Raw genomic sequence first — 72,089 nt, forward strand, 5'->3', positions numbered from 1 at the left:
ATTGAAAATTTATGAAATTGAAAGAATTAATTATTTTTGCTTGTTAAGGAATTTATTATTGTTCATATAAATCATGTTTATTGAAATATTTCTATTGTAATATTATTGACCCTTAGTGAGTGTCAAGGTCGACCTCTCGTCACTACTTCTTCAAAAATAGACTTGATACTAATTGGGTACACGTTATTTATGTAGTCGTGCTACACTTGCTGCACTTTTTGTGCAGGACCTGAGACAGGTGCTATCGGAGGACCTACCAGCGCGCAACCATGTTATCCAGAGGCTTAGTGGTGAGCTGTTTTTACTGAGCCGTTCTGCAGCAACTAGTGCCTCTTCTTGTATTTGTATTATGTCTATCTTATTTTAGACATTATTTAGAATTTTGTATAATCTACTAGATGCTCGTACACTTGTGACACCAGGTCTTGGCACACACGCTAGTAGAATTTTGGATTTAATTATTTTCTAGGTATCTAATTTAGTAGACCTTTCATATTTTCTTAATACTTGTAAGTAAGAAGAGTTTAATTACTCGGATAATATTTAAAGAAATAAGTATGTTTAAATCACCAGTTGGCTTGCGTAGCTGTGATGTTGGGCGCCATCACAACCTTTATGTGAAATTGGGTCGTGACAGAAGGTGTTTGATTTTCCGCCATTGACAGCCATTAAAAATCTTCAAAACTTTAAATTCGAATTTGAGTTTTCAAAAATTATTGTTTATTTGGACTGGGTGTTGTTGCAAGCAATTGAGAATATTCTTTGGAGTTTTTATCTATCACGACCCAAATTCCCATCACAGTTGTCGTGATGGCACCTAGTCTCTAAGACTAGGTAAGCCGATTTCCATTACATTTTGAAGCCATTTTGTTTTTGAAACTAACAACGGAAATAATTACAATATACAACCTCCCAAGACTGGTAGTACTGAGTCACGAACTCTAACTAAATACATAGAATGATCACGAGGACCAAATATACAATACTATTTGATTACAAGTTAACAGTACAATGAAATGAAAAGACTCCAAGGGACTGCGACGACCAAGCAGCTCTACCTTGAATCCTTATAATCCCGCTTTAACTCTGCTCAAATCAGTTATCTTCAATACCTGGCTCTGCACAAAAATGTGCAAAAGTGTAGTATGAGTACGCCACGGTCGGTACCCAGTAAGTATCAAGACTAACCTCAATAGAGTAGAGACGAGGTACAGTCAAGACACTCACTAGTCTAATAACCTGTGCAATATAATATACAAAATAATAGGAAACAAATAATAATAAAGGCAGGATAATACAACCAGTGGTATGCGCAGCACGACATCAAGAATACCATAAACATCACTCAACAATTATTAATACATGTACGCCCAGTTAATTCAAGTTTTTCAAATAAATATCCTTCACATAAAATTCTTCCAAATAACTCTCTTTCAAATGTAGTTTTCTAAAATAATTATTTTTCAAATATAATTCTTTCAATAAATTTTTTCAAATATAATTTCTTCAAATAATTATCTTTCAAATACAATTCTTTCATATAATTCATTTTGAATAAAAATCCTTTCAAATAAATATTTTGAATATAATTCTTTCAATTAAAAAGTCACCATGTGACACCTCATTTCATAATCATAAAAACATACGGGTCTCAGCCCATTTTTATATTTTTCGTAAATACGGGTCTCAACCCATTTTCATATTTTCACGTCACTTCGTGCCCATAATTAAATCATATCACAACTACACGGACAATTCACGTGTCAATTATCATCATCATTTCATCACAGCACCTCGTGCCCACATTTCATATTACAACTGAACGGACAATTCACGTGCCAAATATCCTCATTATTTACTCACGGCACCTCGTGCCCACATTTCAATTTATAATCTGCCTGGCAATAACCACATGCTCTCAATTTCAACAAAAATCAGATTGTTATCAATTTACCAATAACAAGACAAATTGCACAAGGTATAAAAGTAAAACATAAGAAAATCACAACATCACATGAAAATTATCAACACCACAACCCCACATCATCACATATCGTCCCTGACAATAGCCACCCTTATCGCTCCTATTGTCACCCTTATTACTCCTATAGTCACCCTTATCGCTCCGCCCAGACAATATCAATAGCCACCCTTATCGCTCATATTGCCACCCTTATCGCTCCTATAGCCACCCTTATCGCTCCGCCCAGATAATATTCTAACAAACACAACAACGGTGAAATATCACCCTTATACCCACATAATATCAGCGGAAATATTTTACCCTTATCTCCCCAAAATAATAACTCACACAACACAACGATTTACACGGAAAATTAACACGACAACATAATAAAATCAATTCATATCACAATTTGCCCAATGGCCACAACCAAATTCCAAAGATATAAAAAAAATCAATTAATTTCACAACATATAGCCCAAGGCTCCACATAATGTATATAACACCAAAAAACAATCAATAGAGATAGAAATTACTCAGCATAAAGCAAAACCTTCATTGATGCAAATTTAGATAATTATGTTAACACTTATTCTTAATCTCGCTTAAATTAATTATTTGCATAAGAAAATTCATATTGGAATTAATTTCCAAGAAATATTAAACCAACAATGCTCACGAAATTTCATAAATATTTTAAGTAACAATCACATGAAATTATCACATAAAAATAAATTCAACAATAAGGATTTAGGTATGGCAAATAGATGATTTAATAGTTTTCCACAATTTTCTAATTTACTACACAATAATGCCTAAGACTTTAATTCAATGAATTTTGCACGTATAAGCCCGAGTACGTACTCGTCACCTCGCCTACACGGCTTTTCACATTTCACAAATGGCACATAATACTCAATGCCTAAGGGGTAATTCCCCCACTCGAGGTTAAGCAAGACACTTACCTTTTTGAAATTAGGCCGATATTTCAAAATAGCCTTCTTGCTTGAATTGACCTCCGGATAGCTCAAATCTATCCAAATTAATTATATAACTCCATTAAAATTCGTCGGAAACAATTCCGGATAATAATATGTCGACTTAAAAATCTATTCCAAAAGGTCAATAAAAGTCAACGCGGGACACGCCCCTCGGAACCCGGCATAATTTTCATGAAATCCGAATACACATTCCGATACGAGTTCAACCATACCAATTTTATTGAATTCCAATAACAACTTGACCTCCAAATCTTAAATTTTTGTTTTTGGAAGATTTTACAAAAATCTTGATTTCTTCCATTAAAATCCGAATTAAACGATGAATAAAATCATAGATTCATGAAATATAAACACTTTAGGATTTAGAACATTTACCCTAAATCATATGGTGAAATTCGCCTCAAATATCGCTTCAATCCGAGCTCCATAACTGTAAATATGTAAAAAAAAATGGCTGAAACCTCGAAATATAGCTACTGCCCAGCTATTTACTCTTCGCGATCGCGAAGCACAAAAATTTTCAGCCCCAAAAATGCTCTTCGCGATTGGGGAAAACCAATCGTGATCGCGAAGAACAAACTCCCCCAACTCTTCCAGACAGCCTCTAGTATAATGGTCATAACATTTTGTACAAAACTCCAAATTGTAAATGGTTTAACTTTCTGAATACTAGACACCAAGGGATATAACTTGCATTTGTTGCTCATCTCCCAATTCCATATAGATTTCTAGATATAAGCTTCCAAAGTCAGCCTTATGTAACAGAGATTTCCAAACTCTTCCCAGATAGCCTATGGTATATCCACCATAACGTTTTGTACACTACTCCAAATGACAAATGGTTTAGGTTTTCTGAAAACTAGACATCAAGGACTACAACTTTTGATTTTGGATTATCTCCAAATTCCTTATAGATTGCGAGATATAAGCTTCCAAAGTCGGGTCAGTGCAACAGAGATTTGTTCAACGCGATCGCAAAAGCGCTTCTGCGATCGCGATTCACAAGGCCCCAAACTGCTCTTTGCTTTTCGCGAACGCGACGAAAAGTTCAAGATCACGATGCACACCTCTGAAGGCAAAAACTAGCAATTAAAAATAGCCTAGAAATAGTCCGAAACCACCCCGAAACTCACCCGAGCCTCTCGGGACCTCAACCAAATATACCAACAAGTCCTAAAACATCATACAAACTTAGTCGAAGCCTCGAATCACATCAAACAACGCTAAAACCAAGAATCACACCTCAATTCAAGCCTAATAAACTTTGAACTTTCAAATTTTATATTTTGTGCCGAAATACATCAAATCAATCCGGAATGACTTCAAATTTTGCACACAAGTCATAAATGACATAATGAAACTATTCCAATTTCCAGAATCTAATTCCGACCTCGATATCAAAAAGTCACCTCCCGATCAAACTTCCCAAAAATTCAACTTTCAGCATTTCAAGTTTAATTTCATTACGGACCTCCAAATAATTTTTCAGACACGCTCCTAAGTCCAAAATCACCATACAGAGCTATTTACATCATCAAAATTCGAATCCGAGGTCGTTTACACATAAGTCAAATCTCCAGTCAATTGTTTTTTTTTTTCATTTAAGCTTCAAAAATTAGAATTGTTCTTTTAATTAAATTCTGAATCTTCCGAAAATCAAACTCGACCACACTCGCAGGTCATAATACATATTACGAAGCTGCTCGAGATCTTAAGTCACTGAACGAGGTTTAAATTCTTAAAACAACAAGTCGGGTCGTTACATTCTTCACCTCTTAAACAAACGTTCGTCCTCGAACGATCTAAGAATTCTTCTGAGGTTACCAAATTGATAATTTTACTTATACACATATAGTTACGGTTGATTCCACGCTACCGCATTTGAGATAAGCCTGACAACATTATCTCTTTTGAGTCTATTTCATTTATCCATATTTGTAAACTTTAAGATCAATTTCTTACACTCCAAACATTTCAGAAGGTCTGATTTTCATAACAACACACGGTATTAGTTTCAACTGGCTATAGCAACTCGTGCCTACGCACACATCAATTTTTTTGATAGTGTTGAAGTACTTCAAAAATATTTTCCGGGGTGTTATATTCTTCCACGCTTAGGATCATTCGCCCTCAAACACATAACATAATTTTTGTCTCTTCTTTGCACGTTTCAATCTCCCAAAAAAAATTTTCTAACCCCTAAATGTTTCAGAAATTTCGGCAAAGTCTCCCTTGTAATTGGGCCTAACCACTTGCTAGAGTAACACCAAAACAACTCCTAAAAATACATCCACAATGTATATATCAATAACACAATCTCAGCGTTACAAACACTACATTATCACAATGATATCAGGACATGAAGCACATCATATGTATGCTCATCACAACATCTCTGGGTCTTAAAAGCCGTTCATAATTAATTCCAGCATCATATATTAATCTCATATTAACCACCACCTCATTTTGAATTTTCACAACACTGACAACGGAATGTGAGGCATGAAGACCTCATGATTACTTACTCGGATTAATGAGTCATATTTAACGCCACCTAGGCAGTCACCTCATAGGCTAAAACTCAATGTTTACAGCACGAAAATGGCTGAATATGAATAGAAAAATTTACAAGAATTATCAAACAAGCCTAACAGGCATGACTCCCTATTGATACTATTGTACAATTAAATTTCACAAAGGGAAAATTTTAAACTCATAAATATTTTACCACAAGGACCTCGTCCTTACATAACTTCCACCGCGGCTTGCAGCTCGGTTTAAATATTTCACATCATGTAAAAATACGAGGATCTCATCCTCAACTCTGAATCACAAGTATGTTGCACATTGTGCCAACTGAAATTTTCAATTTCCTTTCTTTCTTCTTTTCAATATATTTCATAATCAATTTTCACAACATATAATGAACCCTCATACCGGTAGGGCATATAATTCATAAAAATTAAAATCAATTATTCCGAAACACATTAAACCCGCTGTAATGAATAATAAAAATTACTTTTGGGCTTATAGCCCTCAATGGTGTACCAAAAATAAAATTACATACACGGGCTCACATCTTTAAATCTCCTCACATGGATAAATATATAAGTAGGTCACAAATTTACGAAGCTCACCCATAAGTGGATCATAATAGGAGGACTCACCTCAATATTCAAAACCGAATCAAAATAAGAAAAATATCCTTTTATAATAAAAAAATCAGGATCGTACCTGTAACGACACCATCTGGTGTATTGGCCTCAGCCAAATCATAATTATTAAATCAACGGGTCGGGCCTCCACCTCTTAGGCGCCCACTACCCGCCTGTCCTCCACCTCTAGCTGACTGTGCACGTGGAGTATCAACTGGAATAAAGCTTGTAGCTGGAGTGTTCTGATGAAATCCACCCCTCCCAAGTCTGGGACAATCTCTGATGATATGCCTAGTATCACCACACTCATAACAACCCCTCTGAGGTCGCGGCTGCTCGTACTGAGTCTGTGCCGGATAACTGGAATAACCACTGTAAGAATCTCGTGTCTGTGGTGCACTATAAACTGGACCACTCTGAGTAATCTGATGTGCGGACTGACCTGACCGACTGCTTGAACCTCCGCTATAATGGGTTCTAGCTGAAGAGTAAAATCCACTGAACCCTCCAGATCTTCGAGACCTTTTGGCCTCCTTAGACTCCATTTCCTTGCCTAAAACACCCTCAAACTTCCTTGCAATCTCTACTACTTGTTGAAATGGAGTATCAGTTTGCAATTCTCGAGCCATGTATATTTTAATATCATATTCGAGCCCCTTAATGAATCTGCAGACCCACTCTCTGATTGTAGGAACCAAGATAGGTGCATGACGGGCTAACTCACTGAACATGATAGCATATTCTGACACTGTCATAGTGCACTGACGCAACCGTTCAAACTCTGCACGCCACGCATCTCTGAGAGTCTGGGGAACAAACTCTTTCAAAAACATTTCCGAAAATTGAGCCCAAGTTGGTGGTATGGCATCGGCTGGTCTACCTTCTTCATAGATTTTCCACCACCGATACACTGCGCCTGACAGTTGAAATGTAGTAAAGGCAACTCCGCTCACCTCCACAATACCCATGGTGCGGAGAATACAGTGACAATTTTCTAGAAATTCTTGGGCATCCTCTCTAGCTGTGCCACTGAAAGCAGGTGGACTATACCTCTTAAACCTTTCAAGTCTCTTTTGTTCTTCTTTTGATGCCTCGGGCCTGCCCTCGGGTCAAACCGGAATAACAGGTTGTACCGGAACTACACCCGGAACCTGGCCAACATGAACTACTGCTCTGGATTTGTGATAGGAGTCTGAGCTACTCCCCCAATCTACGAAATGTTTGGTGCAACAAAGATCAATCAAGCCTGAGTTAATGTACCAAACATACTCAAGAACTGTGCTAAAGTCTCCTGAAGTCCGGGGTAACAACAGATGCTTCTAGTACCTGTCCCCCAACTGGAGCTACTAGTGGCTCCTCAACTATTGTTCTGACAGTTGCTCTAGTCGCAGCACGTGCCTTTCCTCGGCCTCTATCTTGGCCCCGGCCTCTTGCAGCCCAAGCAGTATGTGCAGATGCCTGCTCAGCTAACCCAGTAGCACGTGTCCTCACCATCTGTGAGAGAATTGAGATACAAAGGTTCAAATTCCAAATTCAACAAATTCTGCACGACATGAATGTAAGTAATGGAAATTTCCTAACAGTTCTGTAGCCTCTCGAAGATAAGTACAGACGTCTCCGCACCGATCCGCAAGACTCTACTAGACTCGTTCATGACTCGTAGAACCTATGAACCTAGAGATCTGATACCAGCTTGTCACGACCCAAATTCCCATCACAGGAGTCGTGATGGAACCTAGTCTCTAAGACTAGGTAAGCCGATTTCCATTACATTTTTTAAGCCATTTTGTTTTTTAAACTAACAACGGAAATAATTACAATATACAACCTCCCAAGACTGGTAGTACTGAGTCACGAACTCTAACTAAATACATAGAATGATCACGAGGACCAAATATACAATACTGTTTGATTACAAGTTAACAGTACAATGAAATGAAAAGACTCCAAGGGACTGCGACGACCAAGCAGCTCGACCTTGAATCCTTACGATCCCGCTTTAACTCTGCTCAAGTCAGTTATCTTCAATACCTAGCTCTGCACAAAAATGTGCAGAAGTGTAGTATGAGTATGCCACGGTCGGTACCCAGTAAGTATCAACACTAACCTCAATGAAGTAGACACGAGATACAGTCAAGACACTCACTAGTCTAATAACCTGTGCAATATAATATACAAAATACTAGGAAACAGATAGCAATAAGGGCATGATAAAACAACCAGTGATATGCGCAGCAAGACAACAAGAATACCATAAACATCACTCAACAATTAATAATACATGTACGCCCAATTAATTCAAGTTTTTCAAATAAATATCCTTCACATATAATTCTTCCAAATAACTCTCTTTCAAATGTAGTTTTCTAAAATAATTATTTTTTAAATATAATTCTTTCAATAAATCTTTTCAAATATAATTTTCTCAAATAATTATCTTTCAAATACAATTCTTTCATATAATACTTTTTTAATAAAAATTTCCCAAATAAATATTTTGAATATAATTCTTTTAATTAAAAAGTCATCATGTGATACCTCATTTCATAATCATAAAGCAATACGGGTCTCAGCCCATTTTCATAATTTTTGTAAATACGGGTCTCAGCCCATTTTCATATTTCCACGGCACCTCGTGCTCATAATTAAATCATATCATAACTGCACGGACAATTCACGTGCCAATTATCAAGATCATTTCATCACAGCACCCCGTGCCCACATTTCATATCACAACTGCACGGACAATTCACGTGCCAAATATCCTCATTATTTACTCACGGCACCTCGTGCCCACATTTCAATTTATAATCTACCTGGCAATAGCCACAGGCTCTCTATTTCAACATAAGTCAGATTGTTATCAATTTACCAATAACAAGACAAATTTCACAAGGTATAAAAGTAAACCCAAGGAAATCACAACATCACATGAAAATTATCAACACCACAACCTCACATCATCACATATCGTCCCTGACAATAGCCACCCTTATCGCTCCTATTGCCACCCTTATCACTCCTATAGTCACTCTTATCGCTCCGCCCAGACAATATCAATAGCCACCCTTATCGCTCCTATTGCCACCCTTATTGCTCCTATAGCCACCCTTATTGCTCCGCCCAGAAAATATTCTAACAAACACAACAACTGTGAAATGCCACCATTATACCCACATAATATCAACGGTGAAATGTCACCCTTATCTCCCCAAAATAATAACTCATACAACACAACAATTTACACGGAAAATTAACACGGCAACATAATAAAATCAATTCATATCACAATTTGCCCAATGGCCACAACCAAATTCCAAAGATATAACAAAAATTAATTAATTTCACAACAAATAGCCCAAGGCTCCACACAATGTATATAACACCCAAAAATAATCAATAGAGATAGAAATTACTCAGCATAAAGCAAAACCTTCATTGATGCAAATTTAGATAATTATATTAACACTTATTCTTAAACTCGCTTAAATTAATTATTTGCATAAGAAAATTCATATTGGAATTAATTTCCAAGAAATATTAAACCAACAATACTCACGAAATTTCATAAATATTTCAAGTAACAATCACATCAAATTATCATATAAAAACAAATTCAACAATAAGGATTTAGGCATGGCAAACAGATGATTTAATAGTTTTCCACAATTTTCCAATTTACTACACAATAATGCCTAAGACTTTAATTCAATGAATTTGGCACGTATAAGCCCGAGTACGTACTCGTCATCTCGTGTATACGGCTTTTCACATTTCACAAATGGAACATAAGACTCAATACCTAAGGGGTAATTCCCCCACTCGAGGTTAAGCAAGACACTTACCTTTTTGAAGTTAGGCCGATATTCCAAAATAGCCTTCTTGGTTGAATTGGCCTCCGGATAGCTCAAATCTATCCAAATTAATTGTATAACTCCATTAAAATTCGTCGGAAACAATTCCGTATAATAATATGTCAACTTAAAACTTTATTCCAAAACATCAACAAAAGTCAACGCGGGACCCGCCCCTCGGAACCCGGCATAATTTTCATGAAATTCGAACACTCCATTTAGATATGAGTTCAACCATACCAATTTTATTGAATTCCAATAACAACTTGACCTCCAAATCTTAAATTTTTGTTTTTGAAAGATTTTACAAAAATCTTGATTTCTTCCATTAAAATCCAAATTAAACGATGAATAAAATCATAGATTCATGAAATATAAACACTTTAGGATTTAGAACACTTACCCTAATCCATATGGTGAAATTTGCCTCAAATATTGCTTCAATCCGAGCTCCATAACTCTAAATATGTCAAAAATGGCTGAAACCTCGAAATATAGGTACTGTCCAGGTATTTACTCTTCGCGATTGCGGAAAATGCTTCGCGATCGCGAAGCACAAAAATTTTCAGCCCCAAAAATGCTCTTCGCGATCGCGGAAAACCAATCGCGATCGCGAAGAACAAACTCCCCCAACTCTTCCAGACAGCCTCTAGTATAATGGTCATAACGTTTTGTACAAAACTCCAAATTGCAAATGGTTTAACTTTCTGAATACTAGACACCAAGGGCTATAACTTGCATTTGTTTCTCTTCTCCCAATTCCGTATAGCTTTCTAGATATAAGCTTCCAAAGTCAACCTTGTGTAACAGAGATTTCCAAACTCTTCCCAGACAGCCTATAGTGTATCCACCATAACATTTTGTACACTACTCCAAATGACAAATGATTTAAGTTTTCTAAAAACTATACATCAAGGACTACAACTTTCGTTTTTGGATTATCTCCAAATTCCTTATAGATTGCGAGATATAAGCTTCCAAATTCGGGTCAGTGCAACAGAGATTTGTTCAACGCGATCGCGAAAGCGCTTCCGCGATCGCGATTCCCAAGGCCCCAAACTGCTCTTTGCTTTTCGCGAACGCGACCAAAAGTTCGAGATCGCGATGCACACCTCTGTAGGCAAAAACCAGGAATTAAAAATGGCCTAGAAATGGTCCGAAACCACCCGAAACTCACCCGAGCCTCTCGGGACCTCAACCAAATATACCAACAAGTCCTAAAACATCATACGAACTTAGTCGAAGCCTCGAATCACATCAAACAACGCTAAAACCACGAATCACACCTCAATTCAAGCCTAATAAACTTTGAACTTTCAAATTTTATATCTTGTGCCGAAATACATCAAATCAATCCGGAATGACTTTAAATTTTGTACACAAGTCATAAATGACATAACGAAGCTATTCCAATTTCCAGAATCGAAGTCCAACCCCGATATCAAAAAGTCACCCCCGATCAAACTTCCCTAAAATTCAACTTTCGGCATTTCAAGCTTAATTTCACTACGGACCTCCAAATAATTTTTCAGATACGCTCCTAAGTCCAAAATTACCATACGGAGCTATTTACATCATCAAAATTCAAATCCGAGGTCGTTTACACATAAGTCAAATCTCCGATCAATTGTTTTTTTTTCATTTAAGCTTCAAAAATGAGAATTGTTCTTTTAATTAAATTCTGAATCTTTCGAAAATCAAACTCGACCACACTCACAGGTCATAATACATATTACAAAGCTGCTCGAGACCTTAAGTTATAGAACAGGGCGTAAATTCTTAAAACGACAAGTCAGGTCGTTACAATATCTCAATTTTGAGGGTATTTGATAAAGATTAGACTTGATTTTAGCGTAACTTCAAATTGAAACTTGAAGAAGAAAAATACATGACATACAATATACTTACGAAATTGTATTAAAGTTGTATGTAAATTGTATTTAAATTGTATTTTGTTGTAATTATATAAAATAAAAAAAATTGAATGTTGTATGAAGGTTAAAAAAATTGTTGTTTAATGTATGAGTCGTTGTATGAAATTTGTATTTAAGTTATAAATACTATCTTTTTACATAAAATTTGATGATATGTATCAAAATTGTATTAAGAGAGAAATTTTTGATTGGAATTTCAGAGAGGAACAAGAACACACCACTTACAAAATTTATACAAATCATATATAAAATACATACAAAAGACATATTGAATATAATTTGTATGAAATTGTATTTAAGTTGTATGATGTTGTGGTTTTATTTAACTGGGTAGAAATCATATATGAAAGTTCTAGATAAGTTGCAAATAAGTTATATACTATATAGTTATTTGTATGAAATTTGTTTTTAGTATGTATAGTGTTGTAAATATTTAAATTTGTATTAAATTTGTACGAAATTTATTTTTAATTTGTACGTTATTATACCATACATTATTATTTTCTTAGTTAAAAGAAGTGTACATCTTTTTAAGAACCCAATTGTCACGGCCCAAAATCCGACTAGTCGTGATGGCACCTAACCTCACCCGCTAGGTAAGCCAAATAACAACAATACGATTCAATTAATATTTAAGTGACTCTAATACACTCCCCAAGGACTGGTAGTACAAATCATGAGCTTCTAAGATTTGAATTTACAAAGTTGGTGTGAAATAAAATACATCATCTGTTTGAAATATACATAAACAGATTGATAATTCTAAAGCTACCAAGAACAAGGGGCAGTTGTGACTCGATCGCAGGTACATCTTCAATGCTAGCTCCCGCCATGCACAGCAACATCGGCATCCTAACCTTAGGTTGAAAGTAGTGACGAGCTTATACCAAGGTCAGAATCCACACCAATATCCAGTAACATCTCATAACAATCTAATTAAAGTAGCACAAAGAATAACTCAATAATAAAATGCTCAGCTCGTTCACAGTTCCGGAAAAATAAACATTTTCTTTTCAAGTATAATAGTAAACTCAATTCTTTTCACTGAAATCACCAACATATGAGTAAGTCTGAAAAGCTATGATTTTTTCCAAAATCTTTCTTCCACAACAGGAAATTTTATTTTTCAAATGGCATGAGGAAAGTACATCTCTATGCCTACATGTCAATGTGCATGCCAATGCAATGCAACATAATGATAAAACCATATGCATACTCTTAGAGTATCAATTCACTCAGTCCTCCCAGTTACTCAATCCTCTCAGTCACTCAGTCCTCCCAGTCACTCAATCCTCCCAAGTCACTCGGCACTCGCGCTCAGCACTCGCACTCGGCACTCAGTAGGTACCTGCAACATACTCCGGAGGGGTTCCTTCAGCCCAAGCGCTATAATCTACATGGACAACTCATGTGCTGCACGGACAACTCACGTGCTATAGTATCAACATCTTTATCCGCACGGATAACTCACGTGCTATAATAAAGCCTATAAGGCCTCCTGCAGGCGGGCAGCCCCGATCCACATAATAATAAAGTATATAAAGCCAATATGTCCTGCTACGGCGTGCAACCCGATCCCATAATTATCCTCACAATCAGGCCCTCGGGCTCACTCAGTCATCAATCTCTCAAATCTCTCGGGCTCATAATGTCATGAAACTAGCTCAAAAATGATGATATGATGAATCAATAAATAGCAACAGAGACTGAGAGATAATATGAAATGAATGAACATGACTGAGTATAAATGTACAATTTAAACAAACAAATCGACAGTAGAAATGACCTCCTTGGGTCGCAATAAGGCAATGATACCAACATTTGCCTAAGCATGATTTCTAACATGAGTCACAGCTCAGTTTCTCTAACACATAAGAATACATGGAGATATACGAGTTAATTGACTATAAAGCTCTACGGAATCAACCGAAGCTCAATTTCTACGGTGCACGCCCACACGCCTGTCACCTAGCATGTACGTCACCTCCAAACAATTCACATAACACGTACAATCAGGGTTCATACCCTCAGCTCCAAGATTAGAAGAGTTACTTACCTTGAGCAAGCCAAATCCAATACCGAGCAAGATGTACAATACTCCAGAAATTCCATTTCGCGCATATCAACCTCCATACGCCTTCCTATCTCCTCAATTCAAGCCAAACAATTCGTATCTATTTAAACAACGTGCAAACTAATCACAATTTACTCTAATGCTTATAATTTAACAATTTATAAAAATTTCCAACTCCGCTCTAAAAATAGATAGTGGGGCCCACATCTCGGAATCCGACGAAACTCACCAAATTCAAACACGTGTTCTGATACGAGTCCATCCATACAAAAATTACCAAATTCCGACATCGAATTGACCTTCAAATCTTCATTTTACATTTTTGGAAGCTTTTATAAAAATCAGAATTTTCTTCCATAAATTCATGGACTCATGATATTTATGAATATGGAATCATTAAATATAATCAATATAGGATAAGGAACACTTACCGAAATGTTTACCCGTGAAAATCGCCTAAACCGAGCTCCCCAAACTCAAAAATGAGTAAAAATGGCAAAACTCCCCGTTTTATGGGGTTTTTACATCTGTGGCGCCACAGGTGGCGTGGGACACTGCCTGAGGCACCCTTTCTAGTACTTCTAGTAGTCTTAGCGCCAGGGATAGCACCCCATGCTACTGTAATGACACGGCCGGTCATTTTGACTATTGCAATACTGTTCCCCCCATTTATTGCTCAAATTATAAATTACAGTTGTTATTTGGCTTGTCGGGATAATTGGTTTGGGTTCGGTGAGATTTTGAAATGATTTAGAGTGCTTAGTTCCAAGGACATCCTTAAATTTCATGTTCCAATTCTGCTTGCCAACAGAAAAATTACCATTACTATCTCCAGGAAATGATTGCCCATGTTCCAACCTTTCATCCTTGAAACCTAAGTGGCATGAACCTCCATCATCAATACAATATTGCCTTGAAAGTTCTCCAACAGCTCTGGCAGCTAGGCTTGCATGTTCTCCAAACTCAGCCGCTGCTTGAGCTGCAGAGGTAGCATTGTGTTGATGATGGTGGTTCATCCCACTTAGGTTTCAAGAATAAAAGGTCGAAACATGGGCAATCATTTCCTGGAGACGGTAATGGTAATTTTTCTATTGGCAGGTAGAATTGGAACATGATATTTAAGGATGCTACCTATTCTCCTCAAGCAGCGGCTGAGTTTGCAGAACATGCAAGCCTAGCTGCCAGAGCTGTTGTAGAACTTTCAAGCCAATATTGTGTTGATGATGGTGGTTCATCCCACTTAGGTTTCAAGAATGAAAGGTTGAAACATGGGCAATCATTTCCTGGAGACGGTAATGGTAATTTTTCTGTTGGCAGGTAGAATTGGAACATGAAATTTAAGGATGCTACCTATTCTGCTCAAGCAGCGGCTGAGTTTGCAGAACATGCAAGCCTAGCTACCAGAGCTGTTGTAGAACTTTCAAGCCAATATTGTGTTGATGATGGTGGTTCATCCCACTTAGGTTTCAAGAATGAAAGGTTGGAACATGGGCAATCATTTCCTGGAGATGGTAATAGGTCGGTCGGTGTAGCACCCCTTGCCTGGCAGCAGTTCTCCGGTCTATTCCTGGAGAAGTTCGTACCTCAGTCCCGCAGAGAGGAGCTGCACAAGCAGTTTGAGCAGCTTCGTCTGGGTGATATGTCTGTGACGCAGTATGAGATGAGATTTTCATAATTGGCCCGTCATGCTATCTGGTTGATTCCTACAGACAAGGAAAGGATCAGGAGGTTCATAGATGGCCTCACTTTTCAGCTGCGATTACTCATGACTAGAGAGAGAGTGTTTTGTGCTACTTTCAACGAGGTTGTTGACATTGCTCGTCAGATTGAGATGGTTCGCAGCCAGGAGCGGGTTGAAAGGGAGGCTAAGAGGCCTCGTGGTTCCGGTGATTTCAGAGGTGTTCCTTCAGGGAGTCAGTTTTACCGTGGTAGGGGCTGTTCTTATAGACACGCTCAGGCGGGTCATCCAGTTCATCATGGTGCATCAGCTAGCCACAGTTTTTACAGTGCTCATTCAGGCCAGTCTTCATTCAGTGCACTACCAACACAGATTTCTCATCAGGCCTCATCCACTCAGGCTTCTACAGGTAATTCTTTAGGTTATCAGGAGCAACAGTTCCGGTAGGGAAGGGTTATTTCGAGTGCGGAGAATTAGGTCATTTCAAGAGAGATTGTCCTAATCTATTGAGTGGGGCTTCACAGTAGAGTTCTCAACCAACGGCACCAGCACCAGCAATTATACCACCCGCCCAACCAGCTTGGGGTGGGGGTCAGGCAGCTAGGGGTCGCCCAAGAGGGGGAGGCCGATCAGGTGGCGGTCAGGCCCGATTCTATGCTTTTCCTGTCAGGCCAGATGTTGTTGCTTCAGATGTAGTGATCACAGGTATTGTTTCAGTGTGCTATAAGGAGGCTTCTATATTATTTGACCCTGGTTCTACTTATTCATATGTATCATCGTATTTTGCTCATTATCTGGATATGCCCTGTGAGTCCTTAGTTTCATATGTTAGTGTATCTACACCGGTGGGTGATATTATTACTGTGGACCGTGTGTATCTGTCGTGTGTGGTAACTATTGGGGAACTGGAGACTAGGGTTGATCTTTTATTACTCGGTATGGTCGATTTTGATGTAATCCTGGGTATGGATTGATTGTCTCCATGTCATGCTATTCTGGACTGTCACACAAAAATTGTGACGTTGACCATACCGGGGTTGCCAAAGGTTGAGTAGAGAGGTTCTCTAGATTTTGTTCCTAGCAAGGTAATATCTTATTTGAGAGCCCAATGTATGGTTGGGAAGGGGTTTTTGTCATACTTGGCTTTTGTGAGAGATGTTGATGCAGATACTCCTACTATTGATTCAGTACCGGTAGTGAGAGACTTTCCTGATGTATTTCCTACAAACCTGCCGGGTATGCCGCCCGAAAGGGATATTGATTTTGGTAGTAACTTGGTGTAGGGCACTCAACCCATTTCTATTCCTCCGTATCGTATGGCACCAGCTGGGTTAAAAGAATTGAAAGAGCAAGTTCAGGAACTCCTTGAAAAGGGGTTTATTAGGCCTAGTGTGTCACCTTGGGGTACACCGGTTCTGTTTGTGAAAAAGAAAGACGATACTATAAGGATGTGCATCGATTATAGGCAGTTGAACAAAGTTACAATCAAAAATAAATATCCCTTGCCACGTATTGATGACTTATTTGACCAGCTTCAGGGAGCGAGGGTGTTCTCCAAAATCGATTTAAGGTCCAGGTATCACCAGTTGAAGATTCGGGATTCGGATATTCTGAAGACTACATTCAGAACTCGTTATGGCCACTATGAATTTCTTGTGATGTCTTTTGGGCTAACCAATACCCCAGTAGCATTTATGCATTTGATGAATAGTGTATTCCAGCCATATCTTGATTTATTTGTCATGGTATTTATCGATGATATTCTGGTGTACTCACATAACCAGGAGGATCATGCACGACACTTGGGTATTGTATTACAGAGGCTAATAGAGGAGAGACTTTATGTTAAATTCTCTAAGTGCGAGTTCTGGCTTAGTTCGGTGGCATTCTTGGGACATATAGTGTCCAGTGAAGGAATTAAGGTGGATCCAAAGAAAATAGAGGCAGTTCATAATTGGCCCTCTTCAGTTACTGAGATTTGTAGTTTTTGGGGCTTGGCCGGTTATTATCGTCACTTCGTGGAAGGATTCTCGTTTATTACATCGCCTATGACTAAATTGACTCAGAAAGATGCTCCGTTCAGGTGGTCGGATGAGTGTGAAGAGAGCTTTCAGAAGCTCAAGACAGCTTTGACTACAGCCCTAGTATTGGTGTTGCCTACAGGTTGAGGGTCGTATATTGTATATTGTGATGCGTCACGTATTGGTCTCGGTGCAGTACTTATGCAAGACGGTAGGGTGATTTCCTATGCGTCCAGACAATTTAAGGTACATGAGAAGAATTATCCAGTCCATGACCTTGAGTTAGCAGCTATTGTTCATGCCTTAAAAATCTGGCGGCATTAATTGTACGGTGTCCAGTGTGAGGTATATATACAGATCATCGGAGTCTACAACATATGTTTAAACGGAAGGATCTTAATTTGCGGCAGCGAAGATGGTTAGAGTTGCTTAAGGATTATGACATTGCCATTCTCTACCACCCCAGAAAAGCCAATGTGGTGGCCGATGCCTTAAGTCGTAAGGCGGAGAGTTTGGGCAGCTTAGCATACTTACCCGTAGCAGAGAGGCCTTCAGCATTGGATGTTCAAGCTTTGGCCAACCAGTTTGTTAGATTGGATGTTTCCGAGCCGAATCGAGTTTTGGTTTGTGTGGTTTCTCAGTCTTCTTTATATGATCGCATCAGAGAGTGCCAATATGATGATCCCATCTGCTTGTCCTTAAGGACACGGTTCAGCACGGCGATGCCAAGGAAGTCACTATTGCAGATGACGGTGTATTACGAATGCAGGGTAGGCTATATGTGCCTAATATAGATGGTTTGCGTGAGTTGATTCTCCAAGAAGCTCACAGTTCGCGGTACTCCATTCATCCAGGTGCCGCGAAGATGTATCAGGATTTGAGGCAGCATTATTGGTGGAGGCGAATGAAGAAAGATATAGTTGGATTTGTAGCTCGATGTTTTAATTGTCAATAGGTAAAGTACGAGCATCAGAGACCGGGAGGATTACTTCAGAGACTTGAAATTCCGGAGTGGAAATGGGAATGCATTACCATGGACTTCCTAGTTAGGCTTCCACGGACATTGAAAACGTTTGATGCTATTTGGGTGATTGTAGATCGGCTAACCAAATCTGCGCATTTTATTCCAGTTGGTACTAATTATTCTTCAGAGCGGTTGGCTGCGATTTATACTCGCGAGATTGTTAGCCTACACGGCATGCCAGTGTCTATTATTTCAGATCGGGGTACGCAGTTTACCTCACAGTTTTGTAGGGCAGTGCAGCGAGAATTGGGCACACATGTTCAGTTGAGTACAGCATTTCACCCTTAGACAGACGGGCAGTCCGAATGCACTATTCAGATATTGGAGGATATGCTACGCGCTTGTGTCATTGATTTTGGGGGTTCTTGGGATCAATTTCTGCCACTCGCGGAGTTTGCTTACAATAATAGCTACCAGTCAAGCATTCAGATGGCTCCGTATGAGGCATTATATGGGAGACGGTGTCGATCTCCGGTTGGTTGGTTTGAGCCGGGTGAGGCTAGGCTATTGGGTACTAACTTGGTTCAGGATGCTTTGGAGAAGGTTAAAGTGATTCAGGAGCGGCTTCGCACGGCGTAGTCTAGACAGAAGAGTTAAGCCGACGGGAAGGTCCGTGATGTTGCTTACATGGTTGGGGAGAAGGTTCTGCTTAAGATTTCACCCATGAAGGGTGTGTTGAGGTTCGGCAAGAAGGGCAGGTTGAGCCCTCGGTATATTGGACCTTTTGAGATACTTACGCAAATTGGAGAAGTGGCCTATGAACTTGCCTTGCCACCCAATCTATCAGGTGTTCATCCAGTGTTCCACGTATCCATGCTCCAAAAGTCTATCGGGGATCCGTCTCATATTCTGGATTTCAGTACAGTGCAACTGGACGGTAATTTGACTTATGATGTGGAGCCGGTAACTATTTTAGATCGGCAGGTTCGAAAGTTGAGATCAAAGAACATAGCTTCGGTGAAGGTGCAGTGGAGAGGCCAGCCAGTCGGAGAAGCTACTTGGGAGATTGAGCAGGAGATGCGGAGCAAATATCCACATCTATTTGAGACTCCAGGTATGATTCTAAGCCCGTTCGAGAATGAACGTTTGTTTAAGAGGGGGAGAATGTAACGACCCGGCCGGTCATTTTGACTATTGCAATCCCGTTCCCCCATTTACTGCTCAAATTATGAATTACAGTTGTTATTTGGCTTGCCGGGGTAATTAGTTTGGGTTCGGTAAGGTTTTGAAATGATTTAGAGTGCTTAGTTCCAAGGTTTAGAATTTAAGTTGAAAAGGTTGACCGGATGCTAACTTATGTGTAACGACCTCGGAGAAATTTTGCTAAGGAAATTAAGTTTTGGTGGTGCCGAGGTAGATCAATTATTACAAAGATTATAGAAATTTCTCGTGGCGAGCTTGCTCGCCGCGGCTCGGACTTTTTGGGTTGAACAATGCACCGAAGTGTAAAGGAAAATTTTGTCGGAAAATGGTCATTTCTGCGACCACTATGCGGTCGCAGAATCACTCTACGGACCGCATAATGGTCACAAAGTGGAGCAGGAGGAGGGCAAGATTTGACGAAAATCTGCGGTGCACTATGTGACCGCAGACCTGTTTTGAGGTGCATTATGCGACCGCAGAACAAGTATGCGGACCGCATAATGACCGCAGAACAGGTCAGTAATGCCCAGCTTTGGAGGCAAAATTATGCGGCCGGCATGCGGACCGCATACCTATTATGCAGACCGCATACCTATTATGCGACCGCATAACTGCGTCGGAGCTTCCATTCTTTCTAATTTTTGACCCGACCCAACTTCGATTTATAACCCTTGAAGCTCATTTTTTAGCCAAAATCTGATATTTTAGAGAGAGGTGAGAGCATTCTAGAGAGAGAAAGTGAAGACTTGGTCATTTATCCATCAATTCTTGTTCAAGGTTTGAAGATTTCACAAGGATCTTGCTAGGGCTTCAAAGAGGTAAGAATTTCTTTCCCTAATTCTTCAATTTCGGGTTTGGAGTAAAGATGGGTGATTAATAGTATGATTCTTGGGTGTAGAGTATAATGTATACATACCAATAAGGTTGTGGAAAGATTGTGAAGTTCAAATGGGTAAGGATTGGGTTGGAAATGGTAGAAATCTTCATAGACTTTAATTGAAGATTTGAGGGTCGAGTTGGTGTCAGATTTTGGTGAAATTTATATGGTTGGACTCGTGGTTGGATGGGCATTCATATTTTTTAACTTTTGTCGGGTTCCGAGACGTGGGCTCTACGGGCGATTTTTGAGTTAATTTCGGATTTTATTGGGAAAATTAGTATTTCCTTATGGAATTAATTACAATAATTTGTATGGACTGATTCTAATTAATTGTGGCTAGATACGAGGTTTTTGGAGACCAATTCTATTGGCAAGGGCATAGCGGAATAAATAATTATACGGGTTGAGGTAAGTAACAATTATAAATCTGGTCCTGAGGGTATGAAACCCCGGATTTTGTGTCATGTGATTATTTTGGGGGTGACACACATGCTAGGTGACGGGCGTGTGGGCGTGTGGGCGTGCACCGAAGGGATTGTGACTTGGTCCGTCCCGTGAAACTTTAAAGTTGAATAACCTATTGTTAGCTATAAACTGTCTTTGTGTTGAAGAAATTTAATTGTAAATCATGTTAAAAATCATGCTTAGGCTATGTGATAGTACTGTTGGGACCCACAGAGGTCGCGTACTACTTGTTGAATTAATTGCTAATTATTGTGTTGTACTCAATCATAATTTTTATTGCGTATTATACCTCAGTCTTTCTGGATATTTGTTGATATACTATGTTATCCTTGTTTGGGCAGATCTTTGTGATTTCTGAGAGCCCGAGAGACTTGAGAGGTTGAGGACTAAGTAAGACCGAGGGCCTGTTGGTGAGGTAAGGATATTATGGCACATGAGTTGTCTGTGCAGGATATTATAGCACGTGAGTTGTCCGTGCAGGATATTATAGCACGTGAGTTGTCCGTGCAGCACGTGAGTTGTCCATGCAGAATATGGCGCTTGGGCTGTAGGAGCCCCTTCGGAGTTTGTACACACCCCTAGTGAGTGCGGGTACCCATTGAGTGTGAGTGTTGAGGGCTGAGAGCCGAGTGGTTGAGCTGTTGTGATGAGCTAAGTGACTGTTGCCTGAGAGGCTGTACTTGCTTTGCATTTGTTATTGTACTTGGTTGCTATCAGTCATTGTTGTGAAATATCTGAAAGAATTTATATCCGGATTACTTGAAATTGAACTGTATAAAATTGATTTGACTTAAACTACCGGATTTGAAAGCATGTTTATTCTTTGCTGGAACTACTAAAAGTGAACTATGACTGTGTAGCTCGTCATTATCTTCAGTTCCTTAGTTATTATTGTTACTTGCTAAGTTGGGTGTACTCATACTATACCCTGTACTTCGTGTGCAGATCCAGGTATTCCTGAACATAGCGGGTGTTGATCATTTCGCGGAGTTGATTTTCAGGAGATTTTGAGGTAGCTGCCGTGTTCCGCAGACCTTGTCTCTCCTTCCCTATCTCTGTATTACTGTATTTTGGTCTTAGACTATTGCAGATCGTACTTTTTTAGATTTGTATTCATATTAGATGCTTATGTACTCAGTGACACCAGGTTTTGGGGAGTGTTCGTATTTATATTTGGGGAGATTTTGTATTGTATTTAAGTACTATATATTCAAACTTAAAAGAATTTGTGGTTTAGTGACATTAAGGTCTTGCCTAGTAACGAGATAGGTGCCATCACGATGGGTGAGAGTTTAGGTCGTGACAGTCTCCCCGTGCGCTGATGGCGACAGAAAATTGTTCCCGACACGGAAATGGGCATAACTCTCTCATACGATATCCGAATTCGACGATTCCTTTTGCTATGGCTCCGTAATTTCAATACGGATCTAATTCTTCAAGAAAATAAATTTAGAGCACATTTTCTTAATGTGATACCACGTATTATTGAAGAATCGACGTCGAACATTCTAGGAATATCCAACCTAAATTCCGTTAACCATCCGAAATCCACCCGAGGCCCTCGGGACCTCAACCAAATATACCAACAAGTCCTAAAATATCATACGAACTTAGTTGATAACTCAAATCACATCAAATAACACTAAAACCATACATCATACCCCAATTCAAGCTTAATGAACTTTAAATCTTTCAACTTTCAAACCTCGCGCCGAAACATATCAAATCAATCTGGAATGAACTCAAATTTTGTGTATAATTTATAAATGACATAACAAAGCTATTCCAATTTTCAGAATATGATTTCGACATCGATATGAGAAAGTCAACTTCCCGGTCAAACTTTCAAATTTTAAATTTCCTATTTTTGCCATTTCAAGCCAAATTTAACTACGGACTTTCAAATAATTATCCGGACACACTCCTAAGTCCAAAATTACCATACGGAGCTGTTGGAATCATCATAACTTTATTTCGGGTCATTTACACATAAGTCAATCATCCGATCAACCTTTTCAACTTAAACTTTCATCTTTGAGACTAAGTGTCTCAATTCATTCTGAAATCTTACCGGATCTGAACCAATTACCCCGACAAGTCACATAATAATTGTAAAGCACAAATTGAGCAATAAATGGGAGAACAGGACTGAAATACTCAGAAAGACCAGCCGGGTCGTTACACCAATGTTAGAACTCATCCTCAAAAGACCAAAATTGGGTTCGATGCTTATTGAGCACTAAAATCTGCACTCCAATTTCCAAGCCTGAAACTATATTTCTTGCATCTTAAAAGGTTTGACGAAAAATAAATTTATTCTCATATGGACAAGCAATAGTATGAATGATATGTTCGGGGGCGTACGCAGGATGTTTCAGAAGTGGTGTCTAAATTTTGAAGAAGTGAACAAATGAATAAATAATTAAAACAATATTGTAGGTAAGAAAACACAATTCAAATTATATTAATAAAACGTAATTTAAAATATATTACTGCAACTCACCTCAACAATTTCTCATTTTCGAATATGTATGCATTATATGATACACTAATCTTAGACTGTTTCTGTGTAGCGTATGGCATTAAAGTGATTTTAGGCTTAAAGGTTTTGTTGGTACCTTTTGGCTATTGTAAAAGATCTCAAGAGTACGATATCTTCTGACTTGTATCTTTTTTAACTGATAAATTTTAAGTTTCAAAAATTAAAAAGACATTGTGGCTCGATCTTGCGACCTGCATTGTCACGACCCGAAATTTTCACCTTCGGATCGTGATGGCGCCTAACATTTCACTTGCTAGGCAAGCCAACGTTAGAATAATATTACCCATTTTAAAATAATTTTTAAATTTATTAATAACAAAGAAACAAATGCGGAAGTAAAGTCTGAAATGTAGTGAATAATCAATAAAAATAACGATGTCTAAATACCATCCCAAAATTGGTTTCACAAGTACACGAACTTCTAGAATAATACAAATAAAGGTCCGAATAAAATAAAGTTGTCTAAAAAAATAAATACACAACTGAAATAAGATAGACGGGGACTTCAGAACTGCGGACGTTGTGCAATTATACCTCAAGTCTCCTCTGAGTAGTTGAAATCCGAGCAAGTTTATGGTACGCCGCTGGGACCAACTCTGAAATCTGCACAAGAAATACAGAGTGTAGTATCAGTACAACCGACCCCATGTACTGGTGAATGCTGAGCCTAACCTCGACGAAGTAGTGACGAAGCTAAAGTGGGTCACTTACATTAAACTGTACGCAATATTAGTAACAACAACAAATAATTGATTATTAAATTTAAAGATGACATTTTTGGTCATCCCATTCTCCACCTCTAAAACAAACGTTTTTCCTCGCACGGAGTTAGAAAAAGTACCTGAGTTGATGAATAAGTGTGGATATTTACTCCGCATGTCCGACTCGGACTCCCAAGTAGATGCCTCTACCGGCTGACCTCTCCATTGCACTCGAACTGCAGGATAACTCTTAGACCTTAACTGTCGGACCTGTCGGGCTAGAATAGCCACTGGCTCCTCCTCGTAAGTCAAATCTTTGTCCAATTGGACTCAGCTAAAATCTAACACATGGGGACGGATCACCATGATATTTTCGGAGTATAGACGCATGGAACACCGGATGAACCGCTGATAAACTAGGTGGTAATGCAAGCATGTAGGCTACTTCACCCACCCTTTCAAGAATTTCAAAAGGTCCAATATACCTAGGGCTCAACTTGCCCTTCTTTCCAAACCTCATTATAATAGTTAAAGCCAACTCAGCAGTCATAACCAATTATTAATTCAACCAATTTTCGCTCCCACAATATATTCATTTTCAATCGTCCAATATATTTATTTTAATCAAATATATATAGACTTTTAAATAAGTTTGTTGCGGCGTGCAATCCGATCCTCCAATATTGACTTTTAAATAAGTCTGTTGCGGCGTGCAATTCGATCCCGCAACATAGACTTTTAAATAAGTCTGTTGCGGCGTGCAACCCGATCCTCTAATATGGACTTTTAAATAAGTCTGTTGCGGCGTGCAACCCGATCCTCCAATATATTCATTTCAATCAATTCTGTTGCGGCGTACAACCCGCTCCTCCAATATATTTATTTACCAATTCTTATTGAAGAAATTTCCCCAATAAATGCAACAATTAATATAAACTTTTAAGACAACAAGCATACAATAATTATAATTTAATTATGAAACAAACAATGAAAAATAGCAATTTATTATGGAAATCAGGGAGAAAATAGGCAATTTAATATTTAATATGCTAAATGTCAATAGCAGTTAATACACATAAATCAAATAACATGTAACAATTATTGCAGGAATTCAAGAATTAATATTTGTCAATGAATAGGAAAGAAATAACTATTAAAACAATTAATTTGTGCCTTAAAACAATTTATGATTTTCAAATAATTATGCAAACAATTAATTTGACGATGTATAGACACTCGTCACCTCGCCTATACGTCGTTCACGTGCATTTCACATAACAAATAATTTATGGGTTCTATTCCCTCAAGTCAAGGTTAACCACGATACTTACCTCGCTTTGCAAACTCCAATCAATTACTCAATCACAGCTTTTCCTTTTAAATTTGTCTCCAAAAACTTTAAATTTATTCACAAACAATTCGATATACTCAATATGAATCATAGGAATTAATTTCATATAAATTTACTAATTTTTCGGATAAAAATCCGAAATTCACTTTAAAAATTGACAGTGGGGCCCACGTCTCAAATCTTGGAAAAACATATGAAATTCGAACACCCATTTTGAGACGAGTCCAACCATGCAAAAATTATCAAATTCCGATGTCAAATGGACCCTCAAATCTTAAATTTTTGTTTTTGAAAGATTTTATAAAAATCTGATTTTTTTTTTCCCATAAATTCACGGATTCATGATATAAATGATTATGGAATCATAAAATATAATCAATATAGGATAAGGAACACTTACCCCAATATTTTTCCGTAAAAATCGCACAAGAATTGCCTTACCCGAGCTCAAAAATTGAAAAGGGTTAAAAATGGGATGAATCCCATTTTCCAGAACTTAAGTACTATTTCTGGAATTTTTACCCTTCGCGAACGCGGTCAGTGCCTCACGTTCGCGAAGCACAAATTTGGGCTGTCTAATTTTACCCTTCGTGAACGCGAGGGATATCTCGTAAACGCGAAGCTTTCCTGGCTTGTCCTTCGCGAACGCGAGATTCCCTTTGCGAACGCGAAGGCAAATTACCTGGCCAGCCTCTTTCCCTTCGCGAACGCGAAGCTTCGAACCTCAACCCTTCGCAAACGCGTTCGCCCAATCGCGAATGCAAAGCACAAAATGTGCCAATCCAATTTACTCTTTGCGTTCGCGAGAATACCTTCGCGAGTGCGAAGAAGAACACAGCAGAAGCCTGAAGTCTGCAGGAAACTAGATTTTCTAAGTCCGAAATCATCCTGTAGCCTATCCGAAACTCACCCGAGCCCTCGGGGCTCCAAACCAAGCATGCCCCCAAGCCCTAAAACATCATACGAACTTGCTCGCGCTATCAAATCGCCAAAATAACACCTAGAACTACGAATCGGACCCCAAATCAAAGGGAATTTTCAATAAAACTTTAAAACTTATATTTCACAACCGGACATCCGAATCACGTCAAATCAACTCTGATTCTCACCAAATTCGGCAGACAAGTCATAAATATTATAATGGACCTATACCGGGCTCCGAAACAAAAATACGGACCCGGTGTCAATAAATCCAACATCAGTAAATTCTTAAAAATCACTAAGCTTTCAAACTTTTAATGTTTCATCAAAATTCCATATCTCGGGCTAGAGAACACGAAATTCGATTCCGGGCATACGCTCAAGTCCCAAATCACGATACGGACCTACCGGAACTGTCAAAACACTGATCCAAATCCGTTTGCTCAAAATATTGACCAAAGTCAACTTAGTTGAGTTTTAAAGCTCTATTTCACATTTCAATCCATTTTTCACACAAACACTTTCCGAAAAATTTTACAGACTGCGCACGCAAGTCGAGGAGTGATAAATAGTAATTTTCGAGGTCTTAAAACGCAGAATTGATTATTACATTTAAAGATGACATTTTTGGTCATCCCATTCTCCACCTCTAAAACAAACGTTCTTCCTCGCACGAAGTTAGAAAAAGTACCTGAGCTGGTGAATAAGTGTGGATATTTACTCTGCATGTTCGAATCGGACTCCCAAGTAGATGCCTCTACCGGCTGACCTCTCCATTGCACTCGAACTGCAGGATAACTCTTAAACCTTAACTGCCGGACCTACCGGGCTAGAATAGCCACTAGCTCCTCCTCGTAAGTCAAATCTTTGTCCAATTAGACTGAGCTGAAATCTAACACATGGGGACGGATCACCATGATATTTTCAGAGTATAGACGCATGGAATACCGGATGAACTGCTGATAAACTAGGTGGTAATACAAGCCTGTGGGCTACTTCACCCACCCTTTCAAGAATTTCAAAAGGTCCAATATACCTAGGGCTCAACTTGCCCTTCTTTCCGAACCTCATTACACCTTTCATAGGTAAAACCTGGAGTAATATTCTTTCTCCAACCATGAATGCAATATCACGGACTTTACGGTCGGCATAACTCTTTTACTTAGACTGATCTGTACGAAGTCGATCCTCAATAACTTTGACCTTATCCAAAGCATCCTGTACCAAATCGGTACCCAACAACCGAGCCTCTCCCGGTTCAAACCAACCAACTGGCTATCGGCATCGCCTTCCGTATAATGCCTCATATGGAGCCATCTGAATGCTCGACTGGTAGCTATTGTTATAAGCAAACTCGGCAAGTGTCAAGAATTGGTCCCATGAACCTCCAAAGTCTATAACACAAGCATGAAGCATATCTTCCAATATCTAAATGGTGCGCTCTGACTGTCCGTCTGTCTGTGGATGAAATGTTGTACTCAACTCAGTCGCGTGCCTAATTCACGTTGTACAGCCCTCCAGAAGTGTGAGGTAAATTGCGTACCTCAATCTGAAATAATAGACATGTGCACACCGTGTAGGCGGACAATCTCACGAATATAAATTTCAGCTAACCGCTCTAAATAATAGGTGACTGCCACTGGAATGAAATGTGCTGACTTGGTCAACCTGTCCACAATGACCCAATCTGCGTTAAATTTTCTCTGAGTCTATGGGAGTCCAACAAAAAAATCCATAGTGATACGCTCCCACTTCCACTCAGAAATTTCTAACTTCTAAAATAAACCACCAGGTCTCTGATGCTCGTACTTAACTTGTTGACAATTCAGACATCGAGCTACATATGCAACTATATCCTTTTTCATTCTCCTCCACCAATATTGTTGCCACAAATCTTGATACATTTTGGCGGTACCTGGATGAATAGAATACTTGGAACTATGTGCCTCTTCAAGAATTAATTCACGAAGCCCGTCAACATTAGGCACACAAATACGACCCTACATTCGTAGAAATCCATCTTTCCCCAGAGCAACCTGTTTAGCATTACCTTGCTGCACCTTGTCCTTAAGGACAAGTAAATGAGGATCATCATACTTGTCATGCCCCAAACCTGAAGAGGTGTGGCCGGCACCCGATACCATACTCGGCCCGAGCGTACCACTCTGTAACTGTGAACTCTAGAGGGGTAACCCTCAACCTAAGCCGATGAGGCCATATTCTGAATCATCTGAAAATATCGTCTCTCTAACTTTGTGAAGAGGGGGGTCTCACTAAGTTAAGCATATATATATATATATATATAAATGTGTAGGCTGACAAGGCCACCATGAACATCTACTGATATACAAATTATACATGACTTGTCTACAAACCTCTAGAAATAGTTGAACTGTATCATGGTCGGGATAGGGCATCGACCTACCCATCAAACTTGTATATATAAAACCGACTCCAAGGTCTAGACCAGGTAAATCCGGGGAAGTGGAGCTTACCAACCAAGATGATATTTGGCTCTATCTACTGGGAAGGTCTATCCAGCTGTCTATCAGGACCTGCAGGCATGAAATGCAGCGTCCCCAGCAAAGGGACGTCAGTACAAATAATGTACTGAGTATGTAAGGCAACAAAATAACTGAAAGCTGAAACTGAATTGATGATATAATAACGGAATGTAACTGGGAGTCAAAAATAATCTGAAGATATGCTTACCTGCTGATACTGACTCAACTCTCTCCATATAGTATGTAAAATAGTTGTCCGGCCCTATAAGGCTCGGTATGTGTAACTGCCCTGCCGTAGTAGGCTCGCTCATAGGCGCTCGGCCATACTAGGCTCTGTATCTTGGCCATTTTGGGCTCGCTCATAGGTGCTCGGCTACAGTAGGCTCGGTATATAACTTACCAAAAACAGTCCAACACACACCAATCTCTTCATACACAAAATGGCCACCATAGTAGTGTCATACAGTCTGAAACTGTTACGATGAACGACCAGCCCACCACCCTGAATTTATGTGGTGTTTCTCCACACCCTTACTCCTCCAAAACTCTACAAAATAGTAGTAAAAAATGCAGCCCAACAACACCACAAAACAGTCCGCTACAAGTGAATAACTCAAACTCACGGCTTCCGATCACCGTCCCGTGAGTTCTTACAAATATAGAACGACCTACTATGAATCTACAGCAGAAAAAAATGGATGAAAGAGAGCAGTAAACTTACCTTATTCGTTGGATAACTCAGCTCCTAACTTGGTTCTTCAAACTCTAGGCTTTACCTCCAATTAGAACTTGAAAGGGAGAGAAAATCAATTGGGGTTTGTGGGAAGTTTTTGGGAGGATTATTGCAGAGATTATGTCTGCTTATTTTGCCCTATTATCAGTCTAATATATGAAGGGGATAGGCCTTTAAAATTTTTCTTTGTACGACCCGAACTGGCCCATCTTTGGAAGACCCGAACTGGTCCATTTTAGGATTCTCGTTTAAGCAAGTAGGTGACAGTCTGCGCAGTCTCACAAAAATGCCCATATCTCTCTTCTCTGATATCGTATTGACAAAAGGTTTAATGAGTTAGAAAATAGACTCATAGATATTTAATTTTATGGGTATAACACCCCATAACTCTAAGTATATTGGGAGAAAATGGCAGTTATATTTGACCCAAAGTTTCAGTAAAAATTATGAACGTAACTTGTGACGACTTTCATCGACTTTTGATTCCACCACAAGCTTGACTTCAAAACATAACACACGACTAACATAATTCATAACATAACCTCCTTATCATGTTAAACACCCTAGTCTCACCCCAAAAGTATATGCTATAACATTCCCAACTTGTCAACTTTCGACGAAACATTATTTTCAGTATAGCCTGAATGAACTCAGAGGAGTCTAAGACTATGAGCAATTTGAAAATATGAAATGTTGCCCTGGTAGTAGAATAAGGGTGTAATTGTGATAGATAAGAGGATGACGTTAAGGCCATTGATTGGTTAATGATTCAAAGAGAAGGGATTTCATGAATTGCATGAGATTAGAATACCCCTCATAAGATGAATCACGTTGGGATGCGATAAAATACAGTTATTGAAATATAGTATCATCCCTAGGTGGATCAAGCAAATAACTTCAGCTGTTCCCTGATGAGACATGATCCCTAAGGACAATGTATTACGTAAGAGGTTTCAATTTATCAGTGGTAGATTATAGATCAACATTAAGGTAAATCAATAATAGGCAGATAAAAGTTCCAAAGTATGAGATGATATTAGGCCGTCATTCTTAAAATGAACAGTAATGAGGAAGAACTAAAGGACCTAGATTTATACATATATGATAAGCAGCGAGAGGGTAACCTGGAGTTAGGTAGCAAAACTCGGCAATAATAAACCGAAGTAAGTGTGATGGTGTAGTTCCTTTAGCTTCTGAACCTTCCAACCCTCTTTGTACTTGTTGTTCATGATCTTCAATATTTGTAACCTCCAAGGTAACATGATGAACTTACTTTGTAAACCTTTCAAATATGATTTCATTTCTGAGCTTACATCAATTGACTTACGACGTACTCGCACGTACGAAAACATGGGTTGTAACATCATTCCCCCTTTGGAACATTCGTCCTCGAATGTTGACTGGTGCACTTATCAGTCTCATAACCTATAGCTCTTATAAATACTTTATTGCTGGCCTTTACATCTAGGCAACTGTTCTATGAATAAATCCATAGGCCAGGGCATTCCCCCCTTTGGGCCTCTTTCTCACACCATGACTTATGGTCGGAATCCTTCCAATCTCGTAATTATTGCGACCTTCTGTCATGCAACCTGTACGACTTTATCCTTGTATGTGTGCCTATGCGACTCTTCTATTCCTTTTCCTCCAGCTTTTAGTTAAGCTCTAAGCCTCACTTTGGGAACATATACAGAAATATGACAAGCTGTTCCTCCCAGTGTATATAGGTGTAGTGAAGTTCTTCGCTCGGTACTTTGTCAAACTTATGACTGTTGCGATATCTTATTTCGTAGCCTTGTAAATATATCTGTATAGGTTTTTTTTTTAACTTACGGAAACCACCAGCTCTCTTGTTTTGATGGGCTTAATTTTGAGGCCTTACCTATTCTCGTTACCTTCTCAATCACATTTGCTTATCCTTACTCCTGTCCACCTAAAACCTTGTTGCTCTACCATACTTTAGCTTGCAACCTACACATATCTCTTTATAGTACTCACAACCTTCCTTTAACTTTCTAGCACCATACATTTCCTTATGTAATTCTAGAACTTCAAGCGAGACATCAAATCGTCTCTAACTCTTATTTACTCTCTTAACTAGACCTCTTGGTACTTGGAAACTATAGGCTACAAGATATGTCACTGACAACACCGCTATCATTTGTGGATACTGAATCACGGCGCTTCTAGCCCTCTATCTGAAGTATGGACTATTCACAACCTTTTACACTTGAGCATCTCGTACCTTCTTAACCTTTACCTTAGCTTTTAATCTCACATTGTATCTTCTGTATCTTTCATAACCTCCCTTCCACATAGGTAGAATTCACATCCACCACTTGAAGCTCTACTATAAACTTGCACCTCTAGTGCGTACACAATCTGGTGAGAGCTCCATACTTACTCTTTATGAGGATGGTACTTTTTTTTATCTGGCTTTATTGTAGATCCATTATATAATATGGATGTTGTACTATCTTTCTTGTACCTCTAATGTTAAGAGTGATTTTTCAATGTTCAGAATCATGATTTCTCTAATTATATTGGTCTAATAATCAGACTCCTGATTCACTTACCTGATGTAACTCGTTAGTTTTCTCTTCTCTCTCAGCCTTTAAGTAGGCTTAAGATATCTTCCGATCTACTACTCAGAGTATTATTACTTTCGCCTTTGGTGGATGCCATGGAACATCCATAATATAATCTTCTAACAATTCAAGCCTTTGTCTGTGAGGTGGACTCAGTTCTTTCTTTTAACTTTATATCGGAGTCTTCTATAGCTGTAGGAATGTCAACATATATGTTGTATGGATAATACTCTGAAATGTTAAGTGCGGTCATAACGTAACTAACTATGGATCATTGATTGAATAATTCCTTTCGTGCCTTCTCAGTTTTCTTTAAAAGTGCGCAATTACTTCTCCTGGTCGTTCTGCAACTTGTTGCATGAATACTTGGCTTATCTTAGTGCCCACACCTATTGGAATTTCGTGCAACTCATATGATCTCAAATATTACTTTTAATTTTTACTTCCCGTTCATTAGCCATGATAGGTGCCACTTTCTTATGGAGTGTATACAATATTGTAGTGAGACTGTTGTTATAAGATCATTTCTTCTTTAGGTCACTATGCTTATGTTGAAGCCTTCTTCCTTATTTCCTCAATTAGTCTTTTGTTATATCACTTAGGGAAGACCCTCTGACTCTTGTAAAGTTGAGAGATTTTTACATCGTATACCCGACGAAAATTTTGATGTACTGACTCGCCAATAATTATCCTTAGTTACTTAAATATGCGCCCTTATGCTCGTAGGGTTACTTCTGCACTCAAACTTTTATTATCTCCTTAGTGGCACCCTCCCTTTTATTTCCATAACACTTATACGGTACCTTTTACTACCCCAACTCCTATCAGAATATTTCTCAAGGATTACGATTTCGTATCTATGAGATCGAATTTCCTATATTGGGTTTCACTTCGTTTATCTTGCATGATCTACTAATTTATGTGAGACCTCTTGTCTAGCCATGAATAGGCTCTTCCTAAATTCCTGAATGAACTACTAACTACTCGTCAGTCCATGCTCATATTTACATTCTAGGTAACCTCTCTTGGGTTATGTCTTCTGTCTTAACTTAACTTTTGCACTGGATCCTAATGTATCAAGTGTTCATTCGCACTTATTTATCAATAACATCTGGTGTGGGAACCCTTACTACCTCTCCCTGGCGTCGTGCTTGCATAATGTTTTAGAGTCGTATCATGTTTGTAGGATCTGAATAAATGCAATATCATTCCTTTCGCCATTTACTGCATTCTTCCTTTACTATTCCATAGTTACCTGAACCACTTAACTCTGACTTAATACCATATTACACCATTTTCCCCCCTTTAGGGGAGTATTAACATTTAATGCTATGAAGACTTACTTATAAATATTTTACCTCTTCATCTTCGACGTCTTTTCACGTCTTTATTGACTCTTTCTCACCTTGCAGTAACCCTTATGTACCAAGGATAATTGAATATCTTACACACAACGGTATCAGATACTTAGTATAACTGGAACACTTAGTCCCTTAAGCTTAACTTTTCTCAAAGTGCTTGCTTTAGGGAAGCGTCTTCCTGAGTGACCTTTAAAGGTTATTCTTCTGTTTTCGATTGTATTATTGCTGGAATGCGATCTTTGAAATTCTCTTGATGTCGACTATCATCACCTCATTCGATCCCTGATTGATGTTCAGTTTATCTTGTTCACTAGCCCATGCTGATTTCTATTACTCCGGGGGTCTAATTGTTTTGTTTTGGTAATCACATTGGACATACCAACTCATTTCTCAAAATGAGGATATGACTTTTGGCCTATACTCTTTTATTGTCTCAAGGCCTGTCACCTCTTGTCTTTTCCTTCACTTGACTATAGACTCTGTCATCATATCATATTTTGATTTACCGTTATCACCCATTTATCACATCTTACTCATAATACTTCACTTACTCTCTTCTTATTCTCCTGCTAAGACTTCTGTCTATCGCATTATTCTGAAAACTTCAACAAAACATTGTTTCACTTTTAGCTCCCCTGGCTCAATCCACCATTTCGGGTTACTCTAACCCAAGCTGGATCTTGATATCACATCCTTCTCTTAAACTATATGTGTTAGATCCCATAAGGCATAACTGAGATGGATGTGGCCAATACATACCTCTATTTCTGTTGAAGGTAACTTAGAATCCTTTTATTTCTCTGCCTGACGTGGAAATTCGGATAATCTTCATTAACTAGGTACCTCGTACCCTTCTTCACCTTTCTTTTGTTGCCTGTTGAAACTTATACTTTTACCTTTTGATACTCCCATGGCCTGCTATTCACGGGGTATGTTAGATATTCCCGTCTTAGGGTAAATGGGAAATTTGCACATATGGTAAGCATGATCTAATAGGGTCTCAAACAGGGCCACGTAGTCAAGAATTCTCTCTCTACTAATGCTTTTTCCTGCTATTGTATCAGCCCTCTAGCTAGCTATAATTTTTCTAACTGAAATCATCTCTATATCATTAGCAAACGTAAGCTTTGGCTCGAACTCGTATGACTCAGCTCTATAGCACGACTTGAATTTGAATGAAGGGTAACAGACTCCTAAATGCCTTGTAGCCTCCTTCTTATAAGTGTGGTACACAACACACCCATAAACAAGACTCTACTAGCCACGACTTATAGACTCCCTAGGATAGAACTGCTCTGATACCAAGTTTGTCATGCCCCAAACCTGAAGAGGCGTGGACGACACCCGATACCATACTCGGTCTGAGCGTACCACTCTGTAACTGTGAACTCTATAGGGGTAACCCTCAACCTAGGCCGATGAGGCCATATTCCGAATCATCTGAAAATATTGTCTCTCTCATCTAAGGGGTAAACATACCCAAAAACTCATATATATTTAAATATAAACATACCCAAAAACTCATATATATTTAAATATATATATCTATATATAAATGTGCAGGCTGACGAGGCCGCCATGAATATTTACTGATATACAAACTATACAGGACTTGTCTACAAGCCTCTAGAGATAGTTGAACTGTATCATGGTCGGGACAGGGCCTCGACCTACCCATCAAACTTGTATATATAAAACGGACTCCAAGGTCTAGACCTGGTAACTCCGGGGAAGTGGAGCTTACCAACTAAGCTAATATTTGCCTTTGTCTACTGGGAAGGTCTATCCAGCTGTCTATCAGGACCTGCAGGCATGAAATGCAGTGTCCCCAGCAAAGGGACGTCAATACAAAATAATGTACTGAGTATGTAAGGCAATAGAATAACTAAAAGTTGAAACTGACCTTATGATATAATAACTGAATGTAACTGGGAGTCAAAAATAATCTGAAGATATGCTTACCTGTTGATACTGACTCAACTCTCTCCATATAGTATGTAAAATAGTTGTCCGTCCCTATAAGGCTCGGTATGTGTAGCTGCCCTGCCATAGTAGGCTCGCTCATAGCCGCTTGGCCATACTAGGCTCTGTATCTCGGCCATTCTGGGTTCCATCATAGACGCTCGGCCACAGTAGGCTCGGTATATAACTTACCATCTGATCAGAGGTTGCCCAATAGGGGCCTGCCCACCAATTATAGCTCGATGGTAGTGAAAATACTGTAATACTGTATATATAAATACTCTCTGCTCTCTTGGCTGAAAGAAGACAATACTAAACTGAATATGAAGTCCCGATAAGGTAGAATACTGTAACCTATGAGACTAGGATAATGTATATAAGTTCAGGAATACGAACTTTTCTTTATGCTTCGTTATCAAACTCATGTAGTTACGGGATCATGCCAAAATGAAGAAAGGTTTAGCCTTAACATACCTTATCAAATCTTTCCAATCACCAAGTTGAACTCGCCTCTTTGTACCTTAATCTACAACAACAATAATAATACTATCATTAAGTTACGAAAGGTACAACTATCGCACAACGAACGACAAACTTATTTTGTATTAAAATGTGCAGCATCTCCCCAATAATCCTTACTTCCTCCAAATTCAAGATAACACCAACAACACAAGAAAACAACAATATCAACATGTATACATTAATTTCCAATCTTATATACACCACAAAATACTACAAAACAATCCAACACACCCCAATCTCTTCATACACAAAATGACCACCATAGTAGTGTCAAACAGTTCGAAACTGTTACGATGAATGACCAGCCCACCACCCTGCATTTATGTGGTGTTTCTCCACACCCTTCCTTCTCCAAAACTCTACAAAACAGTAGTAAAACATGCAGCCCAACAGCACCACAAAATAGTCCACAAAACAGTCCGCTACAACTGAATAACTCGAACTCACGGCTTCCGATCACCATCCCGTGAGTTCTTACAAATATAGAACGAACTACTATGCATCTACAGCAGAAAAAAATGGACGAAAGAGAGAAGTAAACTTACCTTATTTGTTGGATAACTCAGCTCCTAACTTGGTTCTTCAAACTCTAGGCTTTACCTCCAATTAGAACTTGGAAGGGAGAGAAAATCATTTGGGGTTTGTGGGCAATTTGTGGGAGGATATTTGCAGAGATTATGTCTGGTTATTTTGCCTTATTATCAGTCTAATATATGAAGGGGATAGGCCTTTAAAACTTCCTCTTTGGACGACCCAAACTGGCCCATTTTTAGATTTTCATTTAAGCAAGTAGGTGACAGTCTGTGCAGTCTCACAAAACTGCTCATATCTCTCTTCTATGATATCATATTGCCAAACAATTTAATGCTTTAGAAAATAGACTCATAGATCTTTAATTTGATGGGTAGAACACCCTATAACTCTAAGTATATTGGGAGAAAATGGCAGTTACAATTTACCCAAAGTTTCAGTAAAACGTATAAAAACTTCTTGTTACTAGTTCATCGACTTTGATTCCACCACAAGCTTGACTTCAAAACATAACACACGACTAACATAATTCATAACATAACCTCATTATCATTTTAAACACTCTAGTCTCACCCCAAAAGTACATGCTATAACATTCCCAACTTGTCGACTTTCGACGAAACATTATTTTCTTCAGTTCCTTTAGCTTCTGAACCTTCCAACCCTCTTTGTACTTGTTGTTCATGATCTTCAATTTTTGTAACCTCCGAGGTAACATGATTAACTTACTTTGTAAACTTTTCAAATATGATTTCATTTCTGAGCTTACATCAATTGACTTACTACGTACTCGTACATACGAAAACATCGGTTGTAACAATACTGCCTCTCTCTGATGCGCTCATATAAAGAAGACCGAGCAACTGTGAAAGCTAGAATCTGACTGGGTTCTGAAACACCTAACCTCACGAACTAATTAGCCAAAATCTGAACATCTACAGCTAATGGCCTCCCACCAACCGGAATATACGCAAGACTGCACAAACTCACAGCCTTTCTACTCAAAGCATTGGCCACCACATTGGCCTTTTCGGGGTGATACAAAATAGTGATATCATAGTCTTTCAACAACTCCAACCATCTTCTCTGCCTCAAATTAAGATCTTTTTATTTGAACAGATACTGAAGACTACGATGATCAGTAAATACCTCACACGAGACACCGTAGAGGTAATGCCTCTAAATCTTTAGTGCATGAACAATGGCTGCCAGTTCTAAATGATGAACATGATAATTCTTCTCATGAACGTTCAACTACCACGACGCATATGCAATCACCTTTCCATCTTGCATTAATACTGCACCAAGCCCAATGTGAGATGCATCACAATATACCATATATGATCCTAAATATGTAGGTAATACCAACACTGGCACCGTAGTCAAAGCAATCTTGAGCTTCTGAAAGCTCAACTCACACTCGTTTGACCAACTGAATGGGACACCTTGCTGGGTTAGTCTGGTCAATGGGCTTGCTTTAGATGAAACCCTTCCATAAACTGACGATAATAACCTGCCAAACCCAGGAAACTCCGAATCTCCGTAACTGAAGTAGGTCTAGGCCAATTCTGAACAGCCTCAATCTTCTTAGGATCCACCTTTATGCATTCTACCGATATAACATGCCCCAAAAAAGGCAACTGAGTCTAACCAAAACTGACATTTTGAAAATTTGGCATATAACTAATTATCCTTCAAAGTCTGAAGCACACTCCGAAGATGCTGCTCATGCTCTTCTCGACTTCTGGAGTAAATCAAGATATCATCAATGAATACAACCACAAAAGAATCCAAATAGAGCGTGAACACCCGATTCATCATCTTTAAAATTAATTATTAATTATGTATTCTAAGACCTCAAAAATCACTATTTATCACTCCTCGACTTGCGTGCGCAGTCCGTAAGATTTTTCAGAAAGTTTTTATGTGAAAAATGGATTAAAATGTAAAATAGAGCTTTAAAACTCAGTTGAGTTGACTTTGGTCAACATTTTTAGTAAACGGGTGCAAGTCAGTATTTTGACAGTTCTAGTAGGTCCGTATCATAATTTTGGGACTTGGGCGTATGCCCGAAATCGAATTCCGAGGTCCCTATCCCGAGATATGGAATTTTGATGAAAAATTAAAATTTTGAAAGCTTAATGATTTTTAAGAATTTACTGATGTTGGATTTATTGACGTCGGGTTCATATTTTGGTTACGGAGCCCGGTATAGGTCCACTATAATATTTATGACTTATCTTCCGAATATGGTAAGAATCGAAGTTGATTTGACGTGATTCAGACGCCCGGTTGTGAAAATATAAGTTTAAAAGTTTTATTGAATATTCCCTTTGATTTGGGGTCTGATTCGTAGTTCTAGGTGTTATTTTGGCGATTCGATCACGCGAGCAAGCTGGTATGATATTTTAAGACTTGGGTGCATGTTTGGTTTGGAGCCCCGAGGGCTCGGGTGACTTTCGGATAGGCTACGGGATGATTTCAGACTTAGAAAATCTGGTTTCTGCACACTTCAGGCTTCTGGTGTGTTCTTCTTCGCGTTCGCGAAGGTACTCTCGCGAACGCGAAGAGTAAATTGGACTGGCACGTTTTGTGCTTCGAGTTCGCAACAGGGAGAATGCGTTCGCGAAGGGTTGAGGTGCGAAGCTTCGCGTTCGCGATCGAAGCCTCGCGTTCGTGAAGGGAAAGAGGCTGGCCAGGTAATTTGCCTTCGCATTCGCGAAGGGAATCTCGCAATCGCGAAGGACAAGCCAGGCAAGCTTCGCGTTCGCGAAGGATAAAATTAGACAGCCCAAATTTGTGCTTTGCGAATGCGAGTCACTGACCGCGTTCGCGAAGGGTAAAAATTTTAGAAACAGAACTTAAGTTCTGGAAAGTGGGATTCATCCCATTTTCAACCATTTTCCATTTTTGAGCTTGGGTAAGGCGATTCTTAGGCGATTTTCACGAAAAAATATTGGGGTAAGTGCTCCTTATCCTATATTAATTATATTTCATGATTCCATACTCATTTATATCATGAATCCATGAATTTATGAAAGAAAAATCAGATTTTTATAAAATCTTCAAAAAATGAAAATTTAAAATTTAAGGGTCCATTTGACATCGGAATTTGATAATTTTTGTATGGTTGGACTCTCCTCGGAATGGGTGTTCGGATTTCGTAAATTTTTCCGAGATTTGATACGTGGGCCCCACTGTCAATTTTTAAAGTGAATTTCGAATTTTTATCTGAAAAATTAGTAAATTCATATGGAATTAATTCCTATGATTTGTATTGAGTATATCGAATTGTTTGTGAATAGATTTGAAGATTTTGGAAACAAATGTAAAAGGAAAAATTGTTGTTGAGTAATTGATTGGAATTGGCAAAGCGAGGTAAGTGTCGTGGTTAACCTTGACTTGAGGGAATAGAACCCTTAAATTATTTGTTATGTGAAATGCACGTGAACGACGTATAGCAAGGTGACGAGTGTCTATACGTCGTCATATTAATTATTTGCATAATTATTTGAAAATCATAAATTGTTCTAAGGCACGAATTAATTATTTTAATAATTATTTCTTTCCTATTCTTTTACAAATATTAATTCTTGAATTCCTGCAATAATTGTTACATGCTATTTGATTTATGTGTATTAACTGCTACTTGACATTTAGCATATTAAATATTAAACTACCTATTTTCTCCCTAATTTCCATAATAAATTGCTATTTGTCATTGTTTGTTTCATAATTAAATCATAATTATTGTATGCTTGTTGTCTTAAAATGTTATATTAATTGTTGCATTTATTGGGGCAATTTCTTCTATAAGAATTGGTGAATGAACATATTGGAGGAGCGGGTTGTACGCCGCAACAGAATTGATTGAAATGAATATATTGGAGGATCGGGTTGCACGCCGCAACAGACTTATTTAAAAGTCCATATTGGAGGATCGGGTTGCACGCCGCAACAAAAGTAAATATATGTATACTGGGGGATCGGATTGCACGCCGCAACAGACTTATTTAAAAGTCTATATTGGGGGATCGGATTGCACGCCGCAACAGACTTATTTAAAAGTCAATATTGGGGGATCGGATTGCACGCCACAACAAACTTATTTAAAAGTCTCTATATATTTGATTAAAATAAATTATTGGAGGATTGAAAAGGAATATATATTGTGGGAGCGGAAATTGGTTGAATTAATAATTGGTTATGACTGTTGAGTTAACTTCATTTGTTATAAATGAGTTACCTGATTTATTTCTATTATTTGTTGTTGTTACTAATATTGCGTACAGGTTAATGTAAGTGACCCGCCTTAGCCTCGTCACTACTTTGTCGAGATTAGGCTCAGCACTTACCAGTACATGGGGTTGATTGTACTGATATTACACTCTCCACTTCTTGTGCAGATTTCGGAGTTGGTCCCAGCGGCGTACCATAGACTTGCTCGGATTTCAACTACTCAGAGGAGACTTGAGGTATAACTACACAGCGTCCGTAGTTCTTAAGTCCCCGTCTATCTTATTTCAACTGTGTATTTATTTTTTTAGATAGCTTTATTTTATTCGGACCTTTATTTGTATTATTCTAGAAGCTCATGCACTTGTGACACCAATTCTTGGATGGTATTTAGACACTGTTATTTTTATGGATTATTCACTACATTTCAGACTTTACTTCTGCATTTATTTCTTTGTTATTAATAAATTTTAAAATTGTTTTAAAATTGATAATATTATTCTAACGTTGGCTTGCCTAGCAAGTGAAATGTTAGGCGCCATCACGGTCCAAATGTGAGAATTTCGGGTCGTGACAGTTGGTATCAGAGCACTAGGTTACATAGGTCTCACGAGTCACGAGCAAGCTTAGTAGAGTCTGAAGGATCGGTACGGAAATGTCTGTACTTATTTCTCAGAGGCTATGAAGTTTAGCAACAATATCACTTCTTTCTTATTCTATCGTGCGAATTTATTCTATCATCAATGATTGAACCATTCTACTCTTATTCTCTCGTAGATGGTGAGAACACGTAATACCTCTACTGATGGACAGGGACCAGAGCCCCTGGTGGCAACTATGGCTAGGGGTAGAGGTCGAGGCCGAGGTCGTGCTAGAGGCAGAGGCAGAGGTAGATCTCAGTCTAGAGCTCGAGCAGCTGCACCTGTTGTAGAACCTCAGGTGGATCTTCAGGAGAAGGTTCCAGTTCAGAATGTACCAGTTGGACCAGTTCAGGTCCCGGAAGGATTCATAGCCACTCCAGTACTTCAAGACGCTCTAGTCCGTCTGGTAAATCTTATGGAGGGTGTGGCCCATAATGGTACATTTCCAGTGGCACCAGCCATCTCACAGGCTGGGGGAGGAGCACAAACTCCCACTACTGAGGCCAACAATAGAACCTAGATAGAATTGGCTTTCAGCCGGCTAAGAGTGAGAATTCAGAACAGCATGAGTAGCAAATAAGGAGAGTGGATAGTGATAGAGGGACAGAAATTAAGTGATACACCAAGTTGACCATACAGAGCAACTAATCAAACAGGACATTAGGTTCGGCAGGATTTCCACACATAGCAAAGCACCACATAGACAACCTCATATTGAGAGAATTGGGAAAGAAATAGGTTTGCGGGATATACATATGTTATCATGTATAGATGCCTGATACTAAACCAGTTGAGACCTAAAGGTTCAAATTAAGTTAAGCGCACATCCTAGTGCCAATGTTAATCAGTATTTAGACATGATGGGGGACTCACATTATGACAATCACTGAAAGGACAGGGTGTCAAATGAACCAAAGGCACACTGGGGAGACATACTAGCATAGAAGCAAGATCATAGTCGATAGAAAATGGTCTTAATACAAATTGAAACATATTGTACATTCATGACAAACATTGCAGAGATTCAGAGCACTACAAGATAGCAAGCTCATACCAAATAGCACATGTAGATATTCTGGGATTGACACAATAAATTAATTAACTAAAGAAGGTCTAAGTTATGCCATAAAACATAATGATTCAAGCAGGGCATGGAAGACAAGTTAAGGTAACTGTTAAGATCTCAGTCAATCACTAATGGGTATGGGGATCATGTTGAGTGACACAATAGCAGGGGAAAATATTATAATTTACACAGGAAGCTCTAACACAAGTGTAAAGCATTCATTATAGAGATTAAGGAGAAGGCAAGTAAGCAAGTTTAAGGGAATGTTCAGGAACCAATACACTGGTTAATCGAACATAAGAGAATCAGATTATCCAAATTAGACTTAAGCAATCTCAAAACTACAACATTAGGAGGAAGTTAGATGCTAAAGAGACTTAGAATACAGTAGACTTAACAGAATTGCGCACAACATAATCTAGAAAAATACATTAGGCCATGCATTTCAGAGGTGAGAACAGATGTGAATCAAAGACACATATAGATGAAATTGCAAAGTATAGTAGCTTACCAGTTAAACGGACAACAATAAAGAACAAAAGATCCACAAGAACCTAGAAATATCGATGCGTCAAAGTTCCCAAGAACTTCAAAAGAACCTCGGGCAAAGCTCGCACCAATAGAAAGTTTGAACAGTAGACTCTCAGTGACCTTGGCTTTCAGCTGGCCAACACAAAGCATAGAACAGGATAATGAAGGAATTAACAGAACAAGCCTCAAGTTTTAGTGAGATTCTAGTGACTCTAGTCTGTCTCAAAGGGAAATGGGGAGGGGTTTATATAGTAGTAAAATTGAACAAACATATAAGGAAACAGAGTAAATTAAGCAATAAATAAGGAAAGACAACATGCAAATCAATTTGAAATCGATTTAAGAGAGGAACCCGGTAAACCCTAATTTCTTAGGGAAAGTGTAATTCAGCGAAAATCCAAACGAAACCGGACTCACAAAGTGTAGAATCAGATGCGTGTAGACGAAATATGGTCCAGATTCAAGATATAGGACTCATTCGGACAGAATCGGAGAGGTAGTACTTGCCATGTTTAGGAAAGTACTAGGTGATACCATTGAGAATCAACCAGTAGCAGAAACACACAAATATGGTAAGTAAATAAGAGGAAAGTCCCATTGTAGCCGTGATTAGGAGAAAATTTGGGGAAGGCGGCGGTTAGGGTTTAATCGAAGAAGAAGAGAGATGACAGAGGCAGAGAGAATAGGGGCGGCGTCTTAGGGGAAATGGGTTACGGTTTCTGGATTGGGCTTAATTAAAAGGGGTTGGTTTATTAGGGGTTGTTAATCACGTGAGATCAACGGCCAAGATGAGAGAATGGGGTTGGGCGGGTTGTTTAAACGGGTATGGGTAGTGGGTTGTTGGGTATTTTAAAAGGGGTATTTTGGTTTTGGGCTTAGGTTAATTGGGCTAAGTTTTGGGTAGATTGGGCTAAGGTCTGGGTAGTATTGGGTCCAAAATATAGGTAAGTAATTGGGCTATTAATTAAATACCTCAAATTTTATCAAAATAATTTATGGAAAATGCAAATATTATTTATGCACTGAAATGCTTAAAATAATAACTTTGTATTATAAAAATATAAATTTGATATTTTGACATAAATAATATAAAATAAAGAGCCTTTATGTATGAATACAGACCATTATTACAAAATTAGATAAATAGCTCAAAAATGCTAATGTAATTATGTGAAATAAAATAAAATATTTGAAACATATATTATACATGCAAAAATAATAATTTTAGGCAACTAAGTCATCACAAAATAATTTAAAGGGATAATTACTAAATATTTCATATAATTTAAATGCAAGAAATTTAATTTAAAGCTCTAAAATATTATGGAAAATTATAGAAAATGTTTGTATAGATTTGTAAACTAAATATTTATGCAAATATGCTATTTTGAAAGTGTATATGTATTTTGAAAAATATGAGGGCAAAAATTGGGTATCAACAAGGGCGATTCATGATTTTAGCGTTGTGTGATGTGGTTTGAGGGCTTGACTAAGTTCGTATGGTGTTTTAGGATTGGCTGGTATATTTTGTTGAGGTCCAGGGGGGCTCGGGTAAGTTTTGGATGCTTAACGGATCAAAAGTTGGATTTGTGTTGTTGCTAAAGTCTTCAGGCATCTGGTGTTTTCGCACCTGCGGGATCGCACCTGCGGCACATAAAGCGCAGAAGCGGAGATTGGAAGCTTGGCCAGGGATCGTAGGTGCGAGGTGAATTCCGCATCTGCGATGCCCGCAGATGCAAGAGAGAGATCGCAGGCGCGGTGAAGGACCGTAGAAGCGGACAGTGCTCCGTAGGCGCGCATGCGCAGGTACGGCCCCCTTGCCGCATATGCGGTCCCAGCTCCTTTAGTGATTTTTCGCACCTGCGATGGTATTTCCACAGGTCAAGTACCGCAGGTGCGGTTGAAGTCTCGCAGATGCGAGTTTACTGGCAGAAAAGACCTAAGTGCGAGGGTTTGATTTCATTCTTCATTTTTGGACTTAAGAGCTCGGAATTTGGCGATTTTTCGAGGGATTTTCAGAGAAAACTTTGGATAATGATTCCTAACTCCTTTATGGTTATATTCCTCTAATCTATGGTTGATTTCTTCATCTAATTAAGAAATTTGGTTGAGAAATTTGGGGGAAAATGGTAGAAGTTCTTCAACTAAGATTTTGGTCTTTGATTGGGATTTTGGCATCGGATTTAGATGATTTTTGTATGAGTGAACTCGTGAGTGAATGGGTGTTCATATTTTATGACTTTTACCCGATTCTGAGGCGTGGTCCCGGGGAGACGTTTTAGGGCGATTTTTCAATTTCCTTCTTTAGCTTTGATTTCAATAGCTAGATTAGTTCCTTGAAGTTATATTTATGATATGTAATTGATTTTGACTAGATTTGGGACATTCGGAGCCGGATATTCGTGGAAAGAGCATTGTTACGGATTGATTGATCTTGATTCGAGGTAAGTGGCTTGTCTAACCTTGAGTGAGGTAAATCCCCTTAGGATTTGGTATTGTTTGGTATGTTAGCGCCGTGTACATGAGGTGACAAGTACGTACACTGGCCATTTGTTGTAAAACTTCGTTTTGCACTAAGTCATAACTTATTTTCTCCTTAATTGAAACATACTAGCATATGTAAATATCCTGTTTAGACTAGAATAGCAAGCCTACTTGTTTAACTGTCTGATTGAACTCTATGCAGCATGTTTAGTGAAATTACCTGATTTCCTTGACTTGAACTTAGTCTAAACTGTAGGATTTCTTACTTTAAGAGTTATTTCGATGGGTTGCGCTGCATATTTACTTTGGGACTACGGAACGATATTCCGAGAGATCCCCTTGTACTACATTTTTACTTTGGGACTTTGAAACGGTATTCCGGGATATCCCCTTGTTCTGCATATTTAGTTTGGGACTACGGAACGGTATACCGGGAGAACCCCTTGCACATTTACGTTTGGGACTATGAGACGGTATCTCGGGAGATCCCCTGTTGTTATCACTGTGTTCTGAGCTGTTGTCTTTCATTGATTCTATTCCTGTTAGATTCCCGTATTTATTTTTTCTGCTATATTTCATTCTGTATTATTTCATTATATTTATACCAGTAGGGCCCTGACCTGATCTCGTTACTACTCGACCGAGGTTAGGCTTGGCACTTACTGGGTACCGTTGTGGTGTACTCACGCCCTTTCCTGCACATATTTTTTGTGTGCAGATCCAGGTTCATCTTACCAGCCTCATCACTAGTTGCAGTCGTTGCTGCTTATTGGAGACTTGAAGGTACATCTGCTCGCGCCCGCAGATCCTCGGAGTCCCCCTCTATCCCCCTATGTTCATTTTTCCTCTTTCTGTAGAAATGATGTATAGAACAATTAAGACTTCTTAATAGCTTGTGACTTGCTGGTTTCCGGGTTTTGGGAAATTGTTTGGTACATTTCAAAGGTGATATTTGTATATGCCGAGTGGCATTCAGTTGCTTATTAGATATTGGTTACTGTTAGTGGTTTATGCTCAAGTTTTTATCTCATTTCTACAAAGTGTTAAGCTTACCTAGTCGTAGAGACTAGGTGTCGTCACGACAACTCACAGAGGGATAAATTGGGTCGTGACAAGTTGGTATCAGAGCTCTAGGTTCATAGGAGTTGTGAGTCACAAACTGGTTTATTAGAGTCTCGCGGATCGGTATGGAGACGTTTGTACTTATCTTCGGGAGGCTATGGAACTGTTAGGAACAAACATACTTTTTTGATTTCCTTGTCGTGCGAGTTATTGGCATCAAATTCTAAAAATTCTCTATTCTATTCTTTCTCACAGATGGTGAGGACCCGTACCAAAGGAGCTGACGACCAGGCACCCGCGCCCCCTGCTAGGGCCGCCAAAGGCCGGGGCCGGGGTAGAGTACGGCCATGCGGTGCAGCCAGAGCACCAGCGCGAGCTGCGATAGAGGAGCCCCCAGTAGTTCCAGCTAAAGGGCAGGCACCGAAGGTTCCTACTGCTACACCAGCCCTCCAGGAGACTCTAGCCCAGTTCATGATCATGTTCAACACCTTAGCTCAGGCTGGATTGATTCCGTTAGCTCCCACCACATCTCAGGATGGGGGAGGGGCACAGACTCCCGCAGCCCACACTCCTGAGCAGAGGGTCCATGATGATCAGGCCCTAAAGTTCATTCATATACCGCCGGTAGCCCCGGTTCAGCATGAGACTAGGACAGTCGCTTCTAAGGCAGAGCAGCTCAGACTTAGAGGTACCAGAAATACCACCCAACTACCTTTAGCCGATTGGCTACAGATGATGCTCAGGTTTTCTGGAGAAGTGTCATCATATTCTCCACACTATGGGCGTAGCGGAGACGGGTGGGGTTTCTTTTACCACTTTCCAGCTTAGAGGAGCAGCCTATCAGTGGTGGCGTGCTTATAAGTTGAGTAGTCCGGATGAGGCAGTATCACTTATATGGACTCAGTTCTCGAAAATGTTTTTGAGAGAGTATGTCCCTCAGAGCCTCAGGGACTCATGGCGCGTGGAGTTTGAGTAGTTGCGCCAGGGTGCTATAACTGTGTCAGAGTATGCAGTCCATTTTGAGAGAGGGTTCGACGATTTATTGAGAGACTCCATCCCAGTATCAGGATTAGTATGGTTAGGGAGCTGGAGATGGATATTCCTTACCAGTAGGTTATGAGTATTGCTAGGAGATTGGAGGGTATGCTTGGCCGGGACCGAGAGGAGAGAGAGGACAAGAGGTCTCGAGAGCCTGGTTCTTATTCTGGAGTTCGTTGTTGCATAGGAGAGAGGGAAGAGGTCTAATAAGAGGCCTCGTCAATTCGGTGGTTTCAGTGGTGCCTCGTCTAGAGGCAGGGGTAATTTTGGTAGGGGTCATCCTCACAGATGGTGCTTCAGGGAGTCATGGTCCTATTATGCCTTACTTTGGGCAGCTAACATTCAGTGCACATTCAGCTCCTATCAGTGTACCACCATTCCAGAGTTACTACATCGGTTATCCGACCCATTTGGGTCAGCTTCAGCTTCAGCAGCCACGGCATCAGGATGGGTATTATGAGTGTGGGAACATTGGACACATCAGGAGGATTCTCGTGCCATCATACGGGCACCGGTTGCTTCACCGCCTGCTCAGCCAGCTAGAGGTAACGACCCGACTTGTCATTTTGAGTAATTACTCTCCTTTCAATGATTTGAAGTCTTGAATAACTTCCTACGAGGTATTATGACTTGTACACAAAATTTGAGTTCATTCCGGATTGATTTTCTATGTTTCGATGTCGATTCTTCAAGAATATGTGGTATCACATTAAGAAAATGTGCTCCGAATTCAGTTTTGATTGAATTATTAGATCCTTATTGAAATTACGGAGCCATAGCAAAAAGAATCGTTGAATTCGGACATAGTATGAGAGAGTTATGCCCATTTCCGTGTCGGAAACAATTTTCCATCGCCGCGAGCGCCCAGGGTAGCGTGGGGTGCTAGCCCTGGCGCTGGGAATTTTGGGATGCTGGAAACTGTTCCACAGGCAGCGCCCCATGCTACCTTTGACGCCTGAAACAGCTGAGGGTCTATAAAACGGGGTTCTTGCCATTTTTACTTATTTTTGAGTTTATGGAGCTCGGTGTAGGAGATATTTGGGCGTTTTTCATGGGAAAAAATTGGGGTAAGTGTTCCTTATCCTATATTGATTATATTTCATGATTCCATATTCATTTACATCATGAATCCGTGAATTTATGGAAGAAAAATCAGATTTTTATAAAATCTTCCAAAAATGTAAAATGAAGATTTGAAGGTCAATCTGATGTCGGAATTTGATAATTTTTGTATGGTTGGACTCGTATCGGAACGGGTGTTCGGATTTTGTAACTTTTTCCGAGTTCCGAGATGTGGGTCCCACGGGCAATGTTTGAGCTAAATTTCGGATTTTTATGGAAAATTAGCATTTTCATATGAAATTGATTCCTATACCCCGTGTTGATTGTATCAAATTATTTTGACTAAGATTCGAGGCGTTCGGAGGCCGAATCACGAGGAAAGGGTTTATTGGAATAAAGAATTTGCTTGGATTGAGGTAAGTAACTCTTCTAATCTTGGAGTTGAGGGTATGAACCCTGAATATATGTATTTTGTGAATTGTTGGGAGGTGACGCACATGCTAGGTGACGGGCGTGTGGGCGTGCACTATAGAAATTGTGACATAATTATTTCTGTAGAATTTTATAGTTAAATAACCTTGGCATTTTTCCATGCGGTTTTATGTGTTAAAGAAATTGAGTTGAAAAGCATATTAAAAATATCGTTGAGGCTATGTGCCAGTATTATTGGGACCCACAGAGGTCATATTGCTGTGAATTATTGTGTTAAATTGAAAATTTATACTCAGTCATATTTATTTCATTGCATATCATAACTCAGTTTTATGACTCTATTTTGATGCATATAAATGTTTTGGGCCGAATGCCCAAGTGGCTTGAGAGGTTTATGACTGAGTGAGGCCGAGAGCCTGATTTTTGTTGCATATTTATGGGATCGGGCTGCACACCGCAGCATGTTGCATAATTATGGGATCGGGCTGCACGCCGCAGCATGTTTGATATTGGCCGAGGGCCTGATTTGTTAGGATGAGTGTGGATCCGGGCTGCCCACCTGTAGCATACTTATGACTGAGTGAGTCCGAGGGCCTGATTTGTGAGGATGAGTGTGGATCGGGGCTGCCCGCCTGCAGCATACTTTATTATTATCGCACGTGAGTTGTACGTGCCGATTATAGCGCTTGGGTTGAAGGAGCCCCTCCGGAGTCTGTACACACCCCCAGTGAGCGCGGGTACCTACTGAGTGCGAGTACCGAGTGCTGAGTGACTGGGAGGCATGAGTGATTGTGAGGTATGCCCGAGTGGCAAGAGTGATTGTGAGGCATGTCCGAGTGGCACGAGTGACTGTGAGGTTTGCCCGAGGGGCTGTATATGAGTGATGTTCTACCCGAGGGGTTGTTTATGATTTTATCATTGAGTTGCATCGCATTGGCATGCACACATGACATACATGCATAGAGATGTATTTTCCTCATGCTGTACAACATCACATCATTCATGATTTATCACACATTTTTGACAGATGGGCATAGTGATGTATTTGTTTTTACACGGGTTATCCGGAAGGAAAATGAAACATCTTATTTATTATTGACAAGATTTTGGGAGAAATTTATTGTTTTCAAACTATTCATATTTTTTTTGGAAACTCCGGCAAACGATTAGGGTTTTCACTAATGTATTTGAAAGGAAGAACTATTATTTTTAAAATCATGATTTGGCTGAGTATTTTATCCCTGAGTTACTTCTGGTATTATTTGCTTTATGTTGTTATGGATTGTTGTGGACTATTGGTTTTGGACTCGACCTTGGTAGAAGCTCGTCACTACTTTCAACCTACGGTTAGGTTTGTTACTTACTCAGTACATGTGGTCAGTTGTACTGATACTACACTTCTGCACATTGCGTGCAGATGTTGGCTGATGTTGTTACTGTGCTTGATGGTTGCGGGACTTGAAGATGTACCTGCATTCCTGTTGTAGCTGCCTCTTGTTCAGGATAGCCTTAGATTTATAAAAGCTCTGTTTATGTATTATTCAAACAGACTATGTATTTATTTCATTTCCTCTATGTATACTCTATTCTTAGAAGCTCATGATTTGTACTACCAGTTCTTGGGGGATGTATAAGATTAAGATGTTTATTCACTTAAATTACATTAAAAATTGTTATTGGAATTTGGATGATTGAAAGTTGGCTTACCTAGCGGGTTGGGTTAGGTGCCATCACGACTAGTTGGATTTTGGGTCGTGACAAGTTGGTATCAGAGCTCTAGGTTCATAGGTTTTACAAGTCATGAGCAAGTGTCTAGTAGAGTCTTGCAGATCGGTATGATGACGTCCATACTTATATTCGAGAGGCTACAAGGCATTTAGGATAATTTCCCATCTTTCTTTCCTTATCGTGCGGAATTGATTCCGCTTGAAATATAACTCTTTGAATTTCTTTCACGTATTCGTATGCGCACATGAGCACTCGGTATCAGCTGTGCATCGCCGGCTTGTGATTCTATGAACGAGGTTCGAGGTGTGTATTCTGTGTTTTGGTGATGTGCCAGTCTGGAGTACTTGAGGCCATGGTTAGACCACAGCCTGAGCTCGGTAGCTTCAGTTGTAACTTGTATATTTGGACTCATATGTACGGTAATATCCCTATGAGTGGAAGTTGTGGCTCGATGAGCGGTGGAATGGCTTTGTGATGAGTATGATGTAAATGCGGGATGTGTTATGATGATTTGAATATGACGAGAAGTGTTTCCTTGAAATGTAAAGAAAAGTCCATCATGAATTGATGTGGCGTACAGTCTCCAGTATGAATGGTTTGAAGGATCTTTCACATTGTTAAATTTTGGGGTTAATCTAAATTATCACGTCTGGTTAATAAGTTTGGACTCAGATAGACTAAGTGATTGCATAGTAATTTTGAATGCGAAAGAGTATAACAAGATACCAGATTGAGGCTAAGCAGGTGGATTATCCCTTGCGGAGTAATCTACGTAGGAGTATTCCGTATGATGTGAGTAGAGAGATTTTTTTCTACCGACGGGGTGTATGGGTGGATATTTGAATCTGAAACTGGTTGAGAAAGTTGACTTGTGTGTTAAGAGGATGAATACGAGCTTAGCGAATGATTGAGGTATTTTTATGGTTGGCGTTGTATGAACTTGGGAAGAAGTTTCGTTGGACTGACTGTGGCATTATGGCAGTAAAAGAGTATTGTTATTGTGAGTTATGAAATGTTTTAATCTATGGCTTTGAGCCAAGTGGGAGAGTCTGCTATTGACAATTTGATTTCATGGTTAGGCGTTAAATTTTAATTTTGGTCTGAGGCATACTTGTGGGATAGCTATGACTTGCAAAAGTTGAGATCGAGGATGACTCGAATAAGGAAATTCCTGGTTAAGGATTATATTGCACGTATGAGTAAATGGAATTCGCGGGATGAGTGAGTTGTTATGGGTGAATGATGTAGTGCGCACAGAGTATGAATTTGATAGGCGATGTTAAATTAGAGTTACTTCTTTGAGTGTTGTTGTGCTAATGGAGCACGTGTCTTTCGACCCATTTGGGTGGTGCAATTAAATTTGAGCAAAGTAGGTGACTCCCGAGAAAATTCCAGTGGGTTTGAGAATTATATATAGCAATTGAGAATGTTTCCAGACTCGCGTATGGATAAAATCTAAGATTTTCGTTTGATAGTGCCTGGACTTGCGGAAATTCTGTATAACTATGGATTCTACACTTTTGTATAAGGGAGGTAAGAAGAAAAATTTCAAATTCACATAAGGTATTCTTAGAGTAAGGGTTATAGTTGTAGTAGTTTTGAAGGTGCTTAAGAAGAGTATAGTTGCTTATGGGCCTGTAGGGCGTTGTGGTTCTATGCTAAGGTTTGTAGGGTAAGTCGTGGTTAAAGATCATAGTAATTTAGCAAGAAGAAGTATCAATCTAAAGAAAAATTCGGAAGGGACCCGGAGAAAATAGGACAACTGGGTAGTAGGTTGGATCAGTATGGTAATGGATATGATCGGTTCTTACAGGTGCTTTGTGGCAATACACCTGGACTTGGCGACCTGCGTGGCTTGGTCGAGTTAGAGGAATTTAGTTTTAAGGGCTTGATTATGTGCAAATGGATTCCAAAGTATTCTTGATGGTTTCTACCGGTGTGGAGAACGTGTTATGTATTGTGACTTTCTCCTGGAAAGAACCAAGAGAAAGGTTTCTAACTAAAAGGGTATGTAAATTATTGGTGACTCAAAGTTGATAATGGGATCCTTGTGCTTGTCACATGATGGCATAATAGATGCGGTGAGTTGTGTGGGATTAAGGTTGGCGTGTGCAAGGTCACGGTTTAGCCTTGAAAGGGAGGTCATAAATTCTTAGAGGCATGAACAATTTTGATGTCTAGATGAATACTATTACTACTTGGTGTTGTATGAGAAGGGGGCGAATTTCAGAAGGCGCATGGTATTTTGACTTACGGATGTATAAATGGGTATTGCGGTATAAATTGGTATTGCGGTACTCACACGGTTGATAGAATGCTGATATTCAAATTTTGCCAAGTGGCACGGAAGAATTTTTAAAGTATTTCTCGTGGGATGATCGTGTATGAGAGAGGTGTTAGACATTTGGGCAGTGGAGATGGAATCAAATATGGTGATTAGCGTATTCTATGGATTTGGAGATTGGGAGTTCTCATGAGCGGATTGTTTCATGGTTGTGGACTGTGAAGTTATGGCCGGATCTAGCCAGATGATAGAATGTGTTATGATTCAGTCATTATGGAGTTTTGAAAGAACTTTTATCTATTTGTGGGTAACCCGAGTTAATTTGGCAGTCCATTGGTAGGCCCGATTAAGATGTGTATTCTACACCGAGCCGGAATGGTTGGCTCCATACTGCTATTGTTGAGGGATGTGTCATTCGATTGATGTCGAGCTTATTCGTGTTCTGAGATGATCTGTGAGTTACTCCCTTATGCTACGAGGAGTTGTGATTCATTGGTCATGTGCACAGATGGTGCGGTTCTATTCAAGCTTTATAGCGGAATTTGAGAGTATTTGGGTATTGCATGATCGATTGCGTAATGGCTATATTCTTTCAGGTTTTGTGTGGCATTTTTTTCATTTGCCTCTCTGTGGTTATTGGTTTCGAGCGGGGTGGTTCGAGGTATATAATATGGACCAACGTTTGGATGGGGACACCTATTGCAGCGGAGCTATGTTAAGGTATGAACCTTGTGTTAGAATCGGGTGATGGTTCTACGGTGTATGATGAATTTTTAGCATTTCGTTGTGGCGGTACTTATTAATATTGCAGGGCAGTTCTCTCATTTGAGTCATTTTTCATGACTGAGTACATTTGAATTATTGCGTATTGGTGCACAGATGGCACGGGTTGTGGCTCTGAGTTATATTGGTGCGGCATGTCTGTGGAAATAGTTGTGTTTAGTAATATAAGGTCATTGGACCTCGAATGGGTACTATCATATTTGATTACGGTATGTTAGGGAGGATAATATTGAAAGTCAGCTCAAAAAGCAATTATGGTTCTGGTTAGGGAGAGAGAGCTTCGTGATTTGTTTATTTCGCGTGTTTCTTTTATTATCAACAGCGTACGAAGGTTTTGGGATGAGGTTTGGTTTGATATGGGTTTAACACTAGTATGCAGTTGGTTTTGGAGTAGTCATTGTGAATGGGAATGGTGCTACGAGAAAGCGAGTTGTGTGATATGTTGGTTGATTATATCTGTGGTGATAGTTATGGCTTGATACAGCTTGTTCAAACTCATAAAGTGTGTAAATGTAAGATTCGTGTCTTGAAAGAAATTCTAAAGGTTGGAAATTAAATTCCAAGGTTTATGGGCTAAAGTTAAATTAATGAATTCAGTTGGATTGTGTTGTCAAGCGTATATGGAATAGGGTGACATGGGTTCACCCCCGGGTACGTGTATGGTAAGATGGAACAGTGATTTGATGGCTTGGAAACAACTCTTAGCACGTTCGAGGACGAACATATGTTTAAGTGGGGGAGAATGTAACGACCCGACTTGTCATTTTGAGTAATTACTCTCCTTTCAACTATTTGAAATCTTGAAAAACTTCCTATGAGGTATTATGACTTGTACACAAAATTTGAGTTCATTCCGGATTGATTTTCTATGTTTCAATGTCGATTCTTCAAGAATATGTGGTATCACATTAAGCAAATATGCTCCGAATTCAGTTTTGATTGAAGTATTAGATCCGTATTGAAATTACGGAGCCATAGCAAAAAGAATCGTTGAATTCGGACATCGTATGAGAGAGTTATGCCCATTTCCGTGTCAGAAACAATTTTCCATCGCCGCGAGCGCCCAGGGTAGCGTAGGGCGCTAGCCCTAGCGCTGGGAATTTTGGGATGCTGGAAACTGCGCCACAGGCAGCGCCCCACGCTACCTGTGACGCCCGAAACAACTGAGGGTCTATAAAACGGGATTCTTGCCATTTTTACTCATTTTTGAGTTTATGGAGCTCGGTGTAGGCGATTTTTGGGCGATTTTCAAGGGAAAATATTGGGGTAAGTGTTACTTATCCTATTTGATTATATTTCATGATTCCATATTTATTTACATCATGAATCCGTGAATTTATGGAAGAAATATCATATTTTTATAAAATCTTCCAAAAATGTAAAATGAAGACTTGAAGGTCAATCCTATGTCGGAATTTGATAATTTTTGTATGGTTGGACTCGTATCGGAACGGGTGTTCGGATTTTGTAACTTTTGCCGAGTTCCGAGACGTGAGCCCCACGGGCAATTTTTGAGCTAAATTTCGGATTTTTATGGAAAATTAGCATTTTCATATGGAATTGATTCCTATACCTCGTGTTGATTGTATCAAATTATTTTGACTAAGATTCGAGGCGTTCGGAGGCCGAATCACGAGGAAAGGGTTTATTAGAATAAAGAATTTGCTTGGATTGAGGTAAGTAACTCTTCTAATCTTGGAGTTGAGGGTATGAACCCTGAATATATGTATTTTGTGAATTGTTGGGAGGTGACTCACATGCTAGGTGATGGGCGTGTGGGCGTGCACTATAGAAATTGTGACATAATTGTTTCTGCAGAATTTTATAGTTAAATAACCTTGGCATTTTTCCATGCGGTTTTATATGTTAAAGAAATTGAGCTGAAAAGCATATTAAAAATCTCGTTGAGGCTATGTGACAGTATTATTGGGACCCACAGAGGTCATATTGCTGTGAATTATTGTGTTAAATTGAAAATTTATACTCAGTCATATTCATTTCATTGCATATCATAACTCAGTTTTATGACTCTATTTTGATGCATATAAATGTTTTGGGCCGAATGCCCGAGTGGCTTGAGAGGTTTATGACTGAGTGAGGCCGAGGGCCTGATTTTTGTTGTATATTTATGGGATCGGGCTGCATGCCGCAGCATGTTGCATATTTATGGGATCGGGCTGCACGCCGCAGCATGTTGCATATTTATGGGATCGGCCGAGGGCCTGATTTGTGAGGATGAGTGTGGATCGGGGCTGCCTGCCTACAGTATACTTATGACTGAGCGAGGCTGAGGGCCTGATTTGTGAGAATGAGTGTGGATCGGGGCTGCCCGCCTGCAGCATACTTTATTATTATCGCACGTGAGTTGTCCGTGCCGATTTTAGCGCTTGGGCTGAAGGAGACCCTCCGGAGTCTGTACACACCCCCAGTGAGTGCAGGTACCTACTGAGTGCGAGTGCTAAGTGCCGAGTGCTGAGTGACTGGGAGGCATGAGTGATTGTGAGGTATGCCCAAGTGGCAAGAGTGATTATGAGGCATGTCCGAGTGGCACGAGTGACTGTGAGGTTTGCCCGAGGGGCTGTATATGAGTGATGTTCTGCCCGAGGGGCTGTTTATGATTTTATCATTGAGTTGCATCGCATTGGCATGCACACATGACATACAAGCATAGAGATGTATTTTCCTCATGCTGTACAACATCACATCATTCATGATTTATCACATATTTTTGACAGATGGGCATAGTGATGCATTTGTTTTTACATGGGTTATTGGAAGGAAAATGGAACATCTTATTTATTATTGACAAGATTTTGGGTGAAATTTATTATTTTCAAACTATTCATATTTTTTTGGGAAACTCCGACAAACGATTTGGGTTTTTAGTGATGTATTTGAAAGGAAGAACTATTATTTTTGAAATCATGATTTGGCTGAGTATTTTATCCCTGAGTTACTTCTGGTATTATTTGCTTTATGTTGTTATGGATTGTTGTGGACTATTGGTTTTGGAACCGACCTTGGTAGAATCCCGTCACTACTTTCAACCTACGGTTAGGTTTGTTACTTACTAGTACATGGGATCGATTGTACTGATACTACACTTCTGCACATTGCGTGCAGATGTTGGCTGATGTTGTTACTGTGCTCGATAGTTGCGGGACTTGAAGATGTACCTGCGTTCCTGTTGTAGCTGCCTCTTGTTCAGGGTAGCCTTAGATTTATAAAAGCTCTATTTATGTATTATTCAAACAGACTATGAATTCACCCCGACTTCGGGGAGCACGATCGGTGCTCAACCAAGGTAACCTGGCTGAACAAGCCTGCTGGATTTCCTTATACCCAACTCACCCATAAATAAAGAGAATATAAACTTCATTAATTAATACCTCATTTCCTCTTTGTATACTCTATTCTTAGAAGCTCATGATTTGTACTACCAGTTCTTGGTGGATGTATAAGATTAAGATGTTTATTCACTTAAATTACTTTAAAAATTGTTATTGGAATTTGGATGATTGAAAGTTGGCTTACCTAGCGGGTTGGGTTAGGTGCCATCACGACTAGTTGGATTTTGGGTCGTGACAGGTATGGGTCAAGTAGCTAGAGGCGGAGGTCGCGCCATTAGAGGTGGAGGTCAGGCCATTAGAGGTAGAGGTCAGACCGTTAGAGGTGGGGGCCAGCCAGTTAGAGGCCGTCCTAGAGACGCAATTCAGAGTGGTGGGGCCTAGCCTCGATTTTATGCTTTTACAACTAGGCCTGAGGCTGAGTCATCTGATGTTGTGATCACAGGTATTATTCCAGTTTGCCATAGAGATGCTTCAGTTCTATTTGATCCAGGATCTACTTATTCCTTTATGTCCTCCTATTTTGCTTCATATTTGGTTATTCCTTGTGATTCTCTGAGTGTTTTTGTGTGTGTATCTATACCGGTGGGAGACTCTGTTGTAGTAAATCATGTCTATCATTAGTGTGTAGTTACTATTGGTAGTCTTGAGACTAGTATGAATCATCTACTTCTTGATATGGTAGATTTTGATGTCATCTTGGGTATGGATTGGTTGCACCCTATCATGCTATATTGGATTGTCATGCCAAGACAGTGACCCTAGCCATGTCGGGGTTACCTCGGTTAGAGTGGAAAGGAACTCCTAGTCATTCTACCAATAGGGTTATTTCTTATATGAAAGCTCAGCGTATGGTCGAGAAAGGGTGTCTAGCCTATTTGGCTTATATTCGCGATCTCATTGCGGATGTTCCTTCTATGGACTAAGTACCAGTTGTTCGTGAATTTCCAAAAGTGTTTCCTACAGATTTGTCAGGGATGCCACCCGACAAGGATATTAACTTCTGTATTGATTTGGCTCCGGACACTCAACCCATTTCTATTCCACCATACCGTATGGCCCCGCCGGAGTTGAAAGAATTGAATGAGCAGTTACAAGACTTGCTTGATCAGGGATTCATTAGACCTAGTGTCTCGCCCTGGGGTGCACCAGTATTATTTGTAAAGAAAAAAGATGGTTCTATGCGAATGTGTATAGATTACCGGTAGTTGAATAAGGCCACTATCAAAAAATAATATCTGCTGCCAAGAAATGATGACCTATTTGATTAGCTTCAGGGTGCCAAGGTATTTTCGAAGATTGATTTGAGGTCTCGTGCCCAAGGAACTTATTTGTGGTTTTACTTTGATCATTATTTCAGATAGACCGGTTCAACTCGGGGTTTTGGATCATGTTTCGCTTGTCTTGTTCAACCCCCGTGTCCTTTTCACCTATCTCTCTTAAATGAAATCTTTTACCCACTCCCCATTGTTATTGCATTTTCTCATTCACATTCACTACAGTTCACCATCTTCTAGCCTAATTAATATGGCATGCGTCTTGACCAGTGGCAAGTTTTAGACATCAGCACAAGCTTTCAGGTGATGAGTTATAAGATAATGAAGTTCCAAGGGAAAAGATGATAACTAATTTCACATTCAGGAAGAAACAAGTTTTTGAGCTAATGATAAGCACCTTTAGGGCTCAATTGAAGAGAGAATTCGCAAGTGGAATCTGAAGAAATTTTAGTTCTCTCCTCCTGATGTATATTAATCCTTCAGGATGTTCCAGGTGAAATCAGTGTGAAGCATGTCTTGATTTGGCATTTTTAGAGTTGAAATAACGAAAGGCTATCTTTCTGCTATCCAAACACTAATACCATTTGTCAGCCCTTTGAGCCTTAATATATTTTTCTTTCATTGGAAACCCTCCTTTGGAATCAAGTATTTGTAAAGGTTTAAAATGGTCCCGGTTTGAATTTAATATTCAAAAAATAAAGAGAGAAAAAAAAAAGAAAAAGAAAAAATAGAGAAAAGAAAAGAGAGAGATCGCCTTACCATGTAGTTTTGAACTACGTTCGACCTGATTCTTGTCACCACATGATACATAGGCAGCCTTACGGTTTGGTCGCACCAAATAAAATATTTTATAATCCCACAAAGTCAAGAGTGGGGCAATTTTTCTTAGAAATTGCATCTCAAAAAGAAAAGAAAAAGAAAAGAAAAAAAATTCAAATACTCTTGTTTCAGAAACTGTGGCAAAGTTTTTAAAATGGATTCCAAAAGTTGTAAATAAAATAACCCTGTCATTATAATTCTGAGCCTCCATGCGGTCCTTTCTTTCTCACCCTGTCCAAAAGCCTTCATTACGGTCCAAATAAAAGTCCTTATCAGATCGATTCCTAAAAATGCCCAAGCCAAGCATGTTGTGAGCTTATCAAAATTTTTGTTGAAAATTAATACGATTGGAGGGGTAGTCAATTAGCCAAGCTAAGAATTGGGAGCGGCATTGAATGAGAGCAAAGAGGAAAATGAGAGAAACTTGTTGGTGAAAACCTTTCGAGGTACTACAAGTCGAAATGGTGAGATATGTGTGCAACAAAATATCTTTGATTAAAACATGCAATGTCTGTGGCACATTTGGAGGAGCAAAGTAGACCAACATTTAAATATCTGGTAAGGATTTGACGAGTCAACAAGTTTGAAAAGATGGACAAATCAAGTTATTGGTCTAAATGCATGTCACATTCCTTTGCCTTATTCTTTAATTTAGATAAACTGTTCTTCTTCTTAGTGAAATCTCATCATACACCACTTTTTTTTATTTTTACTTGTGCATTTATTCTTCTTCTTTTGCTCAAGACAAGCAAGAAACAAATTTCAAATTTGCCACAAATAGGTCCCAAATTAGGAAGGGAGGTGATCAATTTGACAATCAATGTGAAGAGACGCTCAATTCGGCAATCCAAATGAAAGGAAAATAACTTGTTTGGCAATACAACTGAAACAAATGAATTAATTTTGGGAATTTGAGTGAAGTGACGTGAACAAACTTGGTCGAATCCCATAGGAAAATCACTCTGGATCTTCTTCGAAACCAATGCAAATCAACCCTGGCAAGCCAAGTCAAATAACCATGCTTAAAAGTTAGCTTGCAAGTTTGTCACGAGTCAACCAATTGTTTTTAATTAAAAAAAAAGGGAAAAAGAGAAAAGAAATCATGTATTTATTTTAATTGAAGCATAGGCTGTTTGAGAATCTCATTACCCCCGGGTATTTTCTTAGTTGAGAAGATCATTGCCTCTCAGGCATTTTTCCTAGTTGAGAAGAACCATACCTCCTAGGCATTCCTCCTAGTTGAGAAGAATCTTTAGCTTTCTTTAAGTTCAAGGGTCGTCCCGCCTGAAAAAAAATGTCAGTTTTTATTCTAGTCAAGCTCAGTTTACAGTTTTCCTTAGGCTCAATCTCACATCTAGGAGACGCACTTCTAGTTTGAGTTGCTCAGTTTCTAGGAGATGCACTTCCTAGTTCAAGTTTCACCCCTAGGAGACGTACTTCCTAGTTTGGGTCTTTCATGTCATTCTTTTAGGAGACGCACTTCCTAGTTTGGGTAGTTTGAGTTCATCCTTAGGAGATACACTTTCTAGTTTGGGTAGTTTGAGTTCATCCTTAAGAGACGCACTTCCTAGTTTGGATCATTCAAGTGTCACCCCAAAGAGACGCACTTCCTAATTTGGGTCATTCAGGTTTTATTTTTAGCAGACGCATTTGCTAGTCAAAATTTTCTTGGTTTTACTCACAGGAGATGCACATCCTAGTCGAATCTTTAGATTTAGTCTCATCATTGGATCCTTCATCGATAGAATCGGTGATTTACAGTTTTGCTAACAACTCACAAATCTTCCTAGTGCAAACTAGGGCAGAAAATTTTATTTGTTTTGAATGCAGGCACCCACCTAGAGAACGAGGGGAAATATTTTAGAAATCGATTTTAGGTTTGAGTCAGAAGTACTAGGAGCCCGCCTGAAGAACAGAGTCAACTTTTAGTTTTCAAGTTACAAGTCATTAGCAGGCACCTACCTGGAGAATGATGGAATTTATTTTAAGTTCAAGTCATTAGCAGGCGCCCACCTGGAGAACGAGAGAATTCATTTCAAGTTCAAGTCAGTCGCAGGCGCCTACCTGGAGAACGAGGGAATCCATTTCAAGTTCAAGTCAGTAGCAGGCGCCCACCTGGAGAATGGGGAAATTCATTTTAAGTTTCAAGTCATTATCAGGCGTCCACCTGGAGAATGAGGGAATTCATTTCAAGTTCAAGTCATTAGCAGGCGCCTACCTGGAGAATGAGGAAATTCATTTCAAGTTCAAGTCATTAGCAGGCACCCACCTGGAGAGCGAGGGAATTCATTTCAAGTTCAAGTCAGTAGTAGGCGCCACGTGGAGAATGGGGGAATTCATTTTAAGTTTCAAGTCATTAGCAGGCGCCCACCTGGAGAATGAGGGAATTCATTTTAAGTTTCAAGTTGGTAGCAGGCACCCACCTGGAGAATGAGGGAATTTATTTCAAGTTCAAGGCATTAGCAGGCGCCCACCTGGAGAATGAGGGAATTCATTTTAGGTTTCAAGTCATTGCAGGCACCCACCTGGAGAACGAGGGTCAATATTTCAGAATTTGGTTTTAAGTTCAAATCAGAGAAGCATCAGGAGCCCGCATGAAGAACAGGGTCAACTTTCAATTTTTAAGTTCAAGTTAGAGAGGCATCAGGAGCCCGCCTGAAGAACAGGGTCAACTTTCAATTTTCAAGTTCAAGAAGCATCGGGAGCCCGCCTGAAGAACAGGGTCAACGTTCAGTTTTCAAGTTCAAGTTAGAGAAGCATCAGGAGCCCGCCTGAAGAACAAGGTCAACTTTCAGTTTACAAGTTTAAGTCAGAGAGGCATCAGGAGCCCGCCTGAAGAACAAGGTCAACTTATTAATTTTCAAGTTCAAGTCAGAGAAGCATCAGGAGCCTGCCTGAAGAACAGGGTCAACTTTCAGTTTTCAAGTTCAAGTCAAAGGCAGCAGGATCCCTCCTGAAAAATAGGGTTAACCTCCAGTTTTTCAATTCAAATCAGAAGTAGCACGAGCCGCCTGAAGAACAAGGTTTGCAAGCTCAAGTCTACCGCAAGTTCAAGTTTATTTCAAGTGCAAGCAGTAGGGTGCCCGCCTGAAGAATCAGGTCAACTTTAAGTTTTCTTCAAATTCAAGTCAGCAGGATGCCCACCTGAAGAATAGGGTGAATTTTCAGTTTCATGTTGAAGGATTAAGTAGAGATTCAAGGAAGATTCAAGACAAGAAGTAGATAGGATCTTGTATTTTTCTTTTATTTTGGAGTAACTTTTTCTTTCAATTTTCGATGTAATAACAGGACCACGGATAAGAGCCTCGAATGGTACCTCAATCGACTCTCTCCTCATCTTATCATACTCCATCAATTCATTCAGAGTTGAACTACACGTGACCTGATTCCCTTATAACCCGGGATATGTAGGCTGTCCAAAACCAGGACTCGGTCACACTCTCCTTTCGTTTAGTTCTATTCTCTTAAAATAAAGGTCGGGTCAATAACATGTCTCGTCGTTCTTTGCGTGAAAACTCTTCGTGTTTACAGTCAAAGAGGAGCAATTATAGACATGTAATTTTTGACCCTCCCCGAAATTTTACACGTGTTAGTGCTTATATATTTCTTTTAGGTCTAATTTGCTATGTTTACTAATTTTAACTCTTTTACTTTATCTTATCTTAAAAATCAAAAATACAAAAATATATTTTTCTTTATTTTAGCTAGTTGATACTTTTGTCTAGTTGGTTTTACTCTTGAAAAATACAAAAATAAGCCTTGACATTTTGATTTTCAAAAAGATAAAAAGGAAAGTTTTTCAAAAAAAATATTTTTTTAGTTTTATGTGATTTATGAGTAGTATTTAGATTTTTTGTTAATGTGGTTACGTTATGTCTCTTTCTAATATTTTCTACTTTCATTATATAACTAGTAACAAAGGAAAAGAAAAAAAAGAGAAAACAGAAAAAAGAAAGAACGGCAAAAGCAAAATGCAAGAAAGTGTTATAAAATAAAAACTGTAAAGTAAAGACAAGTATAGAGAGAAATTGATATATTATTCAAACTTCAAACTTATGTACATAATGAACTGAAAACTCCTCTATTTATAGAAGAAAGAAAGCAGCTGCGAGGCTTTTTAGGAAGCAGCTGCAAGGCTTTTCTTTAGCTGCTTGTAAGCTGTCTGCATGAGCTGCTTGCAACCTGCATGTTTAATAAGAAGTTGCTGCAAATCATTTCATTGAGCTGCTTGCAACCTGCCTGCATCAGCTGCTTGTAGATAAACTTTAACAGAGTACTAAATGGATAATCTTCTTCGGGAAGATTATCTATAGCGGAGTAATAAATGGACATCCACAATATAATTATTTTCATAACACTCCCCCTTGGATGTTCATTAAAAAGGTATTGTGCCTCGTTAAAACCTTACTAGTAAAAACCTAGTGGGAAAAAATCCTAGTGAAGGAAAAAGAGTACACATATTTAGTAATACGCATTTCTAGCTACCTCATTAAAAACCTTATAAGAAAAACCCTGTGGGAAAAAACCTTAGTAAGGAAAAAAGAGTACATCGCGTATTTTACTCCCCCTGATGAAAACCTTGTTTCAAATATTTGAGTCTCCACATTCCAATCTTGTATACCATCTTCTCAAAAGTTGAAGTTGGCAAAGATTTAGTGAATAAATCTACCGGATTGTCACTTGAACGGATTTGTTGCACATCAATGTCACCATTTTTCTGAAGATCGTGTGTGTAGAGTAATTTTGGTGAAATGTACTTCGTTCTATCTCCTTTTATAAATCCTCCCTTCAATTGGGCTATGCATGCAGCATTGTCTTCGTATAAAATTGTGAATCTTTTATCACACTCCAAACCATATTTTTCTTGAATAAAATGAATCACTAATCTCAACCATACGCACTCCCTACTTGCTTCATGAATAGCTATTATCTCAGCATGATTTGAAGAAGTAGCAACAATTGACTGCTTTGTGGAGCGTCATGATATGACAATACCTCCACATGTAAACACGTACTCGATTTGAGATCAAGCTTTATGGGGATCAGATAAATAACCTGCATCTACATAACCAACAAGATCTGCACTACCTTTGTTATCATAAAACAAGCCCATATCAAGAGTTCCCTTTAAATATCGCAAAATATGCTTAATATCATTCCAAAGTCTCCGAGTAGGAGAAGAGCTATATCTTGCTAGTAAATTAACAGAAAATGCTATGTCAGGCCTTGTAGCATTAGCAAGATACATAAGTACACCAATTGCACTAAGATAGGGTGTTTCAGGACCAAGGAGTTCCTCATCCTCTTCTGGAGGTCGGAACAGGTCCTTATTCACTTCAAGTGATCGAACAACCATTGGTGTACTCAATGGGTGCGCTTTGTCCATGTAAAAGCATTTTAAGACCCTTTCTGCATAGGCAGATTGATGCATAAAGATCTCGTTTGCTAAATGTTCAATTTGCAATCCAAGACAAAATTTTGTCTTTCCAAGATCTTTCATCTCAAATTCTTTCTTAAGATATTCAATTGCCTTTTGGAGATCTTCTGGAGTTCCAACAAGATTTATGTCATCAACATAAACAGCAAGTATAAAAAATTATAATGTCATTTTCTTTATAAAAATACATGGACAAATAACATCATTTATGTAACCCTCTTTCAGTAAATATTCACTAAGGCGATTATACCACATGCGCCCAGATTGCTTTAAACCGTACAAAGCTCTTTGTAATCTGATTGAATACATTTCCCGAGATTTCGAATATGCATCAGGCATTTTAAATCCTTCAGGGATTTTCATGTAAATGTCACGACCCCAAATTCCCTCCGTAGGATGTCGTGATGGCACCTAGTCTCTAAGACTTGGTAAGCCTATCAATGCGGAATAATAATAAATATCTGAAATAAATAAACTACAATTCAAACAATTTCAACTCCCAAAAGCCAGTAGAAATAAGTCACAAGCTTCTAAGAATTTATTCTCAATGTCTCTATATGTCAAGGTCTAAATAAAATATAAGGAAGTAACATAAAATGATAGAAGGGGACTCCGGAGTCTGCAGACGCTGGCAGATATACCTCGAAGTCTCCGTGCGCAAGTAACTCGCTGACGTCTAAGCTGGTAAAATATACCTGAATCTGCACAAAAAGATGTGCAGAAGCGTAGTATGAGTACACCACAGCGGTACCCAGTAAGTGCCAAGCCTAACCTCAGTAGAGTAGTGACGAGGTCAGGTGAGGCCCTACTGGAATATAATAATGGCATGGTAAAATGTTTATCAATGTAGTAAAATAAAATGACATTGGAAATAAATCAAATAGTATGTCACATTTAATGACATCAAATAATTACAAATAATATCTCGTGGAATCAAAACAGAATTTCCTTCAACTTTATGAAAATCACAACAATTAATCGAAAGCAACTATGGTCATAAATCAATATCAACAAGGGCACTCCCGAGGTACCGCCTCGTAGTCTCAAATTATAAATAAATTCACAATATCTCATTTTCTTATATCACCGCGGGAGCCTTCACAATTTATTTAAAGAAAACATTTTTTTCCGAAATAGCATCCCGCGTTTTAGCCACCCTTATCACACCGCATGACTTCTAGTAGTTTCCCTACTAGCCACGCGTATCAAGCCACCCTTATCTCATCGCATGCGTTTCAACACCCAGACCTTATACCACCGCATGCGTATCAATATCACAATATATCACAATTTGCACCTCAAGTGCTCAAATAATTTAACTTGCCAAAATAATTCAACAACAATATTTTTCCATAATAAAGAGCTCACGGCTCATGCCAAAATAAATCATCAATAATAGTTTTCCACAATAAAGAGCGCACGGCTCCCTCACAATGAGTATAAAAATATTCAGGAGTAAATAATTTAGGAAAATAATATTTCAAAATCTTTACTACGTTGCTTCAATATCAAGTTTAAAAATGTCAAATACTTCATATTAATAATATTTAATTTAAAGAAAATCAACCTTCAAATAATGCACAGAATAAAAGAAACCAAGTTTCAACTAAACAGGTAAAACAATTAGTAAGAAAAGATCAAACAAATTTGAAGTATATATCTCAGATCAATGATGAAGAATATAACAAGATAAAATAATTTAATAAATGCGCAACAGTGATCTACACAATTTTAAAATATAATCTTTCGCAATTTAGCCCGTGTACACACTCGTCACCTCGTGCACACGACTTTCAACACATTTCAATAATCATATCAATACCAAGCCTAGGGAAAATTTCCCCCACACAAGGTTAGACAAGTCACTTACCTTGACTTGCTCCAATTTAACCAAGTATTTTGCTTTTTCCTCGAATTTCCGACTCCGGTCGACTCGTATCTAGTCATAATTAATTCGATACAGTCAACAAAAATTATAGTAATCACTTTCATAAGAAAATATTACATTTTCATTAAAAATCCGAAATTAGCTCAAAATTTGCCCGTGGGGCCCACATCTCGGAATTCGGCAAAACTTATAAAATCCGACAACCCATTCAATTACAAGTCCACCCATACCAATTTTACCAAAATCCGATAACAACTCGACCTTCAAATCTTAAATTTTTGTTTTTGAAAGATTTTGCAAAAATCTTGATTTCTTCCATTTAAATCCGAAATAAATGATGAATATGACCATGGATTTATGAGATATAATCACATTTGAATATAGGACACTTACCCAAGTTGAAGTCTTGAAGAAATCCTCAAAATCGCCCAAGAACCGTGCTCCAAAACTCCAAAACGAAATGAAGGAAATGACCATTTTTGGTCCTTAAGTTTCTGCCCCAAAAACACTATTCCGGTCCCTAAAAGTCCAATTCCGTCGCTAAAAGTGTCACATCTGGTCGCTAAAGGTGCACACCAGGACTATTTACACCAGCAGTTTTATTTCACTAAAAAGGTTCTAACTCCATCATACGAACTCGGAATTCGACGATTCTTGTTCCTATGAGTCACAAATAAAACTACGAACCCATTCGTTCAATCGAAACTCAATTCGGAGCTTATTTGCTCAATGTGATACCAATTTCGCTCGTTAAACAATTAACTCATATTTCGCGCTTAAAACTCAACCGCGACTTGATGAAATTAGACCAAACTTTCCAGATCACTCCTATAATTCATTATCAAAATGTCAAAAGTCTCGAAATCAAATTTTGATCTCTAGAACTAAAAATGGACTTTTGGATCATTACATGCTTATGTTGAAAACATCAAACTCTTCCTCGACAGCCTGTAGTGTATCAATCATAACTTTTTGTACTCAACTCAAACTGTCAAACGGTTTAAAGTTCTACAAACTAGATACAAAGTACTACAACTTTCATGTTTTGCTCATCGCCCAACTCCTTATAGATTGAGAGATATAAGCTCCCAAAGTCAGCCTTGTGCAGCAGAAATTTCTGGCGATGCACACTGCTGTAGCAAAAATCTGCAGTACCAGCTTTAGTCAATCGATCATAACATTTTGTATAAATGTCTGAATGATAAATGGTTTATCATTCTGGAAACTAGAATCAAAGGGCTACAACTTTCATGTTTTGATAATGTTCAGATTCCTTATAAATTTCGAGATATAAGCTTCCAAAGTCAGCTCTGCGATTGCACCGGTTGCTGTCCAAAAATAGCTTCTGCAGCAGAAATATTCCAGCAGTTCCTTTTTGTCCGAAATCCGTTCTGTTAACCTTCCGAAATCCACCCGAGGCCCTCGGGACCTTAACCAAATATACCAACATGTCCCAAAATACAATATGAACTTAGTTGAGGCTTCAAACCATGCCAAACAACGCCGAAATTACGAATCGCGCATCGAATCGAATTATGAGTTTTCAATTCTTCCAACTTCTATATTTTGCGCCGAAACATATCAAATCAATTCCGATTGACCTCAAATTTTGCACACAAGTCACAAATGATATAACTGAGTTATAAAAATTTTCAGAATCGGATTTCGACCGCGATATCAAAAAGTCAACCCCTCGGTCAAACTTCCCAAAAATTAAACTTTCGGCATTTCAAGCCTAATTCTACTACGGACTTTCAAATAAAATTCCGATCACACTCCTAAGTCCAAAATCACCATACGGAGTTGTTGGAATCATCAAAATTCTATTCCGGTGTCGTTTGCACATAATTTGACATCCGGTCACTATTTGAACTTAAACTTTTAATTTTTCATCAAAATTTCATATCTTTGGCTAGGCACCTCGGAATTTGATTTCGGGCATACGCCTAAGTCCCAAATCACGATACAGACCTACCAAAATTGTCAAAACACTGATCCGAGTCTGTTTACTCATACTGTTGACCAAAGTCAACTCAGTTGAGTTTTAAAGCTCTAATTTACATTTTAATTCATTTTTCACCTGAAAACTTTCCGAAATATTTTTACGGACTGCACGCTCAAGTCGAGTAATGGTAAATAGTGCTTAGATCACATAATTAATCATTAAATTTAAAGATAACATTTTGGGTCATCACATTCTCCACCTCTAAAACAAACGTTCGTCCTCGAACGGAGTTAGAAAAAGTACCTAAGCTGGTGAATAAGTGTGGATAACAGCTGCGCATATCATGCTCGGTCTCCCAAGTCGCCTCCTCGACCAGATGACCCCTCCACTGAACCTTCATGGAAGCAATATTCTTTGGCCTCAGCTTTCGAACCTGCCTATCTAAAATAGCCACTGGTTCCTGAACATAAAATAGATCTTTGTCCAACTGAACCGAACTGAAGTCTAACACATGAGACGGATCGCCGTGATATTTCTGAAGCATAGAAACATGGAATACCGGATGAACCGCAGAAAGACTAGGTGGTAGTGCAAGTCTGTAAGCCACCTCTCCAACTCTCTCAAGAATCTCAAAAGGCCCAATATACCTAGGGCTCAACTTGCCCTTCTTCCCGAACCTCATCACACCCTTCATAGGTGAAACCCGGAGCAATACCCGCTCACCAACCATGAATGCAACATCATGAACCTTTCGATTCGCATAACTCTTCTGTCTAGATTGGGTTGTACGAAGTCAATCCTGAATCAACTTAACCTTTTCCAAGGCATCCTGAACCAAGTCTGTACCCAAAAGTCTAGCCTCGCCTGGTTCGAACCAACCCACTGGGACTGGCACCACCTACCATACAAGGCCTCATACGGAGCCATCTGAATGCTTGACTGACAACTGTTGTTGTAAGCAAGCTATGCAAGTGGTAAGAACTGATCCCAAGCACCCCCAAAATCTAACACACACGCACGAAGCATATCCTCCAGTATCTGAATAGTGCGTTCGAACTGCTCGTCCGTCTGAGGGTGAAATGTTGTACTGAACTCTACCCGAGTACCCAACTCATGTTGTACTACCCTCTAGAACCGTGATGTAAACTACATACCCCGGTCAAAGATGATAGATACCGGTATGCCGTGAAATCTGGCAATCTCGCGAATATAGATTCGAGCCAACTGCTCGGAAGAGTAGGTAGTCATCATAGGATTGCAATGAGCTGACTTGGTCAATCTACCCACAATCACCCAAGCTGTATTGAACTTCCTCTGAGTCCGTGGGAGCCCAACAACGAAATCCATAGTGATCCTCTCCCATTTCCATTCTAGAATCACTAACTTCTGAAGCAATCCACTTGGTCGTTGATGCTCATATTTCACTTGTTTACAATTTAGACACCGAGCTACATACTCCACTATGTCTTTCTTCATCTTCCTCTACCAATAATATTGCCTCAAGTCCTGCTACATCTTCGCAGCACCCGGATGTATGGAGTACCGCAAATTATCAGCCTCCTGGAGAATCAATTCACGAAAACCATCTACATTAGGCACACATAGCATGCCCTGCATCCGTAATACATCTTCATCTCCAATAGTGACTTCCTTGGTATCGTCGTGCTGAACTGTGTCCTTAAGGATCAGCAAATAGGGGTCATCATACTTACGCTCCCTGATACGATCATAAAGAGAAGACCGAGAAACCACACAAGCAAAACTCGGCTCGACTCGAAAACATCCAGTCTAACAAACTGGTTGGCCAAGCCCTGAACATCCAAGGCTAGAGGCCTCTCTGCTACTGGTAAATATGCTAAGCTGCCCAAACTCTCCTCCTTATGACTCAAAGCATCGGCCACTACATTGGCCTTCCCAAGATGATAAAGAATGGTGATATAATAATCCTTAAGTAACTCCAACCATCTCTGATGCCGCAAATTAAGATCCTTCTGTTTAAATAGATGCTATAGACTTCGGTGATCGGTGTAGACCTCACAATGGACACCGTACTAATAATGCTGCCAAATCTTCAAGTAATATGCACATCGTGCCAATTGCAAATTTCTATTTTCTCCTTTTAAATAATTTCGGTTACACCAAATCACAACATATAATGAACCTCACACCGGTAGGCCAAATAATTCATAATTTGCAATTAATTATTCGGAATTTACATCAAAATTTACCCAAATGAGTAACAGAAAGCCACATTTAGCCTCGTAGCTCTTATTAGTGACCAACACAAAATGATAGGCTAGTTATCTCCATAAAATCTCCCAACAGGGGTAAACACATAAGTAGATTATAGAATTATGAAGCTCACTCATAAGTAGAGCACAATAGGAAGACTCGTTTCGATATTGAGAACCGAATCAACTTAAGGAAATTATTCCTTTATATTAAATCGAGGTCGTACCTGTAATGACACCATCTGATGTAGCGACCTTCGCCATACCGTAAAATAAATATATCAACAGCTGGGTCTCCACCTCTAGGATGTTTTTTACCCATCTGTCCTTCACCCTTAACTGGTCGTATGGGTGGTGTAGTAACTGCAATGGGGCACATAGCCTGAGTGCTTTGATGAAATATGTCTCTCCCAAGTTTGGGATCATTTTCTCATGATGTGCCTAGTATCACCGTATTCATAACAACTCCTTTGCGGGTTAGGCTGCTCATATTGAATCTGTGCCAGATAACTGGAATAACCATTGTAGGAACTCATGTCGGTGGTGCATTAAAAGAACTTACTGGAGCACCCCGAGTAATCCGATGTGCAGACTGGGCTGGACGACTGCCTGAGCCCCTGCCATAATGATTTATACTTGTAGAGTATAATCCACTGAATCCCCTAGAACCTCGAGACGTCTTGGTCTCCTCACTTTCCTTTTTCCTTACCCCGAACACGTTCTAATATCTTGGCAATTTGTACAACTAGCAGAAATGAAGTATTAACTTGTAGCTCCCGAGTCGTACAAAATTTTGCGATCATAATTGAGTTCTTTAATGAGTCTGTGGACTCGCCCTCTGGTTGTAGGAAGCGAAGTAAGAGTATGATGGGATAACTTGTTGAACTTGA

This window comes from Nicotiana tabacum, chromosome 23 (genome assembly GCF_000715075.1).
Source record: "Nicotiana tabacum cultivar K326 chromosome 23, ASM71507v2, whole genome shotgun sequence".
NCBI lineage: Eukaryota > Viridiplantae > Streptophyta > Magnoliopsida > Solanales > Solanaceae > Nicotiana > Nicotiana tabacum.